Below are 72089 nucleotides of genomic sequence, written 5' to 3' on the forward strand. Positions count from 1 at the left end.
GTACAGTCGATATTTGGTCTGAAACGAGTATCGGAGCTGGACGATGAAGGGGTGATCTACTTTTGTTAAAATATCCCTTTCAGCTTTCATATATTCAGCATGATCTTTCTCCATAATCTTATCCTTTCGCATGACCTTCATTGCATATATTTCTGATGTATTTCTCTTCCTCACCTGGAATACTTTTCCAAATGCACCCTGCCCAACAAGCTTCATAACTTCAAAATCCTCAAGGCCCACAGTCTCAACCGTGGTAGAATCAGAGTCAATGTCTTCAAAAGATTTCTCAGAAATATCATCACCACTGGAAGTCCTCTGAAGTTCTTTGACAGCCTCTTCATGAAGACACTCCACAAGTTCCTCTGAATCCTCTATCTCATGTAAAGCGAGCTTGCTGAGCTTCAATGATTGACTAAGACAAGTTGAGGGCCAACCAAAGAATGTGACCGGCTATAAATAACAACTGGATCACCATAAATGAGATCATTTGTATCTGCTGCAGATACTGAATCTCCTGAATCCCCAGGATTCATTTCACTGGGTGTCTGGACTGGTAGAGGACCAAATACATCAGCAAAATCTAACTCAACATGATCCAAGGGGATAATATCAGTGGGGTTCATAGGAAAAAGTAGCTGGTTCTGGATTGGTTTGCACATTCTGGTTTTGGTCAAACCAGGTACATCAGAGAAAACCATGTTACCAAGACTATTGAAAGGGAGATGTGTGCTTCAGATGGACAAATCGATTGCTGCTATGGATGAATTTCAAGACAACAACTCCAAGTTGCGTTCAGCTGAAGGACTCCTATCAATGGCCTTGATCAAGAGAAAGTTCACGTATACAATAGCAGTTCCCAAAAAGTTTGGCAGCAAGCAAACCAAAATCCAGAGGAAGTCGTTCTTGTTTCCCGATTTACAGGAAACGACGGATGCTATAGTGGTTTTTGAACTCATGAAGATTAAGTTGTCAAATCCGAGAGAGGTTGAAGACGGCGACGGCGAGGAATGAGAGCGTAGAGGTTGCTCGATGATTAGACGATGAGAATTCATGTTCTTCTGATGCTCATAGGCCGAAACATCATGCTGGTATGCCACTGAATGTTAATGTCTTCTTGGCAGCCCCAAATTTTCTTCCTGGCTTCCCTTTGAAAATTGAAGGGAACGAGCCATCTTCAAATTTACCTTCAAATGAGCATCAAGCACAATTGTGTAAGCGATAACATCAGGTTTAATTACTCTCTCCTTCATATCACTGAAAATATCACGGGCTTTTCGCAAGCAATTCACCCTGCAATAACCATTTACCATCATTGTGTAGGTGATGACATCAGGAGTTATTCTTCTCTCAACCAACATATCAAACACCAATTGACCCCTTTTCATATCTCTATCCCGACAAGAGGCACCTATGAGTTTACCATATCAATGAAGACGACCTCTGCTCCTTTTAATTTTATTTCACTACAGAACCCCACGGATGACTACTGCATAAGCAAAGGCATCAATTGGCCACTTTGCTGTTCTTAATGCTCGGAGGGCTTCATAATCCAAATCTGACCTCTTAAGGGAACAAAACCTTTCAATATATGTACTGCACATGATGGCAGTAGGGTTCACTCCAACTTCTTCCATCTCCCTAAATGCATCAACAGCTTCTTCAAAATTACCCTTCCTACAAAGTGCCTTTATGAAAGGGTCATAAGTATAATCGATCGGGTTCAAGCCCAACCTCTTCAAATGCCGATAAATTGCCACAGCCATATCAATCTTCCCATGTTCAATCAAACGATTCATCAAAAAAATTGCAAGACACTGTATGAGGAACAAACCCTTGTCTTTTTGTTTGAAACAGAGCATCAATGGCTTCATCAAACATACCAACCCTAACATAAGCCTTAACCAACATATCAAGCACTAGAATCAACGCACTCGAATGCTCATCCTCAACTTTTGCCCTTATATGCAGCCTCCGTAGAACTAATTAGAATTGCTACTGAAGGGAAACGGCCCAGATTGTTTTTCAGATTCTGACACATCCTCTGTGAGAGCTCTTAATGCAGGAAAAGAGTATCCTTTTTTTTATTTTCAATTTTTAATTCCAAAACAGAGACCAGATCTTGAAGACCGGGAATGGAGCTTGTTGAGGTGTGGACCAAAATAGAAGAAAACAACAAAAGAGCCATACAGAAAGAAGTAGAAAATAGCCAACAAAAGCCACAATTTCACATTTCAATCTATTAGCTCAGAATAGGGGAGTGATTCAGAGTAAGATTTGAATAAAAAACAGGAAGTGATTTCTACCATCCAGTCCGAAGATGGACATGTATGCAATTTATTTTTAGATGGGATTAATGACATTAACAGAATGAAGAACATACCAAACAAACAAAGATTTAATTTCAACACAGCAATTTGTGGCCCTTTCCGTCCACACCAATCAACAAAATAAAAACCTAGAACCGTCAAAGGATCCTCAAGAATGGAATAAGATAAAGCATAGGTAAATAGTCGCAAAACATACCTGGATGGTCTTGGCTGCAATCGTTCTTTTCCGCTCCCTCTGTTCTTCTCTCCCAAAAATTCTCAGAATCTCACCCACCTCAGAATTTCTCTTCTCTCATATATATATCACCCGCCAAAGGCCTAAATCTGTTCCTAAAAAGGAAAATTCTCCTATTTCCTTTCTTCTCTTCTTCCTTTTTCCTTTTTCTTTTTTTAAATCTTCCAATTCAAATTCCCCTCCAAAACCTTCCAAGGAGAGTCCCACCTTCCTTAAACTCCAATGGTAATTTTCCTTGCAAAAAAAACATGAAATTTTTGAAGTTAAATAATTGAATGAATAGATAAGTAAGTAAATAAATTAGGAAACGGTAAAAAATAAAAATAAAAATAAAAATAAACAAATAAATACAAAAATGGGCCCCATAAGCTATGCAACCACACAAGTCATACAAGTCACGCCAAAGATGTCCGAGTAGGCCAAGTGTGCCAAAATGGGCCTAAGGTGAAGACTAGGTGGGCCTAACTAAATGAGCCAAGGGTATCTAAAAAAACTATCCTAAAAAAAAAAACACAAGAAAAGCCTAAGTCTAAGTTAGGGCTGCCAAGGGTCACAATAAGGGATCAAATAATCCCTCAACCAAAATCTCCGAGGTGACTCAGAAAAAGGTAAGTGGTATGAGTAGTAATGGGCCACCAAGAACTACCGCGGGGCACTGAAAATAAATTTTAAAGACATGTGCTAAAGGGACAAAATTGAGGGTCTACATCTGCCTCTTTATCTAACATAAAAGCTGCATAAGAGGCTTTTTGCTCCTCAGAGCAATCTATTACACCAAAGAATTTCTCCATCTTAAGGATCCAAGCCTCTGCCTCTGTGGGATCTGTAGCACCAGAAAAGTAAGGAGGACCCAATTTCTTGAAGTCATCAAAAGAGCTACCCCTAGAAGATGAAGACTGTCCCTGAACATTAGTCCCAGCAGCTCGAGCTTGGCATTCAACTAAACCAGCTAGTGTCCCAAGATACCTATAGATCCCTTCTGCACTCACAGGAGGCAAACCCTCAACTGGAGGTACATCATCATTAGCCTGACTGTTTTGTGAAGAAGCTGCTCTTCTTGGTGGCATGATGTCCTAAAATAATAAGGCATAACTAAATTAGTCACTAAAGAACCAATTAGAAAATTTCCAAATAAAGAAAGAATTGGAATTTATACTAAATGAAACTAAAACTTAAACAAATGCGTCACTCATCTATCCCCAATCTAAACCAGTTCAAATTCCCATCAAGATCAAAACCTAGTGCTCTGATACCACTCTGTCACGCCCCAAGACCCACTCCAAGGGCGTGACGGTCATTTCACACCTCAAACCCGAAGGCTTAAAGTATAATCTGACCCAAACAATCATATTGTAACTGGATGTTACCAATTACCAAATACTTGTTCAGAGTAGCGGAACAAAATCTAAAATCCTCAAAATTCAATTTTCAAATAACTTCCAAATACCAAATGATCCAAATGAACATAACTAACAGTTAAAACAAAATCCAACATAAAATCCTAAGTCAAATTCTAATGATGACTATTCCTTAGCCTAGCCATCACTCCTCACCCGAACTAAGAGTACCTGAAAAATTTTCAACAATTGGGAATGAGCTCACAGCCCAATAAGGAATATTAATGCAATTCATGGATCAAATATTTTCATTTCAAATAGGAGATATCATTTTTTTTTTTCATCAAATATCAGAGTTTCAAAAATACCAATATATTCAAAATTCAACCAACCAATTTCATATCAAATTCAAACACTTTCATATAAGATTCAATCAAATCCATTCAATTTTCATTACTCTGGTTATCAAATATCAAATGCCCAGTTAGGTGGGACTTTTCAAATGGGTGGCTAGCCTCAAATTGTTCCTGGTGGAAGAAACCAAACACTACTAGTCCTAGTAACCTCTAACCAAACCCCTAGAGGCTAGGGTCCCAATCAATTACATTCCCACCATGAAATGTAAAGGTCAACTATTATATCCCGTTGACAGGGCCGAATAGTCAACTATTATATCCCGTTGACAAGGGCCAAATAAACCAGAGTGATGTTTTTGTTCAAGTATTCAAATTTACACAGCAATATATCTCCATATTTTGTGTCATAAATAAACAAAATATTTCAACATAATATTTAGTGCAAAACAATTTGATCCATGCATGGTAACAAAATATCATTTTCTTTTCCACAATTCGAAATAACATATAAAATAATTTAATTTTATAAATATTGCATTAACTTCCCTTACCTCAAAATGTGCAAAGACCTTGAAGGAAAAAAAAATACCCTGAAAAGTCTACTCCTCACCTAACACAATAAAAAAAAAAACCACTATTACTATTTACCTCAAAATATAAATCTGATAATCCTAAAAATTTCTAAATGTTAAGATTAATATTTCTGATTAACAAAGTAATAATTTAATTACTCTATTCCTTATTTAATTAAAATTAATAAATTCTCAATTTGTTTCTAATAACACATTACTAATTTAATTAAATTACAATTTTATTTCATTATAAAATTCTATATATATATAATATATATATATATATTTTGCCAAATCTCTCATTCTATTTATTACGAAAAGACCATTATTACTATTATCTTATTTATTAATTTAAAACTAAATATTATTATTACTTTTTTTTTTTTTAATTATCCAATTCAATAGTCACCCAACCATTACTCATCTCGGGTACACACCAAAAAGCAAGTTGTGGTTTTTTTTTTTTTTTTTTTGCCTAATGATGATTCATTATATATATATATATATATATATATATATATATATATATATAAAAGCCTCCATAGCACTGCCGCGCCCCACCTGTGTTTTGTTTTTCCATTGCCATCCATTATATATATATATATATATATATAAGGGCTTCCTGGCACACGCACCTTTTGTTTTTTTTTTTTTTCTTTTGTTTTTTTTTCCTTCTTTCCTTCCAGTGTTGTGGACACGCGTTCTTTTTTTTTTTTTTTTTAATTAACCCTAACCTAAAATCAAAACTTTCCAAGGAATTTTTTTTTTTTCATCTAATAAAATTTAAGATCTCCTAAATTCCAACAATAAAATCAAAATCTTAAATTTTTATTATTTTGATATTAAAACGAATTTAAAAAAATAATCTAACCCTAATCTAGATTTGGGGTTTTCTAAAAAAAATATATCTAATGTGTTTGAAATTAATCAATGAATCTAAAATATTAAACTAGGGGTTAGATTCTTACCTATAGAGATCTGTTCTTCAACCCTGAAATCTGACTCCAACCTACGTTCTCTGGAACTCTGCGAACAGGAACTCTATTAAGAAAAGAATGGAAAGAATAAAATTTCTAATTTATACCTAGGGTATTTATTCGTAAAATTACCCTTTTACCCTTCTTCCTTTTTATTAAATTAATTAATTAACTAAATTAATTATTATTAGTAATTTCCTAAATTACCCTTAAAAGAAAATGCTTGGGCGTTACATATCTAATATTATGACTACCTCTTTATTTTCAATTATGCCCTTCAATTTCTGCAAAAACCATAGTCAATCCTCATAGTTTTCTGAACTTATAACACCAAATGCAATTGGGAACATGTCATCATTAGCATCATAAGTTGTTGTAGAAAATAAGGAGCCCCTATAAAGTCCACTTAAATGGGTTGAGTCAATTGTAATAACAGGTCGACAACCCATTAAAAACACTTGAATTGAAAAAGAATGTGCAATGAACAATTGCCAAAAATGCCCATTTTGTTTGGCACATTAAGCAATCGTCCTTAGATTAATGTCTACCAATCTTTGACATAACCATGGCAACAACATATACGAGTTTTCTGGAAGACCATGTATTCTCTCATTTTCCATTTCTTTGTATATCCAAGCTTGCTTATAACTCAATGAAACACCATATCAACTCTTGAAATCTTTGCAAACTTGTTGGGGCAAATATTGAGGGGTTGCCCTTATTACTTGCTCTATGACACAAGCACCTCTCCTTCCCCGCATTGAAGGATGACTTGAACACTCAACATCTGCATAATGATTGTGTACATCATTGAAGATGTTAACCTTCAAAATTTTAGTTGTGCCTATTGAATGAGACGTTATTATTCAAGGGGCACCCATCCACTGAACAACACATAGATATTCACTTTGGAGAGTTCTTTTTGAATTTGTATTGAAATCTACCAACTAATGACATCGTATATAATGCATTTCTAAATTCATCTGCATTAGGAAAACTATGCACACTCCCAATAATAAGTTGAGGACAAAGACTTATATCATGTGGCTTAACTTCAGTTTCTACACATTTGGATATGAAGCCTTGAGAAAGTCCTAAATTATACTCATTGTTTGCTTGACATGATGCAACTGAATTTTGTGTCTCCTCTATACTATTATGACTGTATTATATAGCACACTCAGTTAAGTAATATTATAAGCAGCTTGCATCATGGAATTAATGATGACTAATATAATACAACATATATCACTTACCAATAATCATTTTGCACATTGACTATACCTCCTTCAACTTCTACTCTTCGAGCCTGTTTTAGTACATAAATACGAGCATAATCATGACTATGGGATAACATCATATGTATGTCATCATCATCATCCAATAGTTGAAGTGCAGATGGATCTAACTCAAGGGTGTAACGAAATTTATATCCATTTAAATTAATATCCAAACGTTCACATGCCTTTGAAACAAAATCATCATATGACATCTCTTGTCCAATGTACATGCCTTTTTGTTACCCACCCTTGTATTGTATTTGTTTATCCTCCTTAGGTACAATCTCCTCTCCTTCATGAAGGTATAAATGGAATTTCCCAAGTCCATTTACCAATGGAGAAGTACGTCTTCTTTCACCGATAATCAAATCAATCTATTTCACAATATTACAACCAAGGAAAATTTTACAACAAATGAAAATTGTAATCAATTGAGACATATTTTATATCATAAAGAATAATATTTGTAGTATATTAGACATGTTAGGGATATGCCAAAGAACCCACAACTGCCCAATTTCATAAGAAATTTGAAATTTTCAAAATTTTACCTTATTGTAATGTATCATAGTATTATTGTATTTGTATTGTAATTGTAGTATATTTTTATTGTACCTCTATATATATTTTTTTTAAAATTAATTTTATAGATGTTTTTTTATACATCATTAGATTACCATCAACAACTTCATGTATTGAAATTACAATAGTGTATTTTTGTTGTCTTTTTATAATTTTGGCTTGTAAGGTTGTTTCAAAACATTGATCATGATAGGAATACAACATGATAGCCTAGAAATGTCAATTTAGTAAAAAACAATTCAATATTTTGTCATTTTGGTATATTATAATGTATCGTAATGTTAATGTTTTTGCATTGTAACTGTATTGCATTTGTATTGTACTTGTACTTTATAACTGAAGTAATGGTTCTTTTACACAACCTTCAAACTACTAGGCATTCAACACATCATACCAGTATAATACTCATACAAAAAGGTAACAAATTCATAATAAAAGACAAAGTGGTCCCATACAAAGTGATTTCAGTTTTCAACAACAATCCAAATATGTTCATAAATACACAAACAAAGTGGTCCCAAACAAGCATGAAACAACTAAATTTTTTTTTTCCCTCTACCATGTTAAACTAGTCTCAACAACAAAACTAAAGTAGAAACCTTTTCAATGGAAATCAATAATAATCATATCAAACAACCCACCCGGAAAATAAATTAAAAATAAAAACACAGTTTCAATATGACCAAAATAATATAAAAATTCAAAAAAATAACTTTTAATAACATTTTACACAAAAAAATGTAATTTCTTTCTCAAAACCTCCTTCAACATTTCAAATCTAATATCTTAGATCTACATTGTTAAAATTATTAACATTTCATTCCTTCAATCCAAGTTTTAAATTATTTATTTATTTATTTATTTTTGCATAAACTGGTGTATTTTTGTTTGTTTTTTTTTTTTTTTTTTTTTTTTGCATTTAAAAAAAATCTTACCTTTAATGGATTTCTTGATAAATTCACAAAAAAAAAAAAGCTTTATGGAGAGAGTTTCAGATCATGAATTGAAGTGTTGGATTTTTTTTTCTCTTTGCCTTTTTCCTTCTTCAATACCTTCAAGCTCCAGCTGGGTTAAAGAACTTTTTTTTTTTTGTTGCTTTTGATTTATTAAGGGTAGTCTTGGCATTTAAACAAAATATGGCCTTTGGAGGAATTATCATATTTTCAACCTACCCTTCAGAAGAATTATCAAATCTACCGACCCTTTCAGGTCATTTTTTTTGCCCTACCCACCCTAAAGGGTAATTTACCTTATATATATATATAGCACTCACACCCTATCATGATTATCACAATTACATAATTTGATTTTTTTTTTTTTCCAAAATCACCACATATAACCAAAAAACTCTTTTTCTTATCATATCTAAGATATAAGATTTTGTTTAGTTCAACTCAATTGAATATTTAGAAATTTTATATCTTCATAAATAAATCAACCTATATTCATAAAAAAAATAATAATAATATTTTTTATTCACAAATTAAATAACTAAATCATAATCTAGATTCACATTTTCCAAAAAAAAATTATTCAAAATTATTTAACAAATTTAAAATATTAATCTAAGAGTTAGAATCTCTTTTGAAAAAATTGATTTTCAAATTCTAAACTCCCAAATCTTAAGCCTCATTTTACCTTACGCTCTTTGATATTTGTAATAAAGGGTGTTTGTAAAAAGATGTTAGAAAAATCTAATTTATACTTAGGGTTTTTAATATAAGAAGACCTTTATACCCTTTTTAAATTTATCTAATAAATTTTATACTTTTAATTATTATTTTATCCTTAAAAATTAATTTGGCGTATTGTGATGTTTTTGTACTACTATGAGTCCAATGACCCTTGATTACTTAATGGAGCATTACAACTAAATCATATACCAACAAAAACATTTGTAAAATTTATCCTTTACTTAATAACAATAGTATAGTCAATCCAAAAGGGAATTTGATGCACATTTTAACAAAGTGTGTAAGGGTTTTATTATTTTCATATTTTTTAAATTTTATTGTCTTTTCTCAATTTGATATTTTTTAATAAATGAACTTTTATATAAGAATTGGAAGCTACACTTGATCAAAACATACTATCCTTTACAAAATCCTTTGAATGTGGTTTTTTTTTTTTAATGCAATATGTTTGATTGTAATGTAACTTGAATCTAGTTTTACTATTCTAGAAATTTACCCACCACTTAATAAAGATAAGAAAAAAAGAAAACGATGATGATAACAACAACAATGTTAATGATGATGATAAAAAATATATTAATAATGTTTGGGATGCTTCCACACATGATTAATATCTTTGATTACTAAAAATTTCTATCACCATAAAGCAATTTATTATTATTTAATAATAATAATAATAATAATAATAATAATAATAATAATAATAATAAAATATGTCAGCAAATAAATTATTGATTCAATAATTATTAATTAAAATTATTGTACACAAATCTTTTTTGACAAATAGGCTTCAAATTTTTCCTCTTAGGTAGTAGTGATTATATGAAACATTATTTGAAATTATGGTGAAAATTGAAAATACTCGAGCACTGATTTAGCAAAAAGAAGAATCTGTTTCTATTCATACATCAGTTACAGTAGACCAATGGCTATATATATATATATTACAGTGTAACTAACCTAACCATCTAACCATCTATTGAACCACCTAACCATTCTCTAACTAACCATAACAGCATCTGTTAGAGAGGAGAGGAATCAGCTGTTGGTGCCAGTAATGAGAATATCATCCACATAGATTAAGAGGATGACAATATCAGATGCAGAGTGGAAATAAAATAAAGATGCATCAACCCTTGAGCATTGGAATCCCAACTGTAAGAGAAAGGAGCTGAGCTTGTGGAACCAGGCTCGAGGCGCTTGTTTAAGACCATAGAGAGCCTTCTGTAGATGACAAACACGAGTGGGGCAAGAGCTATCTTCAAAGCCTGGAGGTTGCATCATGAACACCTGTTCTTTAAGATCTCCATTTAAAAAAGCATTGTGTACATCTAGTTGTTTAATAGGCCAGTTGGAAGAGACAGCAATGGAGAGAACAAGCCTGATAGTGCAAGGCTTCACAACTGGACTGAATGTCTCAAAAAAATCAATGCCATAGGTTTGATGAAAACCTTGGGCAACCAGCCGAGCTTTGTACCTGTCAATACTGCCATCAGGTTTATGTTTGAGTTTGAAGACCCATTTACACCCAATAATTTTGGCATTAGACGGAGGTGGCACCAAAGACCAAGTTTGATTCTTCAATAGAGCTTGATATTCCTGTTCCATAGCAAGCTTCCAATTGGAGTCTTGAAGAGCTTGTTTGACAGTTCGTGGCTCAGCCATAAGTGAGGTAAGATAGGTCTTCTTCTTACAAATACCAGATTTGGATCTGGTAATCATAGGATGGCTAGGAATTGGAGCTGTGGAGTTCTGGAGGGAAGCAGTAGAAATCTCAGCTGTTTCATCCACAAATGGCACCTGAATGAGCAGGGGTAAAGACAAGGAGCTGGCTGGAGGTGATGTGGGGACTGGTTCGGATGGGATAGCTGGAGGAGAGCTGGTTGTGGAGGGGAAGAGAACAGGAGATGGAGGAAAAGGAAATGCTGGAGTGACAGGAAAATCAGCTGATTGGTGGGAAGGAGAAGTCAATGTCTGAAATGGAAATGTAGTCTCTGCAAAGACTACATGCCTAGAGATATATACTCTGCCAGTTGTAGGATTAAGACAAAAATAACCCTTATGAAATGTTGCATAACCAAGAAAGATACAGGGTATGGACCGTGGCTGAAATTTGTTGGAGTTGAGATGTCTGAGGTGTGGATAACAAAGACAACCAAAGACTTTGAAATGGAAATAATCAGGTGGGTGTTTGTAAAGAAGAGAAAATGGGGAGCTATAATTGAGCAAAGGAGATGACATGCAATTGATAAGGGTAACTGCTGTAGTGAAAGCATAGGACCAAAATTTGGATGGAAGGGCAGCTGTGTAAAGAAGAGTGAGCCCGGTTTCTACAACATGGCGCATCTTGCGTTCGACCCGACCATTTTGTTCAGGTGTATAAGGGCAAGAAAATCTATGGAGTATACCATGAAGAGATAGAAATCTGGTGAGGGCAGTGACCTCTCCACCATGATCTGTTTGAAGACATTTAATGGTGGTCTGAAACTGGTTTTCAACAAGAGTTTTAAATTGAACAAAAGTGGAGTGAACCTGGTCCTTGGTAGGGAGTAAATATAACCATACAAACCTAGAGTAATCATCCATGAGCAACAAAAAATACCGGGCACCTGTGGAGGAAAGAACAGGTGCTGGTCCCCACAAGTCTGCATGGATGAGTTCAAGAGGAGAGGAGGCCCGGGAAGTGGACAAAGAGAAAGGAATTTTGTGACTTTTGGCACAACAACAAGCATTGCAAACATCAATTGTTTTATTTGAGTTATATGAGATATTACATGTATGAAAAATTTTCTGAAGTATTATAGCAGAAGGGTGGCCAACTCGTTGATGCCACAACATAGTAGTAGGCTGAGTTTTTGTGAGAAACACTTGATGTTTAGAACTGGCAGTAGGTGAGCTGATAGATGAGGTAGGAAATTTGTAGAGTCACGTTCAAGTTGGCCTTGGAGAAGAGTCACTTTGGTATCCTTGTCCTTGACAAAAAATGAAGAAGGATGAAATTTAAGAATGGTATTATTATCAGTACAGAATTTTGACACACTGATGAGATTTGAAGTGAGTTGTGGAACATGAAGCACATTATGTAAGACAAAGGGTTTAGCAGAAGTGTGGAGAAAGGAATGACCAACTTGGGTTATGGGTAGGGACTTACCATTGCCAACCATCACAGAGTCAGTACCATTGTATGGAGTACCATTGTGGATATTAGCAGCCGTGTGGGAGAGATGGTGAGTGGCGCCTGAATCCAGAAACCAGGAGTCCATTGATGCTGGGGAAGGTGATGCTATCATGGCTTGAGCAGGAGGAGTGGGACCAGTTTGAGAGGTTGATGAGGCTGGTGCATGTGGCCCTTGATAATTCACATCAAATCTGTGATAACAAGAGAGGACCATGTGCCCAAACTTGCCACATAACTGACATTGTGGTCGGTTATTTGTCCGGGATCGATTATTGTTGAACCGGTTAGGGCGATATCCTTGAGGATGTTGCTGTCGTGAATCTGGAAGAGTGTCAGGTCGTGGGGTTGGCATGAATGGCTGAGGTGGTTTCCCTTGAGAGGGTTTGTTGGACTGTGACCTTCGTGGTCTGTTATGAGTTGCAATATTGGCAATGAGGAGGTCTTCTTCAGCAGCTGTGGTTTGAAGATGCAGCCTCTGTTCATGAGTCAGAAGGATGCTATGTACCGCATGAAGTTGAAGGTCATCATCTCTAGCTGTGAGAGAAGCCACGATGGGGTTGTATTCAGCCCCTAGTCCACTTAGTAATTGAAGGATTTGATCCTTTTCTGGCACTGGTTCTCCAATAGCTGCTAGACTATCGGAGATGTGTTTGAGTTTTTGGATGTATTCCATCATGGTAAGAGGGCCTTTTTTGGTTGTTTGAAAAGCAAGTCTCAGCTGCATTGTTCTTGCTTTGGTGGAAGCAGAGAAGCTTCGTTGGAGGGCTGTCCATGCTTCATGGGATGTTCGTAGCCCAACAATTTGTCCCATAACATCTGGGGTGAGAGAGGAGTAGATCCAACTCAGGATCATACTATCATATCTCCTCCAAACCAGAAAATCTGGGTTCACTTCTCCGGTGGATATTATTTTTGGAGGACATGGTCTCTGACCTTCAATATGGTCCTCAAATCCATTGGCATATATCACATTTTCCATTTGTGTATGCCAAATGATGTAATTATCTCTATCTAGTTTGATAGGAAGAGGATGATTCAGCATGCTCATGTTCAGGGTAGAGGTTACCTGAGAAGAGACAATCTCCGGCATGGTTTGTGTTGATGAAGCCATCGGAAACTAGGTACTGTATGTTCTTGAAGCTTTCTTGAGGTGAGTAAGAAAAGCAAAAGATAATCTGCAGATGATGTATATCAGAAGAAAGTTGCAGCAGAAAGAGTTGTTGGAGATTTCTTGATTGTCTTGCCGGGGAGAGAAATCAGAAAAAGAAAATTCAGGAGCCTATGGCTCTGATACCATGAAAATACTCGAGCACTGATTTAGCAAAAAGAAGAATCTGTTTCTATTCATACATCAGTTACAGTAGACCAATGGCTATATATATATATATTACAGTGTAACTAACCTAACCATCTAACCATCTATTGAACCACCTAACCATTCTCTAACTAACCATAACAGCATCTGTTAGAGAGGAGAGGAATCAGCTGCTGGTGCGGGTGCTTGTCTATCAAAAATGTTTGCTTGTTGTTCACTGTAATGGATTGTTTCATAGATTTATATTAAAAAAAAAATTATTGTGCACCAAGTTATTGGTTTGTTCTAAATGATAAAGGATTGTCTACTACAATTTGCTTCCCAATAAACTATTCCACTTGCCATCAACTCAACTCAAAGTCCTCTTCATTCAAACCTTGTAGATTAACAGGCTAACTTTCATCTCTCCTCAGAAGAAACTCTATTTGCAATAAGATTCGTACCAACTCCATTTATAATGGCATTTAAGCAGGAATAATGAGTGACAATTAACATCTTCATTTTCTCTTGATAGCTATGGAAATAGAATAACAAATAATTTCAAAAAATAAAAATAAAATAAAAGTAGAATTTTCAGTCATCTTTTATACAAGATATTTTATTACAAGTTTTTTTTTAAATATTATTTAAAAATTTTTTTTTTTAAATTGTTTGAATAAATTATTCTTAAAAATAATTTTTTTATTATGATTTTATAAAAAAATTTATAAATTCAATTTATAAAATATAAACTAACATTAATTGAAGTTTTTATTAAATAGGAAATTAATTTTTTAATTACAATTAAATTCAAAATAATAATTTTTAATAAAGTATGATTAGTCATATTAAAAAAATAAAAATTTATATATTTTTTATAAATATTATATAATTGAAAATAAATAATAATATTAAATTAATAATTGATAATACTATTTTTATTTAAATAAATTAAAAAAAATAAAGTTTAATTTTTTAAAGTATAAATAAATCAAATATTTTATTACATGCGTGCTTTTAGTACTTAATTAGGATATAGTATTTTAATTTTTTTTACTTAACTTGTAATTAATTAATCAAGTTTTTGAATTTCAAATTATTATTAAATTTAGATGATTTATTAAATAATTTAAAGCATTAATTATGTTTCACCTAATTTAGAATTTGTTTATCTATGAAAAAATTCAAAAAATATAGTTGTTTCTATAGGAGAAATAGTAAATCATGATTCATAAGGTACTAGTTTAGGTTAGTTATTATATATATTTTTTAAGTTTGAAAGTATTTATAAAAATTATTAATAATAAATTCAATACTAGGTCTTGTTTGATTTGAAATTCATTTTTCTATTAATAAAAAATATATATATGTTTCTATAGATTTTTTATATTTATTACGCCACTATTTGAATTTTAAAATATTTTAAAAAATTACTAGATTCATTAAGTGAATTCAACACATTAAGTTTTTAAAGTTTATATGCTTAGTGAAAAAAAGTGAAAAAAAAATATAATCATGTGTAAAAAAAAACTAGCAAAGTCATTAAAAATGAATTGTGACCTTTTAGCTTTAATTTGATCGATTTTGAGTTCCACGACTTTCTAATACTAATTGAATTAGTTTTAAGTTTTAAATTATTTTTAAATATTACTAATTTTTTGTATGAAGTGTTGTTTGATTTTAAATCTATTATTCTAATAAAGAAATTTAGAGAAGTTAAAAGAAATTTAGATTATATGTATAATTTAAATGAATATCACATTAGAACATTTGTTGTATTTGGTATTGGGTGATGGAGAGAAAATGAAAGAAGATATATATTGAATACTATTTTGTTGCTTTTTATGGTTTTTATTTTATTTTTCTTATTTCTCTATGTTTTCCTTTTGTTTTCAAAAATTGATTAAAACAAATTCTAATTATTTTCTAAAAACAATTCTCTTTTGTTTTTAAAAATTGTTTCTAGAAAATAAAAACCAAACAACGGTATAAATTTTTAAAATTAATTTTATGTTTTTTTTAAAAAAAAACATCTTTTTCCAAATGGATTTTTATTATATAGCATAAAGAAATCTCAAATATGTTTTTTTTAAATAAAAATAAAAAATAATTTGAAACTATGTAGTTTGAGAGTTTTTTCTTAAATAAAAATAAAAAATGTATTTTAAACTCTATGCACAGGTATCATTGTCAATTTATTTATTTATTTCATTTTTATTCTCATTCCCATTATTACCTAACAATGATATAGAAATAAATAATCATTCTAATCTAGGTGTATCTAAAAACAAGAATTATAATCATCAAAATTATTCCTATTCAAGGAGAATAAAAATAGAAATAAAATATTCATTCACATTCTTCATTACCCTTCTCATGTGTCAAACATGTCCCAAAGGACTTTTGTATCTAGTCTTTAAATAAAAGGTGTTTTATCAATTGGGCTAGTAGTAATTAATTTTCTTTTTCTTAGGTTTGGTGGTGGAACTAACAAAAATTAATATAAAAATTAACAACATTATAGTATAATTGCATTAATGGAAAATAATAAGGTAAAAACATAGAATTGACTTATATGTAATTCAGGAATAAAGAAATTTGAAAGTCAATTTAAATTGAAAACTCAAAGAGAAAAATCTATTCAAATCTTTTTGAATTTATAAAAATAAAATATTTCCAAAATTATTTAAATTTTCTAAATTGTTTTTTTTTTTTGGTAAAATATTATTTTATTTTATTTTTTTTTAAAATTTGAGTCAAACTCCATTAGTGCTTTTTTAATATAAACGAGAAATTTCTTTAAGAAGTCATATGCCTAAGCTTTTTAAGTCATTAGTATCTATGCTTAACTTGAAACTGTTAAATCATTTCAACTTAATTTATTAAGTTTAGAGTAGAGGGGAACGCTACCCCTCAAGGTGTTGAAGAGTCTTCTAAAGAGTATGATGGTAGTGCATCATGGATGTGGGGTTAGTTATAGGTATTTGGGTTTAAGTTTTAAAAAGTAGCAATCATTAGATAAATATGTATATACACTTTTTATATTAGTAAAGTTTTTAAAAGGTTTTGTCAATGGTTTTTCATGTAAATTGTATCCCATTATACCATTGGAATTCTAGAAAATATTGATTAATGATTTAATTAATTAAAGAATTCATAAATATTATTAACTCAATAATCATTAATTAAAACTATAGTAGATAAATCCTTTTTGACAAGGAGTTTTTAAAAACTAGTAGTGATTATATAAACCTTATAATACCCTAATCTTAATTTGTTTAGGGGTAAAAATGTAATATAAAAAATAAAAAATAAAAATAAATTTAAAAAATGGCAGTTTTTGCATTAAAATTATAAATTAAATTTTCTAACTTCTTTACATAGAACTCCTTTTTCCCATTCCTTTTGCACAGTAAGAATGATTAGTATTTGAAGATGAGTTTTTTCAAGTAAAATTTTAACTCTTATATTAGAATTTTAGATTTATTATTAGTTTTTAATAATTTAAATTTTTTTTTTGAAAAAATTAATTCTTGATGAGACTTTGATTTATTTAATTTTAAATATATGAATATGGATTGATTTATTTATCGAGGTCGGGAAATTACATATATTCAAATGGGTGGACCTAAATAAAATAAAATTAAAATTAAAATTAAAAGGGAAGTTGCACTGTGTGCATATGATGGATGCAAAGAATGAATAGGAAAAGTAAATGATGGAGCGTTTATGTGGATCTGGATATGGAAAAAAAAACAAGAAGGGAATTTCATGGTTGTGAGTGTGAGGGCATTGCATGACCAAAGGGTGTTATTGAGAAACTTAAAAAAGGTAACAAAAGAAGTGATGGCATGAGTGTTTAATTGGTTAGAAAAAAATAGCTATAGGAAAAGTGAAAATGATACGTGGCTACAGTGGAGGAAAAGTGATACATACATGGGTAATGTGTATGCGTGAGAATGTGTTAGATATAATAATAATAATAAAGAATAATAAAAATATTAATGGTGAGTAATATAAAATAATTGTAATAAAATTTATAAGAATAATAAGTTTAGTTCAACAAACAAAAGAAATAGGGTTTGAAGAGATTTGGTTTAATTAAATAAAGAAAATAGAAGATTCTTAAAAATAAACTTCAAAAATAAGAGTTTTACACAAATTGGGAATTTATAAGCTAATTAATTAAATTAAAGTTAATAATAATAATAATAATAATAATAATAATAATAATAATAATAATAAATATCAAGAATAATAATACCAATAGAGAATATTATTAGGATTATCAACACAGATCAAGCCAATGTATGCCTAAAGGGGTCCAGTGCTCCCAAAAAATCAAATTTTCATGCAAAATTTACATCTTCATATCATATTGCCCCTGAAATAGATTTTTTGTGTTCCCCCACCCTACAATTCTGGCTCCCGGAGTGATTATCAAACTATTATTTTAGATAAATAACTCATAGTAATAATTGCATTTTTACCATTATGGCTCCCCAAGTGATTATCAAACTATTATTTTAAATAAATAGCGCATAGTAATAATTGTATTTTTGCTTATGTTATGTTAGGTAAGAGTTAAATTCTCCAAAAAAATTCAAGACTTCTTTGGGGTAAAGAAAAATAATACTAATTTTATATAAAAAAAATATTTTTTATATGTTATTTCAAATTATATAAACAATTATTTTTTTTAACATGGATCAAATACATTTTTATATGAAAAATATGTTTGATTATCTTCAATCGTTTAAACAAAAAAAAAAATGGTGTTATTATGTTGTAAGTTCAAATGAAATGAAACAAACTTTAATTTGTTTTGCCTTAGTTGACAATGATGTTATTGTCAATTTTTACATTTTTATGGTGGGACATGCAATTGCATTGACCCAAACCAAAAGGGATTTGGTTAAAGGTTATTAGTATTAGTAGAGTTTGATTTTGTTCAATTTTGAAAAGAACAAATTTGAAATTAGTCATCCAATTGTAAATTCAACTTAATTAGACATTAAATTTCTTATCATGTTTAAGCTTTAAGGAATTTTTATGAAAGTGGTTATTAAATTATATCTCCTTCTTTGTATTCATATTTGAAAACTTTTTACTAATGAAACTTTGTTAATGTTCTTAAATCTTTGAAGTTATTCCCTTTTGTTGAATATTTTTTAAGTACTCAAATACTCTTTGTTCCGACAAGAAGTGGTGGTAAGAATGAAAATCATTCTCGATAAACATTTTTGGGTTTAAACTTTTATTTAGCACATTATTTAAATGTTATAAATGGATGACTATTTGAATTATTTGAGTTTGAAGTTGTCTGAATAATAATCTAATGTTTGATGCATTAGTTTTTAGTCTTCGATCATTTTTACTTTTGAGTCTTTAAATTTAAGACGTAGAATGATCTTTGTTACCCTTAATGTGAGTATTTGTTATGTGACAAACCTTGTTTAAAATGATGGTGAAAATGTTTGCCTATTATTTATTATAATGAATTATTCTTGGATTTATAATAAATTAATTATGTTTGGTTCCTTAAAAATTTGAGGAAAAGAAAATAAAGAAGAAAAGTGAAAACAAAGAAAAAATGAAAAAAAAAAAAAATAGATTTAAAATTAATAAATTATTTTTATATATTTGTTAAACCCATTTTTATTTAATTTCATTCATTATATAAAGATTAAATAATTTTAAAATATATCCATTTTTAACTAATTTTAATTTTATTTATTTATTTATTTTTAATTTATAATAAAATCAAATATGAGAAAATTATTTTCTTTTATATTTTTTTTTCTTTTCTTGATACTAAACACAATCTTATAAGCTGAGAAAAAATTTTAGCATAAAAAAATTTATTTTAATAAAAGTTATATATTTAATAAAATTTTAAAAATATTTTTAATTTTTTTAATATACAAATAAATAAATATATATATATATATATATATATATATATATATATATATATATATATATATATATATATATATATATATATATATAATAAGTGATCTGTTAAAAATATTTTAAAAGAAAATATTTTAACAAAAAATATTATAAATAGAAAGACTCTCTATCCGAACTAATAATACTACTATTCAACCAAACAAAAGAAAAAATAAATATTTTCATTAGAAAAACCAGGAAAAAAAAAAGGGAAAGTTGTGTTTTCATGGCCCAATTTGGTAATAATATTGTTTTTGGAACCCAGGTTTATGAAATAGGAAAAATATTTTTCAATGTGGAAACTTATATGGGTTTCATGCACTATGAGCCGGTTGTATTTTTTCTACCGAAATTGCCCCTCCAGGTATCCACATCAGCAACCCATCTCAGCACGGGCTGAAACTGAACCGATTCAAAACTCCAAAATCAAATGTTGAGCTTCCCACAAAAATACCCTAGCCGACGGTTCTTTCTTCCCTCTTTCTCATTGTTGTCTTCACTCCGTCACCAAGGCGATTTGAGCTTCCCAGAAAAACGGTGCAGCCTACGCTTCAAGACCCTTGCCGACAGTTCTTTCTTCCTTCTCTCTCATTCGATATATTGGGTATTATTTCTTTATCATTAGGCTCTGTTTTGTTTCACAGAAAATAGTTTCAGTACGAGTTTTCTTTCACTAGGAGTAATGTGCTTTTATTTGGAGGGTTGATGCGCGACTCATATAATTTATGATCAAATGATTAGAGGGAATTTGTCTGAGCTTTTCTCTCAGTTTTTCATTTTTCAAGGAGATATCGATTTCTCTCTATTCATTTTTCTATCAACTTAGTTTGTGGTGTTCATAGTTTAGATCTTTCTGGCCTTTGGGGCTTGCTATGTCGATTTTGTTACTTTTCTGCTGTGTGGGATTCAACTAAGAATTTCACAACCTGATTGTTGGAGTTATATATTTTCCCTTGAAATATGTCTCTGATTTGAATTCGGTTTCTGCTTTATTAGAATTTCTTTTCTTTGTAGTTTCTTGGAGCCTACTTTTTGAAGTGTTGTTAGAGATCATAAAACACAAATTTCATATTTTCTGTTGGGGTTATATGGAACCCTTATCTCGTAATTGGAAGTAGGCATAGTTTACCTTGTATGGTTTGTATCGCTTGTGTGGTTTGTGACTGATTTTTATGTTGTAATTGCATACACATGCACAACAGAATCCATCAGAGATTCTACTGGTACTAAAAAAATGATATTAGAGTTTGCGCCAGTGCACAACAGATATTCATCAAAGTTAAGATTGGCGAAGATTCAGTGCTATGGTTTGAGAAGATCCAATGAAAAGGTTTGTAGAATGATGGAGAATTTGAAGGCAAGGCAACACAAAAAGAAAAAAAATAAGGAAAAAAAGGAAGAAAAAAAATGGAGATTTGAGCGTTGAAAAGTTAGAATCTTCCAACTTTGAGCTAGGGGGAGATTTAAATTATGAGACTGGAAGGTAAAGGTCAGAACATATGCCCTTGAGGGCTGATCAAGTGACAAGGGTTAGGGTGGAGAGGTGGGAGGTTCCAAGTTCAAGCCCCAACAAGGACCAAAAATAGATATCTTACCTGTTGAAAAATGATCTAGAATGCATGATACAATTGCAAAAGAGGTTTTTTTGGTTGAAAGACCATAAAATAGAATATTATCCATCCCTACTATTGGTCTTTGTTATGACTTTCACTTATCAATCCCAATTTAAATGCAAACATTTTTGGAAGCCTGATACTTAAGCATAATTCTTTTTGCTAATGGTATAAGGTTGGTCTCTGCTTAGGGAATGGCTGGATCATTAATGGTCCTTCTAAAGAATAAAATAGCAAATTGAGATTGTTATGCTGTGGGTTACTCCTTCCTTGGACAAAAACTTATGGATAAACAAGCTTTAAATAGTTTGGATAGATAGGATAAGGTGGTGCCTTTTGAGTTCCATTTCATTTTTTCTAGGTTGTTTTGGAGGTTGACTTCTGTTGAAGGTGGCCTTTGTTGCATAATAAATGGCCAGTTTGAAGAAGAGTGAGCTATATAGGAAATAGGAAATGCTATACAGGAACTATTTGAACTCATACGTGTCTCATTTTTACTCTTTTGTACAGCTTTCATATCCATAGGCTTCAATGTTCATAAGGCCATTGATTACTTTGTAGGTTTCGAAACTCACCGATTTAGTATCGCCATCCAAACATACTGATTATACACATGGCAACAGAAAAGAGAAAAAGGAAGGAGCATGTTCCACCAACATGCACACAGGTCGGCAAAACAGATTTCATTGAACAATGGCTCCATTCTTCAAATTCAGCTTAATTGGAAATTTGCATATATTGGATTTTTTTGTCACTAACCCATATTTCATTTTTACTGTAGGTTAAGCTTCCTAAGTCCCGATGTTCTGGGAAGAAATTCATAAATGCCATTGCACGCCTAGCCCCTGAAAAACAGCAAGCCATTAGAGAGATGGGCTTTGGGGGCCTACTGAATTTTGCTTGTCGCGAACTAAGATATGAGCTATGCGCGTGGCTCATATCTCATTATGACTTTACCTACCATAGACTTAATATGGAAACCGGCAATGCTATCACTGTCAATGAAGAACATGTCAATAGAGTGATGGGCATCCCTAACTCCGGGCTAGACGTGGTTATCCTTAAGAGAACAGCCCCCTCCAATCGAACATACACTCTCAGGGTACTGGAGCAAAACCTTGAGAATTTGGCCGTGTGTGATGATTTTTTAAAATCATTTTTAATTTTTTCATGTGCCACTCTACTGGCACCTAACTCTAAGCTTGAAGGAAGCCATGACCTTTGGGACACCATATGGGATGGTGATGTTGGTGTCCAAAGGAATTGGGCAAAGTTTCTGCTGAAACACTTAGAAGATGGAATCAAGGAATATCGACAAAAGCAGCCTACTTACATCCGAGGCTGCCTCATGTTCCTCCAGGTACAGTTTAGGCTCCAACCCCTTTTGCAATTAGTATGAAGTTAGTTTACATTTTATTTTGAATTTCATGCTTACTGCAATTTGCTATTTTAATGCTCCTTGTTTCATATACTACCCTTGGACAGCTGTTCTACATGGCATACTTCTACATGCCATCAGTCAATGTTGAAGTGACCAGCCCGCTAGCTGCTGCATGGACTGACGATGTAATGAAACGCCGATTAGCAGCTGAAATATCAACATTCGGTGGTTATGGATATGTGCATGTATGCTCTAACTCAACAAAGCTTTCCCTACTAGTTAAATTACCATTTAGACTCGCACCAATAATAACCAATTTGTTGATTCTCTCATTTAAATAATGATGCAAGACACAGGCACAGGAGCGAGTACAAAGCACAGCCAATCTGAATTTACCATCAGTAGCCTCAACCTCTACAGCTGATGACGATGCTACAGAGGTAGTTCTTCTTCACTAACCACTCATACAAGTTCTTCTATACAATGCATACAATAGTATTCTAAAACTATTCTGTTTTCCACTATGTAATAGGTTATTGAAGCCCGTGTCATTGACACATCGGAGAGTATGGTACGATTAGCTTCCTCTCTAGCGCGGGATGTTGCTGCACTACGTTCCCGCCGAAGTGGATCAGAGGGGATATCTTCAATGCCTTGCCCAAAAGCAGAGCACCACGCTGAATATCAACCAATGCGCGAAACATCGGGCAAGCAGACGTCAGCTGACGAAATGGAACCACAAGATAGCCTCGCACCAACCCCCCATTCTCCAATTGGAATGGAACCGTCACCAGAAGCCACTCATTCCGAGCCAATGCCCCCACAGTCTCATGCAGAGCCATCGCTTCCACCACAAGTGATAATAGAAGAAGCGCGAGAATGTGATAGGGTAGGTGGGAGTGGTAATCAAGCCATTAAACCTTCATCTATCAAGAGATTTAAGCGGACTGGTAAGAGGATTGTGAAGCGTCCTCCCACTTGCAAAAGTCCATTTGTCACCCAATGTGTAAAACAATTCCCTAAAATCCCCCATGCTCATCGGGTAGTAGCGGATTACGCTTTGGCAGAAATTGGTGATCCTAGGTACATTTCATTTTTCTAAAAATAATTCTTGCAATCATTTAATATGTGAATAACTTTACATCATTATGACATAATTCATTTTCAATCATTGTAGCGAGATTTTATGCGAGATGTATGGGATGTACATTACCCGAGAAGAAATTTCTTGTCTACATGCAGGGCGATGGGTTAATTCAGTAGTAAGTTACTTATCTTTATGTTGAATTAAATTCAAAATAAATTGGTCATATAATGTATAAAGTGTTGATGGGGTTGTAAAATATGTTCATTTCCACAACTTTGCCAGATTGTGGCGATTGTCTGTCGCATGATGAATGGACAGCAAGCACCACTAGCGCGCACACACTATTTTGATCCTTCGTTCTCGGTGAACCCTCTAATATCCTAAATTGACATAGTCTCAAAATAGAATAGCATTTGTTGATATTTGTATTGATTAACCCCACCCGTGAATAGGTGATTCTGACCAACTTGAAAACAAATGCAACCAGCCAGGTGATCATGGATAGATGTCGCATGTATCTGGATGCTGGTATATTGGGCCATGATTTGGGGACATGTGACATGGTAAATAATGGTTGTTAAATTTCATTTCCATAGTAATATATGCAATGGCATTGGACATGACTATTATCTTATAACATAAAATGTAATAACTCTTTTATGATAATGCAGATGTTCATCCCGGTTTGTGAGAACAACCACTGGCACGTCCATGTTGTTAACTTTGCAGCTGGAAGAGTTGAAATTCTTTCATCTTTGCCCTTGAGGCGAGGAAACAGTATTAGTGCTGCAACAAGGCGATTATCTATGGCAATCAATCAAGCATTGCATGCATATAGAATTCATATGGACGTGGATGTCTCGACTTTTGTGCATGTCCAACCACACCTTGTGCAACAACTGAATGGGTAAAATATTCATATATTCTAACCAAAACGGACATTTGAGGTGAATTTTTTTTTCTTAGATTTCTATCATCTACATGACAAGCCTAAATGTGATGTGTTATAGGTTCGACTGTGGTATCCTTGCACTAAAGTTCATGGAATTTTGGAATGGGGCGACCTTAACTACTTCAGTGGCAGAGGTTAGAGCTGGTTTACATCCTAATTGGTTTTGTTTTTTTTTTTTTTTTAAAAAAAAAACAGTATGAACTAAGTTTTTCCCATTTCTGTAGGACAAGCTGAACATGTACAGACTCCAGCTAGTTGTGGAACTATTGCTCAATGAACGCAACACTGTTAGAGATAAAATTATGGCCTCCTGTCATTTGTGACTTTATGGTTGATGATAAGTTTTTTTCCTATCTGATGCTACTTACCATATAAAGCAATACTTGATTGTAGTTTGTCCACAAAATGACTGAATTCATATCCTGTTATGTGATGATGTGATTTTGTTCCCATTCTAAAACCATTATTTATGTTCTATATTTATTGTATCTTATTAATTATACAACATCCCATTGTAACAGTGACAGTATGGTGATGCTGAATGTCAGGACTTTATGTACACCAATGGGCAACGCGTAAGGGAAAGAAAGACTGCATGGTGATGCTGTTGCTATAGCTTACGAGAGGGAGTAATATCAGAATGAGTCATATGTTATCCTTTTTCTTCGGATTGTATGAAGCAAACTTGGTTTACCATATGATCAAAATTAGGGTTGTTCATTAATGTGAAATATTGTATATGAAAGGGAGTAGGAAAGGAGTTGTTCATTATTCTGGGGCATCTTATGTCAATGTCATAGGTAGGTTGGAGGTTTCTTTGGTTTGTTGACTATATTAGAAACATTTTGCTGATGTACAAATTCCAAGGACTATGTTTGTGTTTTGTTTTATACAGGAAATCCTAATAGAGATAAGGCATTTGTTGCATATCCTTTCAATTTTTTAGATTGGCATGTGCTGAGATAATTCTTTGTTACATATCACGATTTTTTTTTCTTTTAGTTAATAAAAATCTGATAAAATCGTCTAATGAAAAATAAAGACAAAAAGTTATACAGGGTTCCAAAATGCTTTTGCATGTTGCTCATGTTTTGCTTCCAACAATCTACAGGTTGTGATAGGAAAATAAATATATGTTACAAAACCTCAAAAAAAAGTGGTTCACATGATCACATTCCATATCCAACCACAACCATTCAAAATGTAGATGAATACCAAAATGGGAAAACAACTGTTTACTTAAATAAATAGTCACAACAAAATATTGACAAAAGAACAACATTTCTCGAATGTCCAGTTAGGTAGTACATGAGGTACATTAAGGTAGTACCTCATGGTCTTAAGGTAGTACCTCATGTCCATTAAGATAGTACCTTAAATTTATGATGATTACATAAGCTATCGAATGAGTAACCACGAATAATATAATAATGGCATGGTGTAATATGTAATACAATGAACTAATTCTGAGTTAAATCACAGAAGAGCATCATTTCTCCAAGGTGCCTTAAGGTAGTACCTTAGGTACATTAAGGTAGTACCTCATGTGCATTAAGGTAGTACCTCATGTGCATTAAGGTAGTACCTTACATTTTTTATGATTACATAAGCTACCGAATGAGTGAGCAATAAGAATATAATAATGGCATGTTGTAATATGTAATGCAATGAACTATTCTGAGTTAAATCACAGAAGAGCATCATTTCTCCAAGGTGCCTTAAGGTAGTACCTTAGGTACATTAAGGTAGTACCTCATGTGCATTAAGGTAGTACCTCATGTGCATTAAGGTAGTACCTTACATTTTTTATGATTACATAAGCTACTGAATGAGTGAGCAATAAGAATATAATAATGGCATGTTGTAATATGTAATGCAATGAACTAATTCTGAGTTAAATCACAAAAGAGCATCATTTCTCCAAGGTGCCTTAAGGTAGTACCTTAGGTACATTAAGGTAGTACCTCATGGTCTTAAGGTAGTACCTCATGTGCATTAAGGTAGTACCTTACATTTTTTATGATTACATAAGCTATCGAATGAGTGAGCAATAAGAATATAATAATGGCATGTTGTAATATGTAATGCAATGAACTAATTCTGAGTTAAATCACAGAAGAGCATCATTTCTCCAAGGTGCCTTAAGGTAGTACCTTAGGTACATTAAGGTAGTACCTCATGTGCATTAAGGTAGTACCTTACATTTATTATGATTACATAAGCTACCGAATGAGTGAGCAATAAGAATATAATAATGGCATGTTGTAATATGTAATGCAATGAACTAATTCTGAGTTAAATCACAGAAGAGCAACATTTCTCCAATGTTCCTTAAGGTAGTACATGAGATACATTAATGTAGTACATCAGGGTCATTACGGTAGTACATCATGATCATTAAGGTAGTACCTTAAATTTCTGATGATTACATAAGCTACCTTAATGATCATGAGAAATTTCAGGTACTACCTTAATGCACATAAGGTACTATCTTAATGGTCTTAAGGTACTACCTTAATGTACCTCAGGTACTACCTTAACGCACCTGTGAGAAATGTAGCCATTATGTGGCTTCGGATTTTTATTAGTTAATTTCATTACCTATTGCAGCATGACACTACCATAAACAATATTCGATAACCTGTTTATAATGTAGTAAATCAAACCAAACAAACCTCCCAACTTACCAATAACATTAACAGAAGATGCTATGTAAAAGCTTACACAATAACTACATATGAAAGGAAAGCCGTGAAACAAATTGCTAATGTCAGTATAGAAGGATAAACTGAAACTGCATCAGTGTACAAACAAATAGGATACAGTCTATGTTTGTTGTTCTCTTATGAAATTAGTACCATACCCCATAATAAACCTATCACTTTGGATCACATCTTACAATCACAGTTGTTGTCCAATCAGTCGCCAATACAACACTGACCAACACCATTAACTATAATAAAAGAACAAATACTGAGTGTTGTCCATGTTCCTACTCCCTTCCTTTACAATATTGAAGGAAAAATGAACAGCCCTATTACATTGCGGTTACTGCATCCCATATGCTCCAGCAGTAGCATTAGCAGGTACTCTTCTTTTCCCTTACACGTTGGTCATTCTTGTACATAAAGTCCTCATATTCAGCATAACCCAACTGCCACTGTTACAAGTGGAACAAATCACATCAGCACACAACATGATATGAATTAATAAATTTTTGGACAAACTAAAATCAACCCTTGGTCATTTTGGTACGTAGCAGCAGATAGGAAGAAACTTATCATGAACTATGAAGTCACAAATGACATGCGGCCATAATTGTATCTCTGACACTGTTGCGTTCATTGAGCACTAGTTGCAGCACTAGCTGGAGTCTGTACATGTTCGTCTTGTCCTACGCAAATGGGAAAAAATTATTCCATGCGGTTGGGAAAAAAACAAAGAAAAACAGTACAAGTTTGACAGTGTAAACCAACTCTAACCACTGCCACTGAAGTAGTTAAGGTCGCCCCATTCCAAAATTCCATGAACTTTAGTGCAAGGATACCACAGTCGAACCTATAACACATCAGAAATGTGTTAGATGATAGATATCTGATAAATCAAATTATTTAGAAATGTTTCTTTTCGTTGGAATATCTGAATGCTTTACCCATTCAGCTGTTGGAGAAGGTGTGGTTGGACATGCACAAAACTTGAGACATCCACATCCATATGGATTCTATATGCATGCAGTGCTTTGTGGAGTGCCATTGATAATCGTCGTGTTGCAGCACTGATGTTGTTGCCCCGCCTTAGGGGCAATGACGAAAGTATCTCAACTCTTCCAGCTGCAAAATTAACAACATGCACGTGCCAGTGATTATTCTCGCAAACCGGGATGAACATCTGCATAACAATTCAAGAGTTATTAGCTTTTATGTCATTACTTTATAGTCATTCCCAATACCCTTGCATTTATTACTATGGAATTGAACTTTAGATATGTTCATTTACCATGTCACATGAACTAAGATCATGGCCCAATGTGTCAGGATCCAGATACATAGCGCATCTTTCCAGGATGACTTGCGTGGTTGCATTAGATTTGAGGTTGCTTAGAACAACCTGTTCAAAAGGGTGAGGTGAATCAATACAAACATCAATATCTACTCTTCTAGTTGCAAACCAAGTGAATTTAGGATATTAGAGGGCTAACCGAGAACGAAGGCTCAAAAAATGTGCGCGAGGTGGTGGTGCTTGTTGTCCATTCATCATGCGAGAGACAATCGCAACAATCTGTCAAAGTTGTGTAAAATAACATATTTTACAACCTCCATCAACACTTTATCGATTCAAATGACTTATTAATTGTGAATTTAGTAAGGCATAAGGATAAGTAACCTACCATTGAATTAACCCACCGCCCTGCATTTAGACAAGAAAGTTCCTCCCGTCTAATGTACATCCCATACATGTCGCACAAAATCTCACTACAATGACATGAAAGTAAATTTGTCATTATGATGTACAGTTATTGACCTATAAAATGATTATAAAAATGAGTTTTAGAAATCTTAAGTGTACCTAGGATCACCCATTTCAGCCAAAGCATAATCTGCTACTACCCGATCTGCATGAGGTATTTTTGGGAATTGTTTTACACATTGGGCGACAAACGGACTTTTGCAAGCGGGAGGACGCTTGACAATCCTCTTAGCGGTCTGCTTATATCTCTTCATTGATGAAGGTTTAGGGGCTTGGGTGCCACTCCCACCCGCGTCTTCACCTTCTTCCGCATCCTCTACTGTCACTTCAGCTGGAAGGGATGCCTGTGCCTGAGACTGTGGGACCAGTGGCTCGGAATAAGTGGGAGCTGGTGATGGTCCCATTCCAACTGGTGAATGAGGGGTTGGTACGAGGCTGTCTTCTGGTTCAATTTCCTCAGCTGATGGCTGCCTCACTGGTGTTGGCCGCAATGGTTGATCTTTAGTGTGGTGCTCTGTTGATGGGCAAGGGACGGAAGAATTCCCCTCTGATCCACCGGGCCGGCAACGTAATGCACCACATCCCGCACCAAAGACAAAGCTAATCTAAGCATAGTCTCTGATGTCTCACTGATGCGGGCTTCAATAACCTGTTATAAAGTGGAACAAAAAATATTATAAGCATAGTATTGTATGGAGTCTGTATGGAACAACATGTATGAGTGGTTAATGGCTATGCAATACCTCTGTAGCATCGTCACCGGCTGTGGAGGTTGAGGCTACTGATGGTAGCAATATGTCAGGTGTGCTTTGTGGCTGTTCCTGTGCCTGCACAATGCACCATCAGTTGAATTAGAGAAGCAACAAATTGGGACTGACTTGAATAAGCTACTATGGTCATTTTACTATTACGAAAAGCTATGTTCATTTATAGCATACATCCACATGCCCATATCCACCGAAAGTTGATATTTCAGCCGCTAAGCGGCGCTTTATGACATCGTCACTCCATGCAGCAGCAAGCGGCCTGGTCACCTCAACAATAACTGATGGCATATAGAAGAATGCCATATAAAAGAGCTGTACAAGGGTAGTATACGAAACAATAAGCATTAAATTATGGAATTGCAGTAACAATGAGTTTTAAAATAAAATGTAAACAAAGTTGAACCTAATTGCAGAATACTGTGTACCCTTGACTGTACCTGGAGGAACATGAGGCAGCCTCGGATGTAAGTAGGCTGCTTTTGCCGATATTCCTTAATGCCGTCCTCTAAGTGTTGCAGCAGAAACTTAGCCCAATTCATTTGGACACCAAGATCAGAATCCCATATGGTGTCCCATAGGTCATGGCTTCCTTCAAGTTTGGAATTAGGTGCCAGCAGAGTGGCACAAGAAAAAATTAAAATGATTTTAAAAAATCATCACCAACAGGCAGATTGTCAAGGTTTTGCTCCAAAACCCTGAGAGTGTATGTGCGGTTGGAGGGGCCTGTTCTCTTAACAATAACCAAGTCTTCCCCGGTGTTAGGGATGCCCATGACTTGGCTGACATGTTGTTCATTAACATTGACAGCACTGCCAGTTGCCATTTTAAGCCTGTGGTAAGTAAAGTCATATTGAGATATGAGCCACCCGCACAGCTCATATCTCAGCTCTCGACAGGCAAATTTTAACAGGCCCCCAAATCCCATATCTGTGATGGCTTGGTGTTTTTCTGGTGGTAAGCGCGCAATCACAGTGATGAATTTCCTTCCAGAACACCGGGACTTTGGGAGCTTTTCCTACAATTAAAATTAAATATTGGTCAGTGATAGGAAAATATAATATATGGAAATATGCATTAAAGGTGAAATTGAAGATTCAATGCATTGTTGAATGAAATCCGTGTTGCCGACATCTGCACATGTTGCAGGGACATGTTCCTTCCTTTTCCTCCTTTCTGTTGCCATGCCTAGAATAATGGAAGCGTAATTAATTAAACCTGCAAAGTAAGAACTGTTAGCGTACAGTTGTGGCTGGTATTGGACAAGCCATGAAGAAGTGTGGTGAAAAATAAATTTTCTTAGAGTGCATGGGAACACAAATGATGCCACTCATTCAAAGTATTTATTTTCAGATAATTAAATGATGCCACCAAATGATACATGGGAACACAAACTGCAGTATGGTTAAAATGGCTTAAGCAATGTAATCTTAGCAAATACATGGGATTTGAGTAAATACCATTAAAACAAGATGTGGTGCAAACATAGTTCGGACTTTGTGAAAGAACTGAATCAGCAGAGAAATATAATGTAACTCAATGAACATTGCAGGTGAATGGAAAGGCACAAAACATTCAAATAGTAACGATGATTGGGTGACAACCAGTTAGTTGGAATAGAGTAATACAAAATCAGCATAATGCAATAAGTAGACAAATATGCATTTAAGGCAAAGGATTTTTGCAGGTTTTTCTATTGTGGCCGGACATATGACAACGAGAGCAATAAACAGTTCGTTTATCTTGAAATTGAGACTCAATGCGCTTCTTCCTTGGCCTTCCGGGAGGGCGCTTTGTATGTGGAGGCTTTAGCGAGAAGAACACCTCCCCGGTGATAGATCGAACCAAACCATCATCGTCCACAGTAGGCATGTCATGGGTCTCTATGCCGGAGAAAGAACCCCCATATATCAACTCTTGCATTGGGTATTTGTAGCAATCATCGACGAAATCAGTAACATTTTGACCAATGGAAATAATGACGGCTGTGGCATGCTCACAAGGGATTCCCAACATTTGCCAACCCCTACAAGTGCATGTACGGTTCAGAATGTCTACATTTAACAAGGCTCTCCCGATACATACCCCAAATACTCCATTCTTGAACGGTGTGACTGGATACACTGCACCCTTTGCAATATTTTCCTGCACCTTAGCTTCAATTTTTGGCCCTATACACCCTTTCCAATTCTTTGACTCTTCTTCATGCTTCACAAGCATAGAAGCTAACTTGGACATGTGCTCCAATAAAAAGTTACAAATAGAGTGATGTCTTTCAATCCGTAACCAAGCATTAAATGACTCGGCAAGATTCGTAGTCATTTTATCCCATCTTTGTTTTGGGAATTTTGACATGGCCCAATGGTGCGGCGCATTTTCTTCAACCCATATGGCTAAAGCCTCGTTGTATTTTTTTAGTTCAAACATGGAAACATTATAATCATGTTCTAACCTTCCATACGCAATGCTATCTAGGAATTGCAATGCATTTTCTTTACCCTTATTCCCTCGTGTGTTATGCTTGGACAAGAAACTACTAAAATTCTCCTTCAGGTGACGGTAGCAATAAGCATGGTTTTCAATGCCAAACACCTCAGGGACACTACGAAGCAAAGCGGGATGTCTATCTGATATAATAATAACTTCCTTGTTTCCCACAACTATCTTCAGTTTTTCCAAGAACCATAACCAATCTTCATAATTTTCCGAGCTCATCACTCCAAAGGCTAAGGGGAACATGGAGTCATTAGCATCGTAGCCGGTGGCTGAAAATAGAGCACCGCCATAAGGCCCACTCATATGGGCCGAATCAATTGCAATGATTGGTCGACACCCCTTTACAAACCCTTCGATAGATATTGAATGAGCAACAAAAAGCTTCTCAAAATGGTCGTCATTGGAATAACTCAACTCAACACTCGATCCCGGATTTGTTGCAAGCATTCTTTCACACATCCATGGCAACAATTTGTAATAATTCTTGGGTTGTCCATAAATGCGCTCCTTAGCCTTCTCCTTCATTTGCCATGCTTGTAGGTAAGTTAACTGGATGCCATGTTGCCTTACAAAGTCCTTACAAATTTGGCGTGGTTGGTATTCAGGAGTAGATCGAATGACATCATCAATGACCAACGATGCACGAGTGGATCTCACTAAAGGCTGAGACAAGACAACATCTTCCAAGCAATGGTTATGCACATTTCGGAATGTGTGTACTTGAACAATGTTTGAATCCCCTATTGCACGCGCAGTGATTTTCCAAGGACAATCTTCAATTGTGCATACTACGGTCATGTGTTTCGGACTATTCCTTTTGTAAGAATATCGAAATTTTCCAGCCAAAGACATCAAATAGATTGCATCTCGAAACTCCGACGCATTTGGGAAGGTATGTCCACTACCTACAATTGAATGTTCGAACCGGCTTGGTTGAAGTTGAACGGTATTTGTCATAGCACATCTTTGGGAAAACCCAAATGACTGAATTGTGGGCGACTCATTAGAGATGTGTAATGGGGGCTCGCCAATAGAGGAAACATGAGCTGTGTTTGAAGCAACAATGGGGGTTGGGGCACTGCAAAAAACATAAAGAAAGAATTTGATCCTCCATCAATCTAAGTGTGAAAAGCAATTATACAAAAGGGAACATTATTGTGGAAGGACATTAGGTACCTAGTAGGGGAAATGAGGTCATCACCACATTCAGTACACTGGGAGATGTAGACATGACAAAACATGTCGTTGAATTTGAACATATTGACTATGTCGCCATCATTATGCAGTGGTAATAGACATGATGGGTCAAACTTGACTGTGAATTCCAATTTAATGGAATTGGAATCCAAGTTCAGTTGACCACATACTTTTGAAACGAATTCAGATTGTGAGATATTCTTGCTAACAACACTGCAATTGGTCCGACCTCCCTTATATTCGACGGACCCAACAGTAGTCTTAACAAGCTCACCACCTTCATGAATGTAACAAAACATCTCCTCTTCCATTTCCTTATTGACATAAAGATTTGTTAAAAACAATACAACAACGAAAGATTGAGGAATTATGCATGTTGATTCCAAAGACTTTAAGGTTCAAACATGCTAATTGGCCGATGCAAACAAGTAGTGTGCAAGTCCAACTACGGTAGTACCTAAGGATATCTAACCTAGTACTTAAAGATTACTAAGGTTAGACCTAAGGTTAATTAAGATAGTACCTATGGTACAGTCTCAAGTAAAGGTAAGTGGAACCAACTGAGCAGAGTAGTTAATGTATGTGGAAGTGAATACAATTTAATTTATGCATGACTTGAAAACAGCCTGTAGGTCCTATGTTTGACAAAGTGAACCCCATTGGGTTAACAATAAAGAAACTTTTATTCACATTTGAATTATTTGAATATTAAAAAATGAAGTTTCCAGTCGTCACACAGCTTGTACCCAAGGTTGGCTCAGGTAGTACCTGATGTTGACTAATGCAGTACATACAGTCGATTAAGGTCGTACATTCAGAAATAATGAGGTAGTACATAAGCTTAACTTACCAGTACAATAAGGTTAACCAACTGATCACCAAAAGAAACAATATATAGATAAAAATGCATTTCATCCATTCTGACCAGCATTCCCTATTTTCTATTTATGTTATGAAGGGAATTAAACCAATGTATGGATACCAATAGTTCCTATATAGCCTTTCCTATTACCATCTTCTAAAACGGATCTCTGAATCAATATCAATTACTAATCAACAAGAACATTAACATATAGTAACCATACACATGTAACTATATGTTTGAAGAAATGGGACGTGATTTGAAACTATACATATAAAACAAAAACAAAAATACACAACGAAAACTTTAGCACCCATCAACCATCAATATCACAAAAACCCAAAAAACTGAGTAATTTGGAACAACTTTCCCATCTAAAAATCACCATTTCTTAAGAACTTTTTTCGCTCTCAAAATGAAAACTTCATCCCGAAAAAATGTTCCCTTTTGGTCATCCACTGCATAGCTCAATCCAAAAACACAATCCAATAAATGGGTTTCACTAAAAATGCATTGTTTCCCAATACCCAAAACACCACTGGGAAAAAAAAATTTCCTTTTTCGCTAATCAATTCAAAATATGTTTTTCTCAGTTCTAAACCAAAACCAAAACAAATGTCTTTTTCAACGAAACAATTTCCAACCCATATTCTTGCCTTCAATTTATATCAAAACAACAGAGTTGCGATAATTTGTCAATCCAAATAAAACAGTACAAAATCAGATTTGAAAAAGACGATGATGATTCATTACCAACAGATTTAAAATTTCAGTACCAACTCCTAAATGCCAACATTTGAGCCACGCCTGGTTCAGAAAAAACCCACACAAACAGCAGATTTTTCATGAATGAGAATGCGAATGCAAAACACGGAACGAATGGCTTACCTCGACAGAGAAAATCTAAGATGTGACAAATCGGATTAAGCCCTTCTCAACTGAAATCTGCTTCGCCTCGGTGACAGAGTGAAGAAATATGAGAGGGATGGGTATCAAATGAGAGAGAGGGGAGAAAGAACCCTCGGCTACACTATTTTTATGGGATTTTCTGCTTCGCCTTGGTGACCGAGTGAAGACAGATGAGAGGAATGGGTGCCAAAATGAGAGAGAGGGAAGAAAGAACGATCGGCTAGGGTTTTCTTGTGGGTACCAAATGAGAGAAAGGGAGGATGAACGGTCGGTCGCCCAGGGTGTTTTTGTGGGAAGCTCAATATTTGATTTTGCACAAGACAACCGGTTCAGTTTCAACCCGTGCTGAGATGGGTTGCTGATGTGGATACCTGGAGGGGCAATTTCGGTAGAAAAAATACAACCGGCTCATAGTGCATGAAACCCATATAAGTTTCCACATTGAAAAATATTTTTCCTATTTCATAAACCTGGGTTCCAAAAACAATATTATTACCAAATTGGGCCATGAAAACACAACTTTCCAAAAAAAAAACCATATAAATGAATCTGAATTGATGAATTGCAAGTGACAGAGGTCAAGGCTGGTTGGTTGGGGAGAAAAATATTTCGATTAAAATCCCAATAAACTGCATCTCTTTCCATCAAGTCAACTCATAGTCTTGTCGTTCAAACTTTACAAAGTAGCTGGCGGACTTCAACTCTTTCAAGGAGCAACACAGGTCTTTCTGTACCTACTCTCTCGGTTCAGAAATAACTCTCTTTTTCGATAAAAGGTCCTTTTGTCACTGCAGTGGTGGAGTTAACAATAAAATTAGTACGTAGAATATATCAAAAGGATTCTCTCCTGCAGATGTGTCATTTCCATGGTAGATGTTGTACTAGCATTACTTCCACTTCACAGGATCAATAAATTGTTGGAGGACACGTTTTCTTTATTTTTTGTTTATTTTTATTACCATAAAGCAGTTTAAATCCATTCCAAGTTTACTGAAATACTCCTTGTGAGGAAGCCCGTATATCTCTTTAGGAAGTAAATGATTCTTTCCTCACACAAATCCGCCTTTGTATCTCCTCACTCTCTCTTCTCAGAAGCATCTCTATTTCATTCTCTCTTGAAAAAAATCCAACTCATCTACACTGAGGTGAGTTCGATTCTTTTATGGTTACCTTTAATCTTTCATGATAAGATTACTTCTTTTACTGTTGATTGAGAGTGGGATCAACAAATTGGATACAGAAAAAGGCCCCTTTAATCTCTTTGGAAGCTCTCTTGAAGAACAATCACTTCTTAAAGCTCTTTTGAAGAGCAAACTTCCAACAACATCAATGGCTCCTTCGCTTGGTGGTATGTATACATATTCTTGGCTTTAAAATCTTTTGATGTTGTGGTTTAGCTTATCAGTTTTTATTTTTATTTTTTTAATAAAAAAAGTTAAAAATAAAAAACCCTTTTTTTGAGAAAGACGATGAGTTGCGATGAGTTGGATTCAATTGTTACATGACCTGAATACAATTTTGTAAAGTGGGTGCTCTCAGTACTTTGAAGAGCTTGAGATAACTATACCTTATGGCATATTTTTCTTTGTGATTTTATTTCTTTTCTCTAATTTGTGCATGATCTATGGAGAATAGAGACAAGATTTTGATAAACACGTTAGTGTGTAGCTACTTCCCATTTAAAGTAGGATAGTTTAATTGTTAAACTCACACAATGGATTCCTGGTATCTTTCAAAACTTGGATTTTTCGGTAAATTAATATTTTTTGTTTGTTGCTTTAACTTATTTATATGCACCGTTAACAAATTTGTGTTCTTTTTATTTTATTTCATTTTTCTTTTTTCACTTATATGTTAGAAAAGTATTTGTCGAATGATAATAATTTTATAATTTTACATTCGCTCTAAGGTGAAAAATGTTGTAGTATTTAAAATGTTGACATGAGCCTTTTAGGAAGTTAATTGATTATGAGATGGAAAAATGGAAAATTACCCTCAATATTTAGATTTTAAATTTTGGATTTTTTAAAAATATTAAACAATTGGATTCTTTTATATTTATAAGTACTCTAAATTTCTTTATATTCTAATACAACATTTTTTTACTTTTATTTTATTTTTTGTTTTTTGCAATATAGGTTGTTTCTTGTGGATGAAAAATGTTAATGGGATGAGCAAAGTCAGAAAAAAAAGGTATGTAATCATTAATATTTTCCATATTTAAATAGATTTCAATCATGTTACACTTAGATACATAACCCCATGTTGAACATTTTCCGCTTAGAACTTTGATTTATTTAGGTTCATTTTGATTTTTATCTATGTATGACATGGCCAAACTTTGTGTTGATGAGAGCATGCATAATAATGAAGCTCAATCATTTCCTTCTCCATATCAAACCCCTAAAGTAAAACATCTATCTAGGAGACTATGATAATGTTGGGATTTTTTATAAATGTACGACTATTAGGAAAAGTAATTTTTAAAATGCTGTAGATTGGAAAATAATTCCAATTCTACGACATTTTTTAACACGTAGGATGAGAGTTTAAAAAATAGTATTTTATAATTGAAAAGAAGTGCATACCCATTCCCCCTGCCCGTTTTCTTCTCTGCCTCGAAATTCATTTTGTCCTTTCCCTAAAAACCCATTTTCCCGCACATTGATCATGGAGTGGATCTTCTTGCATCAACACCAATAGGAAGGAAGTAAAGTGTGGATTTGGGACATCATTGCCCCTGAGTGTTTTATGTAAGTTTTGTGGTTATATTTGCTGATGTGGTTGTGTTTGGTTACCAAGAAAGTGTGGGAAAGTTGAAAAAAAAAATAAAGTTTTCATTTTTTTTACAATGAAACCGAGTAAACTAAAAATTATGGAGAAAGGTTTTTTTTTTTTTTTTTTTTTTTTTTTTTTTTGTGGTTCCGCTTGTTGTGATTCTGTTTTGGTTGCCAAGAAAGTGTAGAAAAGTTGAAAATGTAATGTTCGTGAGCTTGTTGTGATTCTATTTGCTATCTATTAATATTTTAACTATTATACTGACATCGTATTTGTTTCATCTCAAACTATGACCCAATTATTGATTAACTGAGACAACCATTAGTTGATAATGCATGGAAATATGATGTTACTATGTGTTGGTTCATGTGAGAATTTAGGAAACAAAAGAATACATTTTTGGTTTTGTGTTTTATGTTTTCTGGTTTTTTTAAAAATAAAAATATTAAGTTAACGTATTGAATGAAGCATGAAATTATATTTTTTGAGACAATTTGATTTGGTAATGATTGGATATTATAGGAAAAATTCATGAAAATGAGAGAAAATAATGTTCCAAACAATAATTTTATGTTTTGATTTTTGTTTTAAATAAAAAGAAGAAAAAAAATTAAGAAATGTGTTGGTAATTGGGTCACTATGATGATAAGATAATCTTTTAGGTAGTATCGTATTCAAGTTGGCTTTAATTATTTTCCTGCCTCTGGGTGAAGGTTTCTTTGATTATCATTCTTTGGTTTTATTTATTTATTTAATTTTAAATTTTCATTATCAAATGGCGAAATATATATTTTGTTTTTTGGTGCTTTCTTTTGGTAAGGATGGCGCTATGAATCATGGTAATTAGTTGTGGAAATTTTTTTTTTTTTCCCAAATGACCATAATTTTTAAAATATGGTCTTTAATGGTTTTAGTTGTACATCTGGAAGTATGTGAATGTTTCTTTGATTATCATTCTTTGGTTTTATTTATTTATTTAATTTTAAATTTTCATAATCAAATGGCGGAATATATATTTTGTTTTTTGGTGCTTTCTTTTGGTAAGGATGGCGCTATGAATCATGGTAATTAGTTGTGGAATTTTTTTTTTCCCAAATGACCATAATTTTTAAAATATGGTCCTTAATAGTTTTAGTTGTACATCCGGAAGTATTATATAACCTATTTTTATTTTATATCAAGTAATGTTTTTTCATAATGAGCTAATAGTGGGAAAAAAACCACTAATTGTTGCTAGAATGGTCGTATATTCCCCCTTGTGTTTGCAATTGTTGAGGAAGAATCAAAGGATAGTTGGTCTTGGTTTCTTATTGCATTAAGGCGTCCCGTCACTCAAAGAGGATGGATATCCTTAATTTTAGATTTCCATGTAGGAATAAATGTTGCTATTAAAAATCCATCAATTAGATGGAGCCCTCCTCATGCGCAATATCGATATTATCTTAGGCATGTAGTGAGCAATTTTAATGACAAATTTAATAATAAGGTCTTAAAAGAGTTGGTGTATAGAGCTGTATCTCAACATCGACCGCAGAAGTATGAGTGATACATGGAGGAGTTAAAACGATTAAATGACAAAGGCGTGGCTTGATTTTCAAAATTAGACACTAAAAAATGGACTCAAGCATATGATCTAGGATATTGGTATGGGTGGGATGACCACAAATATTGTTGAATGTATAAATAGGGTGCTTAAGGGAGCGAGAATGTTACCTATCACTATGCTTGTTCAATTAACTTTTTATTGATGTGTGTCATACTTTGAGACTCGTAGAGTAGAGATATGTGCTAGAATGGCAACTGGAGATGTGTATACTACGTACGCAATTGATAAATTTAGAAGATCTGAAGCCAAAGCTAGTAGACATACTGTGACTATCTTCCATCGAATTCATCAAACATTTGAAGTAATCGCTACTCTCCATGGGTTTCATATGGATAAAGGACATAACAAAAAAATTGTTAAGTTGAATGAAGGTACATGTAGTTGTAATAAGTGGCAATCATTTGGCATTCCATGCTCACATGTGCTAGATACTTGTGCTCATATGAGGATTGATAGTTGACAATTTGTTGAAAAATACTATAGGATGGATGCCTATGCCAACATTTACGCTCCTAAATTTAATCTCATTCCACATGAATCTTACTGGTCGTATCCTGATTTTCCTATTCTCCACCTTGACCTAACTTCGATGAGGGATAAAGGGTGTCTTAGATCATCAAGGATAAGGAATGAAATGGATTTGAAGGAACCAAGTGTTAGAGTTAGATGTGGCTTATGTAAAATAGAGGGACATAATTGTTGTAATTGTCCCACAAAAGATGGAGGGTAATCCTCAAATCCCCTTCCTCTTAACAATTAAAGTATGAAAGATTGTTCATTTTGATAATATGATATTTTTAAGTAATGTCTTTAAATTTGTAATCATACTAATGTTAACAAGAACTAATGGTTATTTACTATATGCAGGTATCACCGTATGATGGAGCCAGGACCATTAGATCTTACAATTCTACATGGGCAGGCCACACACAGGTCATCTCTACTATGGACAGGTGTTGACTTTAAGAAGCTTCATTGTCGACATTGTGAGACGATTTTTCATCACACCAGTATACTCGATGGACGTATTATTCCATTGTTGCAGCAGACAGGCTTCTATGGTATTACATGCAAGTTTTTTTACACCCAATCTACCCTTTAGTATTGTCCAGGTCAACTTCCACTTCATTAAAGAGAAAAGAAAAAAAAAAACATAATTTTGGAGCTCGACGTGTATTAAGCACGTACATCGAAGAAAAAGGTATTGGAATTAATGTTGAAGCATTAATCGCCTTCTTCTTTCTCTCATTTTGGGGAAACCCTAACCCTAACCTAAAGAAACGGGAAAAGTAACCTCAACTTTATCTCTGTTTGAAAACCAAATTTTAAGCTTCCTTGTTTTCCTCTTAGTTTAGGAAATGGAAAAACCCTAACCTACCTTTACTTCCTCTCATTCTAAAAAAATTGAACAACCCAAAACTCTTTCTCTCATTTTGAAACATCTCCACCACGTTTTCCTCCAATTTCGAAAACCCAAAAAGCTTGAATAATATTGTAAAAGGCTCATAGGGTTGGAATGTAGAAGAGACAGAAAGCGTGGTAAATGATTAGTTGGACTACTAATCTTAAACTCTCTTCATATTCGATCGACAAGGATCTCTCATAAGTAGAGGTGAGTGAATCTTATATTAAGTGTAGGGTTTTTGAAATTTTGTTATAGTATATTATCATATATTTTGGTTTTGATTGTTCTTTTGAAATTGGGGATCTTGGTTTGGTTTGGTTCATAATATAGGAAAAGAAGAAAAAATAAATAATTTTCTCATGGATTTTTGAGTTGTATGGATTATGCTTTGGTTTTTTTGGGGTCCTAAGTGTGGAGTTACACTGAGAAATAGAATAGAAAGGGAAGGATTTTTAAGTTTGCAATGTGAGTATGTCCTGTCTAACATGGTTGGAGATCACCTAAATTCGTAATATTTTGTGTTTGGAAAGTTTCACTCCTTTAGTATAGGTGGTTTGGCCCCTGCAATGATGCGCCCACTATCCCAATCAAGTCATTTGGACCACCGTGTCCTTAAATCTTTATTCCAGTTTCCATTTATATGTCCTATTTTTGCTATGCTTTATAGTTTAATCCTTAAAAAAGAAAAACAAATCATATTATTGTGATAGAAAATAGCCTAGAGTGAGACAAATAGGGTATGAAAAAAATTAAGAAGCCTAGAAAAATCTTTTTCAATAATCGACTGATTTTATGTAGTTTTTTTCCTTCATAATTTTGGTTTTATCACGATTTATTATTCAAAAAATAAAAAATAAATCGAATTTGATCCTTGATAATTTACATACGCATGCGTATATTTATTTTATATCTATTAGATTCTTTGCAATGTGAATTTTTGTGTTATTGTAATACGAATTTAGTTATATATTATTATAATCATGACTCAGGCTATCCATTTGAATCATATTAGAATCATCGGACCAAAAGATAAAAGCTCATTCACGAATTCAATTTAATAAAAACTTCTCCATTCATTTAGTTAATTTAATAAAAAGGTTTATAATTTTAAAAATAATATATATATATATATATATATATATATATATACATTGTTTGTATGTATGTTTTGATTCCGCTTTTATTTGCATATAAAAACTATTTTATATATAATAAAATTTTTATTATATATGTTTAATATCAATTTTGATTTAGAAAGCATTTAATTATATTCCTACAAAAAAAAAACATCATGTACAACTCTTAAGTAGAATCATAAGACGTGATTCAATAACCTTATGCATTGACAATTAAAGAAAATTATGTAAAAGAAACAAGAAGAAAGGTACAACATCCAATTTCATTCTTGCTAGTGCATGGCCAACAAAGAAAGTGTTTGGCTAGCCTTCGTGTGATGTAGATAACGATTGCACCTATACAAAGGCATGTCCTAATGGGTTTTCGTACATATCCCTCTGAAGCTTAAGTTAAAGATGGAAGACTTGAGCAAGAGTTTTTTTGGAAAAAGTGGTAGCATACATTTCTTGTGATGAAGAATGACTATTTATCCTTGCTTAAATGTAACATCTTCTCAGGTGCCTTAATTATGCCTTTGATTGTACATCATCTTCCTTAATGCCAATGCCAAAAAAGTTCTTCTCCTGCTTATGGTCTAAATCCATCTATTTTGATCATAGATCTGTCAAAAAGGAATTAAGGTGACTATTATCCGTCCAGGACATATAGAGACATTAAATTGTTCCATATTGTTCCATAATGAATCTGTGTATAAGAAGTTAAAATATTATGAACTGAAATTTTTTTGCCAATATTAGATTACCCAAGCTACACTATTAATGGCCACACTATTTAGGTAACTTTCAGAAACGTTAAATGCAACAAGTGGTGCTATGGGTGTGGAGGGGCATGCATTGTTTCTGTGCTTCCAAGACTGGATCTCATAGAGGTAGACTTGGACAAGGATCAGTTCCCATTTTGCCAATTGTTGTATTGATCTAGGAGTGATGATAAATATAGGTAGCATAGCTTTTAACTTTTACAGATGCAAAATCGCCAAATTAAAAAAAAATAGGGGTATGCTTTTAGAATGCATAATTGGGTGGAAGGGTTCAACTTGAGGACATTAAATGCATAGTTGCAACATCAGTAGGTGATTGTTGAATTCTTTGTTGTAGACATCTCTTGCAAAGGGATTCCCATACTCCCTACCTTAAAATAAGATAGTGTAGATTTGTTGAAATGTTTTACAAGAGAAAATGTTAAGAACCCCAAGATAGAATAGTGAAATAAAGATCCAAAAGGTGGGAGATCATGTACACTTAAGTTGCCTTATTTATTTGTTTGCCTTTGATCATGATCAGTACCAAAATCAAAACAACTGGCTGACACGAGTCCTAGTTTCTAATTTCAACTTCAGTTGGCTAACCATATCCAGAAAAATATAATAATTTAGTCTATTCAAGTACGAATATAAATTTCAACTTCTAAAGAGTTATGCAGTTGTCTATTTCCCATCTAGTGCCTTGACCCAAAAGCAATCCCAATTTAACTAATCCCACACAATTCGCAATTGCATTCATCATGTTTAGAAAGTGTATTTAGCTTTAGACTATGATAGGTCTTGCAGAAGCATAAATGACAAATGACTTATTGTTTTATTGTTGGATGACTAGGACAATTTGGCAACTTACTCATGGAGTAAAGCCATATATGAATTTTTGATATGGGGCTTAAATAAGGCCTCAAAATCATTCAAATCGAAAACAGCAAAGATCGAGGTTTAGATAAAAGGATGTGCAGCATTGTTGCAGGTGTAAAAACCTTTTTTTTTTTTTTTCTTTTATAGCTTCATTATTGAATCTTATATTATATAATTAACCTATGTTATTTTTATATGGTCATGGGCAATGGGTAAAGCATCATTTGGGGTAAGTGCTGCACAACCAATCTTATGGATCGAGAATAAGAAATATCTTCAAAAGAAAAAGGTCTCCATCATACTGGAGAAAATTGGTAATCAAATTATTGAAGTAACATCCTTTTATAGAAATATCCCCCATCCATATGAGTAATATATCAACTAATTCAAGCTCATAGTCAAATTTAAGATGTTAAATCCAGTTTAGCACATCATATCTTTTGTCTACTATAGAACTCCAATGTTGTGTTTGCTCATATTTCTTTATCTATGAATATAGTATGAAACACCATTGGTTTAATTTACCAATTGATAATACTGGTCCTGTGATTCTCAATCAGGATTTTTTTTTTTTTTATTCCCTTGGTTTTCATCTAAGAATGTATAACAAAGTCTCATTATTTGTTTCTATGTTTGCTTTATGTGCATTGTTACGTCTTCTATGACTGGATTCATTTATTCGGGATATAATCTTAAGTTGAACTCTTTGCAAACAAACCATTTGTCTTCGACTAAACCCTACGGTGATTTCTCTTAGGACATGGACTCTATTCGATGATTAAATTTAACCAATGATGTAATATTGGTTTGAGAGATCACTATATGAAATTTCTTCTTAAGTTTCGGTTTCAAATTTCTATTTTGAATTAAATAGATTAACAAATTTGGTCAAAGATTCCAGTTTATGAATATTTGTTGTAGGGTATTGATTTAGTGTCAGAATGGGTAAACTTGTGCATGTGCAACCAGATCTTGTGTAACAAAAGAATGGGTAAACTTATTCGTTCCTAATAATTTTCCCTTTAATAAACTTATTCGTTCCTATAAGTTCACTGATCCTCATGAATCTTCCAGCTTATCTTAGAAATATATCTGCTTTAAGAGAATTATACTACTTGTAATTGATTTCCATCCTTGAGTTAAGTATCATAATCTTGCATTTGGTTTGTGAATTAATAGGCAAAACCTCATTATTTTGATGGTTCTCATAACGTGTTATTGGTTGGAAGAAGTCATGCATCCATTTTATGCCTTATACCATCATCAAGAAAGGTAAACCAATGGCTTTCAAAGTCTCATAGTTTGTGCTGAGTAATTGTGGTTAATATAATGTATTTGTTTTAAAATGAAATCAAAAGAGCCATCCTCTCACTTCCCTAATATGAATCATGTCATCAACTTGTTAATTTATCTGGTTAATGTGGTTAATGCATTACTTTTTTATTGATTTATAGCACTTAAAGCATGCTACAAACTAGCTCTTTGTAGGAAGAACCAAACCATGTGATTTAATTTCTGCAAGTAGGACAAAAGTCATTTAATTTTCGCTATTCATTGGTAGAAAATTATACTCATACCTACTCAAACGTGATGGTTTCTACTTCTGATATACCTCATTTGATTATTTGGAAACTATAATCATGTACTAGCCTAGCCAATCGACTTGCTACATGTATAGGAATTTATTAAAAAAATTTACCCATAAAATCCCACTTGGGTTTATTCTCAATTTTCCTCTATTAATAGGACCAAATTATATGTTGGATAGCTTAGTTAATATGTCACCACATCTTTGTTTTCCACAATGTTAGTTTCTATTTTTGCTTCTCATCCCTGTTTTCATTCATTGTCAATGGGTATAGGTGCATTTTTTATCACTTGAATGGAGGGGAAATGTTGCACCAGGAATACAATAGGTTCTTGAAGAAGGTTCATCTTCAATCTGGATAGCTTGGACCAGTGCAATACGTTTTGTGTAAAAGTGAGACTTGAATGTGTACCATTATGAATATCAAACCCCATTGAAAATGATGTGTAATGTTGTATGATGTAGACAACACAAGAAATATGTCAGACGTAACATGTTAATTAGTGGTAATAATTTTTCCTTATTTGGTAATTATATTGTTATGGTGAATTTTCTTATGCATATGTAATAATTTAGGTTGGATATACAATAATGTATAATAGCTTATTGAGGATGATGGGTGTTGATGGAACACCAGAATTAGAAGAAATAGAGATAGAGCCCTTGTACTTGGTGTATTGATTCACCTAAAATAGATTTATGTGAAAAGAAAAAAAAAAAAAAAAACTTCTACTACTTCCACATATCGACCCTGACATTTTTCTACTTAATTAGAACATTGTATCTGCAGTTGGTCACTTCATATTTTAGAGGGTTGAGTAGATTGATAATGGATTAAACATAGAGGAAGGATTGAAACCATGACAACCAAATATAGAACGTCAATAAGGCAAACATAGTTGCAACATTTTAAGGTTAAAGAGTTTATTATTATTATTATTATTATTTTTAAGAGATGGTAGAAGCTAAAAGGCACAATATCACCCATAGTACAAGTATTCATCTACAATATCACCCATAGTGTAGAGGGGTACTGTGCACTACAAGATATAATTTGTATTGCAATCATTAATTTATTCAAAAGTAGCATGATACATTGTTGTCATTATTTGCAATGGCTTGCATTCCCATTAAACTCCTTACGATGCCAACATCTCCCAAATTTGTACTTAATAAATTATAACAAAATCAAAGTTGTTAGTGGGTTATGAGAATGAAAGATTTCGATACTAATGGGCTAAAAAAGAACAATAGATATAGTACACATAACAACTAATAATAAGCTTTTTTTGTGATATATGAACCCAGGGTGAGTTTCAAATGCCATAGAAAACATATGAAAATTATTAATATGAATATTGAAAAACTTTAATTTTAATCCTCATCAGTCATAAAATAATTAGAGACATAATTAGGATTCTGTAATAATGCATCGCGCTCGATGGAGGATAACTATCTGCCATTATCGTTTGCATTTTTTTGTGCAATACACAATAAGAAAAACCATGCTTTGTGAATTATCACTCTATTGTTCTCCTTCTGTATTTCCATAAGTGTATCAATGTACTTGTGGAGGTTATTTCGTGGCATTATGAAGGAATGACATCGTGGAAGCGAAGCATGTAGTGTACACAACTCTTCGATGAGTAGGTTAGACTCATTCATGCGTTGAACCCATTCATTACTTACAGTTGCATAGTATTCTCTTCTATCTAAGATCCATAACTCACCATAACTTATATGGACCAAGTAATACCCAATGTCGGTTGTAGCGCCGATGAACCTGAATTCTTTGTTGATTTGGGTCTCTCATGGTTTCCAACCATGTAGTCTACGTGTAGGGATGTACATAGTGTCAATTTATAAGGGCTGAAATTAATTTTGGAAGGCCATAACAATTGCAATGGTAAGTGGTCAAAGATAATCTCAATGCAAAAGGTTTTTATTATTATTATTATTATTATTTTAAAGAGATGGCAGAAGCTAAAAGGCACAATATCACCCATAGTACAAGTATTCATCCACAATATCACCCATAGTATAGAGGGGTACTGTGCACTACAAGATATAATTTGTATTGCAATCATTAATTTATTCAAAAGTAGCATGATACATTGTTGTCATTATTTGCAATGGCTTGCATTCCCATTAAACTCCTTACGATGCCAACATCTCCCAAATTTGTACTTAATAAATTATAACAAAATCAAAGTTGTTAGTGGGTTATGAGAATGAAAGATTTCGATACTCATGGGCTAAAAAGGAACAATAGATATAGTACACATAACAACTAATAATAAGCTTTTTTTGTGATATATGAACCCAGGGTGAGTTTCAAATACCATAGAAAACATATGAAAATTATTAATATGAATATTGAAAAACTTTAATTTTAATCCTCATCAGTCATAGAATAATTAGAGACATAATTAGGATTCTGTAATAATGCATCGCGCTCGATGGAGGATAACTATATGCCATTATCGTTTGCATTTTTTTGTGCAATACACAATAAGAAAAACCATGCTTTGCGAATTATCACTCTATTGTTCTCCTTCTGTATTTCCATAAGTGTATCAATGTACTCGTGGAGGTTATTTCGTGGCATTATGAAGGAATGACATCGTGGAAGCGAAGCATGTAGTGTACACAACTCTTCGATGAGTAGGTTAGACTCATTCATGCGTTGAACCCATTCATTACTTACAGTTGCATAGTATTCTCTTCTATCTAAGATCCATAACTCACCATAACTATATGGACCAAGTAATACCCAATGTCGGTTGTAGCGCCGATGAACCTGAATTCTTTGTTGATTTGGGTCTCTCATGGTTTCCAACCATGTAGTCTACGTGTAGGGATGTACATAGTGTCAATTTATAAGGGCTGAAATTAATTTTGGAAGGCCATAACAATTGCAATGGTAAGTGGTCAAAGATAATCTCAATGCAATAGATTTTGGACTATACTATTCAAGTACATTACGCATGACCCAACATAGAAAGATCCATTCATTACTGACAATACGTATAAGTTGCATTCTATTGGCTTATCAATTTAGAAAATTGAAAGCAGTAAGCCATACAACTTGTGAGGTATCAAATCACTTATTGTTGGAATTGTCAAATCCACATTGTAGTTGGTGGTGCAATAATGGTTAGAGAATTCCAAATTGTAAGAAAATCGTATATCCCATAAAAATTGAAAGGGTGAAGTGGAGGAGTATAGTACCTAAGGAACACCACTAAATGAGCCTAAATGTGTTGTCACTTCAATTGAAATTGCAATGTACACACAAGTAAATTATTTGAAGTGACTGTATACATATGGTTATATACATCATTCATTGACTATCGTAAACAAGGGATAAGCGAGAGCCATGTATCGAAACACACAACAGTCCTTTGGTAAATATTATAGTCCAAGAGATGTGTTTAAGTGTATAGAGCGTTATTGGGCCTTGGAAAATGAATTTTACTACCTAATGACATCGTGTAATCATTACAAAAACCACACAGTGCAAACTATTACAACAAAATGAGAGTATCGTGTTAACTCCAAGTTCTTCGTGCACCTATACCATGTCGTCGTACAAGAACGATGGATATGAATGGAATGATTTAATTATGTAAGGAATTGAATTGCATTCATAAAGAGAACAAAATGACTATTCGAAAAAATAGATATTTCATGTTGAAAGAACTGCTCCATGTTGCATCAGAATGTGGAAAAAATGTGGACCCAATTAAAGTAGCTCAATTACTCATCGTACCAAAGTACAAATTGGTTGTTGAAATATTTGATGAAAATACCAAAGGTGATTAAGGTAAGTGACAGTAACAAACTTGGAATGTGGTGTTGTGTGAAAACGTTCATACCATGTTGTAATAAAAGTTTTAAATGCGATAGAGTTTGCATTCATATGACATGCCACAATAAGACTAAATGCATCGTAATGTGTAATAACATCTTTTAATTTCATGAATTCAATTAAAATAAACATGAGTATGTTTACAAGTAAGGTACTTATTGATGATTCAAAAAATTACAATCTGGTTCTTAAATCATTAAATTAACAAGGCCAATGGATGCTTTGTGAGATAAATCACATAGTATATGATTCAAAAGGTACATTGTCAAATTGGACACCATTGAAACACTTTAATACTTGCCATAACAACCTTGGTCACGCCACATTGAGTGACTGAACTGTTACAATGGTTGAGGGTTGCCACTTTATGTAGACCATCACAGCATAATTACAATAAACAAAATAACTTCCTACAATAAAGAGTGCAATGAAAAAGTGATTAGTATTTTCAATAATTAGTGTGGAAAAATGAACTGCATATGATTGTGTTATGCTTTGAGGGTCCCCACTTTACGTAGACAAAAACTATAGAAATGCAATACATATAATAAATTCTTGCAATGATACCTCATACAAATAGTGAGTAGTCTTTTCAATAAGAAGTGTCCAAAAAATTCACAGCACACGAGTACTGCGTTTTGGAACAATGTTCACAACTTTATGTATACCAACATGATAGATTAGAAATAAAAACAATACCTTCCTACACAAACTATTGATACAAAATAGTGCATTGTCTTTTTAACATTAAATTGAATTTGTGAACTACAAAGTTGATAATAATAATCACATAGTACCTACGGATACTATCAAAACCACATTACTGGACATTCTTACTCATAACAATTATGAACAACCTATGTGAAATTAGATATTACAATAAGGAAAACACATGCTACAAAGAAGCCAACAATGAAATTGATTACATATGGATATGAAATATTTTGGATGGAACAGTGATTGCTAACCATATGTTAAGTCTTTGGTTTGCCAGTAGTTAAAGATTCATCACTTCTCCTCCATCTTGGTTCATAGAACACCAGACTCAAACAACCTCCTCTCTAGAATTATATGCTTTGTAAACACTCTCCTCATAAAAAAGCACATTCTTTTGCTATTCAACCCAAGAATCATACACTTGATGTTTGCGCCCAACAAACACTACATAATATGCTTGCATGTTCGACATCTAATGACATAATTGTTATTGGTTAATTTTTGACAATCAAGTAATGACTATTGCTAAAAATTGGCCGAAATTGAGCCCTCATTATATGAAATCATCCTTCATTATCTTTCTTTATATGACTTTTCAACTATTCCAACACTTGGATAAGCTCTTTTAGAGTTATGGTCTTCATCTTGTGTACAATGCATGAAATCATTTTCGTAAGTGAATGGGCTCAATGGATGTTAACTTTACTGTTGTTGTCTAATATCCTCTCCATCATTTTCATCATCATCCCCATCATTGATCTCTTCTATTGAAGCATCATAACTAGAAACAACACCACTAGGTTTGCTACTTTGTTTAGTACTCATGGAGTCAAAGGAGAGCTAAGAAGTTACTATCGGCTGAGAAGTTCCTCCTTGCTAAAATGAATCTCTTGTGTCTTTGCTAAAACTATCAATATAAACTTTTACGGATAACACCGATTTAACATAAAAACCTATTTCTCGGACATGTGCAGCAATTCATGGGTTGGAATTTCCATCTTTATCATCTAAATGTGAAGGCAAAACCCATTAGAACAATTGATTTTTGTCTTCTTCACCAACCTTGGTTGAAATTCAAGTAAATTGAGATCATTTTTTTTGTAACTTTATGATTCTCAATCTCTATATCACATATCTTTAGTTTCATGTTATAATAACAAAAAACTAATTGTTGGAGTTTGGGATAAGCAAGTTGATTTCTATATTTTGTATGGATTAAGGCAAATATGCTCCAATTTTTTCCACAAGCTGAAGATGATGCAATTTGCAAAAGAACCTTGATGACCAACTTCCTCAATATATGAGTGTGGTTTCCATATATAAACCACCGTTCAATTGAAACCAAATAAATTATATGAATACTTATGTTGGAAATAACTTATTTCATATGTCAAAACAAAAACAATATTTTGTGTATTAAATTTAACTATAATAATGTCATTTCATGTGTTAAAATAATAAAAGTATGGTATATTAAGCTAATGTACTAAAATTTAACACTATTATTATTATATTTGTATTAAAGAATAATTGATATATCAAAAAAATTACTTTCTCTAATTAAGAATGTTTTGCCACTAATATATGAAAACAAGCATTTCACAAAACGACAAAACATTTTATCTTACATAAATCACTAGTAAATTAGAAATGAATTATTAGAATATTAAAACAACTTCGGCAAATCATTATAATTTTAAATAAGTCTCTATCACATAAATAGATTAAATTTTCTAATTTTACTATTAATACCACTTTATATTTTAGGATTTTTAATGTATTGATACATGCTACAAATTCTTAGTAAACATGTAGCATAAGAATTTAATATAATGAGAGATGAGAAACATAGAAATTAAATGAAGTAAAGCAATCAAAAAGTAGTGTTATGTGTTTCTAAACCTTACAATTAAATTTATATAAAGTCATTTCTCTAATAGAATTTGAGATAAAATTATATATGGTCATCCTTTACCATTTTTATTTGAAGGTAATTTTATTTAGTAGTTTACTCATATTTATGATAATTATCATAATTTGAACAATATTTTTTGAAAACCATAGAAAAAAAATCTTATTAGTATTAGGATATTTGGAATCATAGAAATAAATTAATGTTTTCAAAAGGAAAGTTGCTAATGCTTCTTAGTCATTGAAGATACGACTAAATTTTTTTGTTGATTTTCACAAATATGTACTAAATTTTTAGATGCAAAAGTATGATACTAGTTGTATTAAGTACTAATTTTGTTATGGTAGACCATAAGATCAAGTGGATATTCTCATTCTTTAAATGTTTTAAAGTTAAATTTTAATGAAAAAATGTTATTATAGTTCACATGGTAATACAGTAATTATGAAGGAAAACATGTGAAAAATTAATCTTTGGTCCATATAACTTACAAATTGATGGGAAGGATATAAAATATTAAGAGACCAATATACCCTTCAAATTTCCAACTCAAATGCTTGTAAATTAATGGGTTTCATAGGTGGTAAACTAAAAATGCCACGTCACCTATCTTAAAAATATGAAATAAAGGTCATAAGGGTGACCACCCCTTAACCCCTTTCTCTTTCTCAATAAACAGCATGCTCACACACTATGCTGACTCTAACAGTCCCCTAATCGGTTCCTTCAGCAGTTGAGGATTGTGAGCAACTCAAAAAAGCCTTTGCATGTATCTTATCATCATCATTCCCATATCCAAATGATTGGGGATCTAATTTATTTTCTCACATTTTGATTTGATCATGTTGGTTCCTTTGATGATGTGTTGGATCTTTGTTTATTGGGTTAGTATAGGATTTTAGGAAATGTAACCGTTTTGATCTCGTGTTGGGTTGTTTCAAAAACTTTTTATCTTAATAACAGTGCATTTTTTGATGCAAGGTGGGGGATAAATGAGGCTTTGATCATATCCATCTTGGCTCATAGGAATGTAGCACAACGCAAGTCAATTCAAGAAACGTACTGTCAATCCCATGGAGAAGATCTCTTAAAAAATACCATGTCACCTACTTAAAAATTTCACTTTAGAATCTGTTTGCTGGGTTTATCTTCCAGAGAGAAAAAATGGGTATGGTTCACGAAGGGAGACAATGAGCTTTGGGGAAGAAGATTCTCCGATGATGATGCAATTCCTCCAGAATAGCTATCATTTGGATCAAACATATCTTGAAAGTAGAAAATATGGTTGTCATGATTGTGAGGTTGGTCCATGATTACTACTCAAAAAGTGTTATTTCATAACTTGTAATTAACTCTTATAAACACTTTTGAGTAGTAGTTATCACCTTTTAACCCAATTAACATATTAAGGACCCTTGCAATCAATTCTAATCAAATTGTGTTAAGTTTTGGTGTTTTGATAGCTTTTTGATCACCAAAGCAATCAGAGATTGAGGAGAGTTCTTTGGAATCCATGGCAAAGCAATGGAAAGCTCAGAAATATGAAAAACCGAAGCTTTGAAGTCCTTTTCCATAAGCAAATCCGGAATGCAAGGAGCAAAAGATGTCCGGACAGGGTGTCCGGACACACCATCGGATGGCGGCGGAACATGGTCTGTGGCAGGCTGTCCGAATGACGTAGCAAGGCTTGCTCACTTTAGTCAATGATCCGGACAACATATCCGGATAGGATATGTTATCGTCTGGGTGTGATATTCACGAGTGCCGTGTGCTTCTCCCTGAGGGAGTCCAGATAGGGGAGCGCGCCACATGTCCTCTTGGGGAATCCGGATGGAGTTGATCCGGATAGCCTTGCGCACTCCTTGTCATCCGGGAGAGGGGTCCCTACACCTTGCACACGCAGACGGTCCCCCTTGCGACATAGCTCATTCCACCCGGGGGAAGAATTCTGTCCGGATCCTCTGATCAGATATTTCATATCCGGATATCTCACAGCCGGATGAGAGAGGAAGACGTTTCAACTTCCCCGATCAGACATATCTGGATCCTCTGATAGCGCTTACCCGGAGAGTTTTTCTCTCAGTATACAGTGCCGCGGTGTTCTCTTGAAGCTTCCTGATATTTCCGACCGACATCTTGAGATATTTTGCTTTAGATATTTGTTGTCTAAATCCCCAAAGTCTCCTTGTAATCCACCTATCATAGGATTCCTTAGTCTTTAAGTAAGAACAAAGGGTGAATAACCTCATATATATAGTTTGTAATTTTCTTTACAAGATATTATTATGATGTAATCGGTGGAAGGAAGAAATATAATTTACAGAGCACTTGCTCTGTTTTTCCTTCATATATTTGTTTTCTCGTTAGTTTTCTTTCTAGCCAAACAAGCTCTGAGGAAGTTTCCTCAGAGAATGAGTGGCTAGACTTTTAGTTCCTTGGAGCTAAGGTTGTCGGGAAAGGTTCCAAGTGCAAGAATTTGTAGCTTTGTGGTTTCAGCCATTAATGAAGAGAAAGTGTGATCCTTTAATGATTTCTATGTTTTTAGTTAACTTAAAACACCTTCAATTCACTTGAGCCAACACTTGGTAAAGCAAGTGATCTTCGTCCATGGAGATGCACTAGTTTAACTCTTGCGAGCTTTTGGGAAGTGACTTGAAGGTAGGATTTTCTAGAATTGCCAACACTTAGTAAGCTTTTGGACTCCAAGGAGACATCCATTAGTTATCTCTTGCGAGCTTGAGAAGGGAAGTCCAAAGTTAAAGATCACCTTGAATGGAAAATGCTAAGTGATAGGCACGAGCCATTGCAAGTTGCATCAGTGAGAAGGAATTAGAGCTAAAATCCATTTAAAGGATACATCTGTACAACACCGGTTAGAGAATCGACTATATGTTAATTCTCTAATGCGAGGAAATGAACCAAATGACCGGAGCTCTGTTTTTGGCATAAGGAACCTCCCTTGTGAACCTAAACCTCCAAGGAATGTTTTTCTTCATAAGTAATTTCCATTACTTTCTTTTTAGTTAGCTTTAAACAAAACCTCATTTAAACAAAGTTTGTGTTTTATTTCTTAAGCTAACCTTGAAATGAAAAAGCACCAATTTAACTTTGAATTGGTATTAGTTGTGAGTTGAAAACCCTTCCCAGTGAATGATCCTAGAGCCACTATGCTATATTAGCTAAAGTTATCCTATGCATGGTGATATAGGTTATAAATTTTGTTGATTACTTTCTCAATCAAAGAGCACCAGCTGGACATGAATCAGCTGAGACACCAATTGGGAACGAATCAGTCCACCACATGAAATGGAGAAAAGAAAGAACTCCGATGAAGATATATAGCGGTTATAGTTGTGGTCGTGATGATGGTAGTGGCCCAGCAACCTCGTATGAAGATGAGAATATGTTAAATATGGTATATGCCCTTTTCGAGTAGAATTATGGGGTAAGTATATTTTCTAGAATTCGAACCTAGGTTGATGGAGGATTGAGTGTGCTTTTATTAGATTTAGGGTTGAATTGTGATATTTATATTTGTGAAAATTATTCTACTATGATCCAAAGCACAACCCCATTAATTGTATGATTGAAACTCCTTTCTGTTTGAGTAAAAGATTAATATTATGATGACTAGTAGTTGGGGAACAAATTGATACTTTAGTTTTTCTTTATTTTATGAACCAAAACATTGCAAACATGATTAACCTATGTATGAGCAGACATTTAGTAGTAGTTTTATGGAATTTCTTTCTCTGTACAAGATATTTACACTAAGTGTACAAGAAAAATGTGCTAACTGTACAAGGATATACAAAGGTACCTATGTTGAAAGATTTCGATTCCTTTTAAAATCATTTCCATTTTATAAGGATGAGGGACATTCCCTCACACACATTCCTTGATCACGCACTCATCCCATTCAATGTTATTACTTCATGCATGTTCATTGGATGACCTACCACACTAATGATGCGTAGGAACCTATATTAGGTTTCATTTCCTCATTTTCCCTTAGACATCACATTAGAACATGGTCAGCCTACCCATATACATGCGTTCAGCTGTAGCTATGTCAAATTTTGCTATTGTACAAGGCATTTACACTAAGTGTACCAGACAAATGTTCTTACTATACTAGGGTGTACAAGGGTACCTATGTTGAAGGATGTCAAATCCTTTTGAAAAAATGGCTTGCTTATTTCCCTTTTCTAAGAGGGACATTCCTCACAAACATTTTTCATTTCCCTTCGTATAGATTCATTGGATGAGCTATCGCACTAATGATGAATAGGAACCTAAATTAGGTTTCATTTTCCCTATTTTCGCTCAGCCATGACATTGGAATGTGGTTAACCCACCCATATGCACTCATTTAGTTGTAGCTATGTTGAATTTCTACAACTCTACAAGGCATTTACAAAAAATGTACAAGGCAAATGTACTAACTGTACAAGGGTGTACATGGGTGTTTATCTTAAGAGATTTCAAATGATTCTGAAGAACTTACTCATTCACTTTTTCCAATCATGGGGGGCATTCCTCACACACATTGCTTGACCACACACTCATTGCATGCATTTTATTTGATGTCCATCATGTTAATTCATTGTATTAGCTCTTCCACTAATCATGAATATGAACCGAAATTAGGGTAAACTTTTTCCTCATTTTCCCTAATCCATGAGAATGGAAACATTATTTACCCATGATTCATGCCTAATTGGTGTCTCAGCTGATTCGTGTCCAGCTGGTGCTCCTTGATTGAGGGAGTAATCAACAAAATTTATAACCTATTACACCATATACTAGGGCAGCAAAGACAAAGCTACTATAGCATAGTGGCTCTAGGATCGTTCACTGGGATGGGTTTTCACTTCACAAATGATATTAATTCAAAGTTGAATTGGTGCCTTTTCATTTCAAGGTTAGCTTTAAAAGAAAACATAAAGATGTTTGAAAAATGATTGGTTTTAAGCTAACCAAAAATAGTAACTGATTTGACTTACAAAGAAAAGTGTTTCTTGGAGTTTCAGATCACTAGGCTCAGATTCCTCATACAAAAAGGGAGTTTCGGTCACTTGTTTCTTTTCCTCGCATTAGAGAATTAACATATAGTTCCTTCTCCAACCGGTGTTATACAGATGTTTCCCATTAATGGGTTCAAACACTAAATCCCTCTCACTGATGCAACTTGCAATGGCTCATACCTCTCACCTAGCACTTGCCATTCAAGGTGATCTTTAACCTTGGATTACCCGTCAAAAGCTCGCAAGAGATAACTAATGGATGTCTCCTTGGAGTCCAAAAGCTTACCAAGTGTTGGCAATTCTAGAAAATCCTACCTTCAAGTCCCCTCCCAGAGGCTCGCAAGGGGTAAACTAGTGAATCTCCATGGACGGAGATCACTTGCCTTACCAAGTGTTGGCCCAGGTGATTTTAAAGGCGTTTTAAGTTAACTAAAAAGATAAAAACCATTAACGGGTCACACTTTTCTCTTCATTAAAAACTAAAACAACAAAACTTCCAATTTATGCATGAGGAAACTTAGCCAGCTTTCTTCACTCCAAGAGACAAAGAGCCTAGCCTCTCATCCTCTGAGAAAAATCCTCAGAGTTTGATTGGCTAGAAAGAAAACTAACGAGAAAACAAGAATATATAGGAAAAATAGAGCAAGTGCTTTGTTCGTCGATTCTATATATGATATATTATATATGATGGATTTCCTGGAAAAAGCTCCTCGAGAGTCTTATATAAAGAAAATTACAAAACAAAATATCTGAGGTTATTCACCCATTTTCCAAACTTAATAACTAAGGAATCCTATAATTGGTGGGTTATAAGGAGATTTTGGGGATTTAAACAACAAAAATCTAAAGAAAAATATCTCAAAGTGTCGGTTACAAATATCGGGAAGCACTAAGGACCATTTCGTAGGTGAAAATGAGGTCTGCGAGATTTCGCAGACGCACAAAAAGGGCTGCGAAATTACTTCGCAGTAAACGACTGATTTCGCACCGCTACGAAGTGGTCTTTTAGCTTGCGGTGTTCGACTTCCAATGTGTCGTGAAACTTCAGGGGGAATTCCACAGCACTGTGCAAAAAGGCTGCGAAATCATTTCGCAACAAAAGGGTGATTTCGCAACGCTGTGCAAAATTCTTCCTTCAGCTTGGAGTGATCGGCTTCTAATGGCTGTAACTCCTTCATTTCAACTCTGAATTGTGCACCGTTTGAAGTGTTGGATTCTTGAATTCCTGAGCTTTGAAATAGTGTATAGAATGTAGAAAATGGACTTCGGGAAGTGCTCCAAAAGTGCGAAAGAAGACTACAGCTGTTGTCCTCTGTTTTCTTCACTCTGTTTTCCTCTTTGCTTTTCTCCTCTTTGATTACTCCTTTGCTTGGCTTGTCTTAATGATCCAAAAAGCTATAAAAACACTAAAACTAGCCACAAATATGATTAGAAATCATTGCTAGGTCCTTAACATGCCAATTGGAATAAAAATGGAGAACTACTACACAAAAGTGCTTAAAACATAATGAATTAAAGGCGCAAAATAGCACTTTTTGGGTAGTAATCAACCCACCCATATGCACTCGTTCAATTACACCTATGTGGAATTTCTGTGACTATACAAGGCATTTGCATTGATTGTACAAGGCAAATGTGCTAACTGTACAAGTGTGTACAATGCTACCTATCTTGAAGGATTTTAAATGCTTTTGAAGAACTCACACAGTCATTTACAATGAAAAATTAACATTTGGGCCATATATGTTGCATAATTGAGAGATAGGATATAAAATATTAGGAGACAAATATACCTTTCAAATTTCCATATCAGATGTTTGTAAAAATTGGGTTTCATACATGGTTAATTGAATTTGCCATGTCAAATCTCTTTAAAATGTGTACATGGCTATGACCTGGGTCTATTGTCCAATAAAATAAATTCAGAGAGAGGATTTAGGTATGGTTTGTGGAGAGAAATGGTGAATTTTGGGGAATAAGACTGTGTGAAGATCATGTAATTCCTCCACAATTCCTTCGGGTCAAATGGATCTTAAAAGCAAGAATTCTACAAAGTATTTACACTAAGTGTTCAATGCAAATATGATAACTGTATAAGGGTGTAAAAGGGTACCTATGTTGAAGGATTTCAAATCTTTTTTAAAAACTAACTTGCTCATTTACCTTTTGTAAGGATGAGGATATTCCTCACAAATATTCCTTGCTCACGCACTCATCCCATTCAATTTTTTTTTTACCTCGTAAATGTTCATTGGATGACCTACCACACTAATGATGAATACTAAGATAATTTGGATTTAATTTTCCTCATTTTCCCTCAAGCATGACATTGGAAGATGGTTAACCCACCCATATCCACACGTTCAATTGTAGCTATGTCGAAATTATGTCACTATACAAGGCATTTACACAAAGTGTACAAGACAAATGTACTAACTGTATAAGGGTTGTACATGTCTTGAAGGATTCAAATGATTTTGAGGAACTCACTTGGTCATTTCCCTTTTCCAAGGATGAGAGACATTCCTCACACATATTGGTTTATCACGTGCAACCCATGCATTTATTTGACCTTATACATCTTCATTCCATCATCTTGTATTCATAAATGATGATTAGGGATACATGGTTGGGTTCGATTTCATTTTTTTTACCTCTTTTCTTAAGCCATGACAATGGAAACATAGTTAACCCACCCATATGCACACATTGCATTATAGGTGTGTGTAAATGTGCAAGTGTACAAGGCATTTACACTAAGCATGCAAGGTTCGTGTGCTAACTGTACAAGGGTGTACAAGGTAGCTATCCATAACAATTTGAAAGGTATATGAAAAACTCACTTGCTCATTTCCATTTTCCAATGATGAGGGACATTCGTCACACACATTACTTGATCACACACTTATCCCATTCATTTTTGTGAGTTCGTACATGTTCATGTTACTTACCACAATAATGATTAATAAAACTATAATTTGGCATCAAATTTGTTCAAAATTTGTTTAGTCATAACATTGGAACATGGTTCCCCTACCCATATGGATTCATGTGTTGTAGATGCATTGAATTTCTACCATAGTACAAGGCCTTTACACTAAGTGTACAAGGCAAATATGGTAATTATACGAGGGTGTACAAGGGTACCAATCTTGAAGGATTTCAAATGATTTTGAGGAGCTAACTCGCTCATTTCCCTTTTCCAAACATGAGATGAGAGACATTCCTCACACATATGTGTTGATCACGTGCAACCCATGCATTTATTTGACCTCATACACGTTTATTCCATCACCTTGTATTCATAAATGATGATTAAGGATACATGGTTAGGTTTGATTTCATTTTTTTACTTCTTTTCCTAAGCCATGACAATGGAAACATAGTTAACTCACCCATATGCACACATTGGATTATAGGTGTACGTAAATGTGCAAGTGTACAAGGCATTCACACTAAGTGTACAAGGTACATGTGCTAACTATATAAGGGTGTGCAAGGTAGCCCATTTTTAAGGATTTTAAAGAATTTTGAAGAACTTGCTCACTCATGTCCCTTTTTTCCCTCTTAAATTTAATCATCCAAAATTTGTAATTTCTTATTTTGTTTCATGTTGCTTTAGTATTGTTTTAAAACTAAAATAAATAATGAAGGATGAAAAGTCAGAGTACCATTGCATTAAAGACACGTAATACAAGTACAACATGTAGCTTAGTCACACCACATTAGAGCAAACCTAAAAGAACTTTTGAATGACAAACATGATCGTGAATGTTACAACACATTCGAGAACAACAGGAGCAAGGAAATTTTGTTTCCAATCTTCAATCTTCTTTAATACTTGGTCATCTACCAGTTGGCCACCCTTTGCAGGCTCTAAGGATGCAATAGGTGCATCAGGTTTTTTCCATCAAGGCTCACACATCACCCATGCCGATACAGCCTCATGATGAGTTCTATACGATTTATAAATGTAACCCTTGTAACCAATTACTTGAGCTTGGCATTCAGGCCAAATTGTGTATACACTCGACCTTCTTCCAACAAAAACAATGTAGATCTTGCCTTCATTTTTCATGTATTTGTTTATACTGATGCAACCAAATAAAAAATCTATGCATGAGGCTTTTCTTTCATATTTGCCTAAAACATTAATAATATGTTTAATTGAAAAAATTAAATATAAAATTTATGCCTTCAAACATACCTAGACAATATGGTTGATATACGTTTGGAAAGAAGGTTTTTTACATAGTGCTTTGAACCAACATATGGTGTTAAAGTTAAGATTATACCATTTATATAGTTTGAAGATTGGTTTGAGGGCCTAGTCATAATATTGGCATGAGGGTTTATTCGCACTACAGATGGAAAAGTACAAGACCTATATGAAAGTTTTAAATATAAATGCGTATGTCTGATAAAAGTGTTATTGTGCAGTCAATTTTAAATAAAAGGGAAAGCTTTGACATTGGATGAGACCATATGCTTAAGTCGACCTTGTTATAGGATTTTCCAATTGAGTAGAAGGAAAATTAAAATCCTAAGAAGATGCCAAGCAATTGACATTTAAGAGCCTAACATCTATGATTTCATTAAGCATATTCCCCCCAATAGTTAATACTATTTCACTGGACAAGGAAGGAAGTGAACTCAACAATGGCGAAGCCAAGCCCACTACTTCAGTTCTACATCTTCACCTTCTTCTTCCTCTTCTTCTACTTGCCTTGTCTCTTCTATCCTAATCACCAAAAACAAGCACTTCTGCAATTGAAGTCCTCCTTCCTTCCTATTGCTTATACACTTCAGCACAATGTACCTAATATGCTACCACCATAACACCTCATTTTACTCTTACAATTACCAATCACATTACAATGGCCTCCAAAAGTTGATGTACAATACGAAATAAAACTTTAATAAATCAAAAATACAAATGCAATACAATGAAAAAACATGGGTTTAATAATAAATAATAAAACATATTATATTATAGTCCAAACACCTAATGTACCCTATTATGGAATCTACAATAAACCAAGTAAAATCTATGTATAATTCCAATTGAATTAGTTCTTGTAACAATGAATATACATTTACAATCAGAAACAAAGGTTTTAATTGTCCATGTACAAATCGAATATAATTACAATCAATTTAACTCAAAAACTTTCTTATTACATAAGATGTTATAACTATCACTTTCATCATAATTAATGTGTGCAATTTCTTTCCAACCCCCTATATTTGCCATAGCACTTCATGATGTGTTCTTCCATAGTGCCATTGTTCAGTTACACAATCAATTTAATTATTGTTGTCATTGTCTCCAAAAGCAGTCCAACTTCTTACTTATCCTATAGTGTCATTATTCAATTATGCAACTATCATCATAAGACAAAATTTACACAACTTCGTTTGTCCAACATAAATTATAACCAAATCGAATTTATATTGTGTCATCAAAATATACAGTCCCCATTAATCCCTCATGAAAAGATGTTAGTGTGCATTTTGTTTTGAAAACAACAAACTACTCATAATCTTCAATCTATACTGTTTCAAGATTCCCTACATTCATTCAAGTTTAATTGAAAAAATCAGCAAAATAATGAATTTCGCCTTTTATAACTATTTTTTTACATTAATGAGATGATAATACATAGTTCCTTCTACATAACATCGATTGATTTGGACAACTCCCCCATTGACCACGACTCCATGAATTTCATAATAAACACTCCACAATCGTGCCTAACACAATATTATGACAAAGACGTTACTAATTGTGGAATTATAAGTAACAAAGGAACTTAAAATATGGAGCAATCCATTTCAACATAAACCTAGTTTGCAAGATAAACACTCACTCATTAGGTTGGGGTGGTACTTCTGGCGTTAAGAAATTGAACGTCCTCAATTCATAATGTGACACCTCCTTCTTGTGTGCAGCGAGCCATACGACAACCTTAGTTTCAAATATTTATTATTGCAACAATTGAAACTTCTTTGGAGGGACAAACCTAACAAATTATTAGTTGTTACTTGTTACTTTTCCAAATTTTCCTAGGCTTAAATTTTAATAGTGAAGGTAATCAAATTGTACATCATTTGGAAATATAAAACTTATTATGATTATTGTGGTATTTATTCGGTATTTGGGGAAGGGAGTGGGTTGTAGAGTGCAGTGCATGAGGATGGAGTTTTGTATATTCACATGGGGGTATCATCCCAATCACCACATGCACCTTACCATGAGGAGTCTCACCTCTGCCATCACCAATTTCAGTTGGTAGATGGACCATTGAAGATATTGGGTTGGACATTCCCAATTACTCTGTAATTTTGTAAACACTTGACCCCCATCTTTACCTAGCCACAAACTCACATTATTAACATTTATTTTATGTCGATTGACCAATAAAACTACCTATTACTTAAACAAGTTATGCAAACTTGATAAGAATTTAACTCAAACTCATTTATACTTAACCCAAACCCAAACCCGTTAAAAAGATGTTGAGTTTGAGTTATGTTCATTGATTATCATGTACATTTCTCTTAAGTCATTTGGATGTATAACTCTTCTTGGTCTTCTACTATTCTCAATAGAAAATAAAATAAAATAAGATAACTATATAATTCATATTGAAATACCAATTCATCGACTAAGACAATTTTCTTAAAACGCATAATTTATAGCCCCAAGTAACATAACACTCCTAATGCGTCATAATGTACATTCCTTAAAACACATCATGTAAATTGATATAAATACATTTCTCACGCCCTCTCTCTAAAAATTAATAAATACTACACAAAAAAAATTATAATAAAAAAAACTATTTTTATATTAAAAAATTGAACTTTAATTTTTAATATTTTAAATTTTAAACTATTTAAAGTTTTATAATACCTTAATTTTTTCCACAATTTTATATATCAACATTAAAGAGTTCTTGCATATTTTACAAAAATTCCTACTATCCTTTGATTTATGATTTTAAACACAAAAAATAGCCAATAAATTATGAAAGTCAAGAAAAATGTATGCCTTTACTTTCTTTTGGAATTGCACGTAGCTTCAATAAACTGGAGAAATAAACAATACGGTGAGGTTTGAACTTATGACTTCCTAACAACTTGGCCCTTGATACAAAGTTAAGTTACAAAGTTGATTCAAAAGTTTAAGATGTAAGGTAATGATGGGCCAATAATGCACATCAAGCTGATTTGGGGCAATTCGATAGCTTAAAATGCTATTAGAGTCTTAGTCGTTAGGAAGTCATGAGTTCACTCAGCATGTTTGTAGACCCTCAATTTTGTCCCTTTATCACATGTCTTTAAGTTCGTTTTCAGTGCTCCACAGTAGTTCCTTGGTGGCCCATTACTACTCGTACAACTTAACTTTTTCTGAGTCACCTCGGAGATTTTGGTCGAGGGATTATCTGACCCCTTATTGTGACCCCTGGCAGCCTTATTTTAGACTTAGGCTTTTCGTTCATTTTTAGGATAGCTTTTAGGGTAGCTCATTTAGGCACCCTAGGCCCACTTAGGCACTTAGGCCCATTTAGGCACCCTAGATCCACTTAGGCACTTAGGCCCATTAGGTCCACCTTGGCCCACTTAGTCTCACCTTGGCCCATTAGTCTTTTTTTTTAGTATGACTTGTATGGTTGTATGACCCATTTATCTCATTTACTTATTTATTTTTTTATTTTTTTATTTTTTTATTATTACTAACCACTTTTATTTGATCATTTATTATGGTTTTATTTATTCATTTATTTTAATTTATTTTCATTATTATCAATCATTTTTAGTTATTTAGTTATTTAGTATTCTTACTTATTTGTTTATTATCTTGTTATTTATTCATTTATCCATTATTATCATTTTATATTCTCCGATTTAGTTATTTATTTATTTTATTATTTATTATTTATTTATTTATTTAATTTAATAATTTGAAATTTTTATGGAAGAAGTCTACCATTGGAGAAGTTTTTGAAAACGGTAAAACTCTTTAAATGATATGCATGGATTGTAGGTGATATGCGTGGATTGGTATTGTTTGAAATTAAAAAAAAAAAAAAAAAAGGAGTTTTTCCTGTGCATAAGATAAAATTTGGAGAGAGGAAGACTCCTCACGTAAAAGGACTGTTATTTGCTATAAAAAGCTCTAACAGATAGGTTTTGGAAGGAGGACTTTCAGCACATAGAAGAAAAGAAAAAAAAAAAAAAAACAGAGAGAGAGAGGGAGGCGGAAAAATTAGAGTTTCAGAGAAGACTTTCTAGTGAGAAGCTGTTGGTGGAGAAGAAGGAGAGGGCGGTTGAAGAAATCTCAGACGACATACCAGTGGGATCTCCTTGCCAGAAGAGAGCGTTCCTCGGTATGTTTGTTGAGAACTCCTTACTCAGTGTTATTATCACTTTATTCTATAATTGGTTTCGTGTTCTAATTTGTGCTTGAGAGAGAGGGTGTATACACTCAAAGAGGAAGTTGTGCATGAGATTTATAAGAGTGGTGTACACTTAAAAGAGAAAGCAGCAGATTGGTGGACAAAACATTCGTACATTGCACAACTTCAGTGGTCAAAAGGGTAGTGGAACTAGGTCCAGATTGCAGCATAAAATTTATGTTTTTTTTTTAAATGAGACTTCAAATGGTGGGTCCCTTGGGATCAGGGCTGGATGATAGTGATAGATATGTAGGGATGGTGGCAGCTAGTGGGGAAATTATATTGTACATCAGCTTCAGCACGTAAGGGAGTAGCCACCATTCTGACATGAATTCCCCATTGTACACCCTGTTTATGATTATCTTCCTACAAAGTACACAAGACTTTGTCATCTCAGGTGCAGCTATAACATCAGTATACCTGTTGAGTCCCCTTCCTACTGAGATTTCTTGATCTAAAATCGGTTTGTTAAAAAGAAAAGAACTACCCATCTTAGGTATTAAATGATTTAATCTCTGCTGCCAGTTTTCATCAAACCACTGACCCTTCAACTTCAAAAATTCATTTTGACAACTTTAGGATATCTGTAAAAACTTTCCAGAAATTTTATGACTTTTCTCACTTCTTGAACTTGAATTTGAGGTTTTGTTTGAGTTAGAAAGTCATTCTGAGATAGAAGATATAAATGAGTATTTAGGGGGACTCCGTTTTCACATAGTTCTGGACACCCAAGATCTTTTGGAAAAAATAAAATACTAGAGCACTTTTTAAAATTGATTCAATATTTTTTCTCAATTATGAGCTTCTTCAAATTGATTTTAGACACATAAAATATTAGAAAATATGCATTTTTGAGGGAGATATGATTTTTCAAAGTTGTGCCTACTGCGCATGCTGGAGTTTGTACATCTGATTAGATTTATAGTTTTAAAAATATTTTTGAGTACTATTCGACCCCGAATTTATTTTTTATGTGATATAGACATTTTGAAATATGTGTGTGATTTTTTTTTATGATTTTATAGGATCATTTATTATTTTTTTTTTAAATTCATTTATGCACATCACTTTTCCTTATCTAATCTGGACTTTGTAGAACCTTTAGGTGCCTTTGCGATAATCTGTCTTTTGAATGAGTGTTTGGCTTTCGGTATGTTAATCTAGGTGTGTAGGAGTTGTTTCCTGAAATTTTTTGTAATCAAATTCCACTCTAAGCCATTTTTTTAGAAATTGTTTTATGATGCTTCATTTTCTAACCGCATGCTGATGGTTTTATACCTTACTTGAAATTGTTATTATTTTTGGAGTCATTTAATTTCTCTTAGCTCAATTTTGGCTTTGAAACTGTATATTAGACATAATGGATATTTCATATAATTTATGCTTGCCCTAACCAATCTAGCATTTTTCGAGGAATCTTATAAAATATACTTGCTATCCAGGTACGTTCTCTATCCTCTAATTCCAAAATTCTATGAAAATGCATGCTATCATGAGCTATATCCATGCTTTGATTTAATCCTTGGGTGCTTAGATGTATGTTTGACTTGCTTGGATAAAATGCATGTTGCGTGCTATATCTCTATACTAACTTTGATGTCTTGTGATAGCGCTTGAAAAGCCGTTCAGGTACACACTTCGATTCTCTCTCATGGTTTGTTTTCTTGTTAGGCATGCAATATTTGAAATCACCTAACCTACTTAGGTATCCATAATTAACTGATTAATGGCCACACTTCCCTTAACTTTGTCAGTAGAGACCTTTATAGGGCTTAGAGGGTGCTACCTTTCAAAGGTACCTTCCCAATAGGTAACCGATCCCCGGACTTAGACTTGGGTTTTTCAAAGACACGCTTTTCCAAAAATTATGGAGTCATTTTTTTAGGGTTTTATTTCTTGTTTTATTTTCCCTTCAAAAATAAAAATAAAATAAGTGGCGACTCCAACTTTTTTTCAAAAATCAATTTTTCACAAATAAAAATCGAGTCTCGCCGATCGAGTGGGGGCGCACGTGAAAAATGCGGGTCCACAAATTGGCGACTCCACTAGGGATCTCGAGGATTAAGCTTGAACACTAGTTGAGGAAAATGTGGCGTTTAATTGGTCGATTAGTGGGTACCTCTTTTTTTTAGGCAAGGTGATTTGGTTAGCTTGCTTGATTGCTTTGCTATCTTAACATGTTTGATTGCCTTGAATGATCACTTGATTGTTTTGCTCACTTTAGCATGATTCACTCTCACATATGCTAGATAGGACTTTGATTATTTGATATTTATCTGCTTCGCATGATTGCTTGTTGCATGACAACCCTTTCTCTTGCATGTTCGTATGATTGCTTGTCTTTGTTCACTATCTCACTTTAAATTTTAGGTTTTTCGGATGCACCCACATCCTTCATTGTGCACTTTAGATTATCCTTGAGTGCTGAGAGATGGGAGAGCCTTCACCATTAAGAAACCCCCTGGGAACGCGAGGAAGTGCATGTGTGGAGGTGATGACCACCTTGCATGGAAGCACCCCGTCTCCTTGGAGGCGTGCAGAGGGTTGCGTACCGCCGGAGGGTACGATCGCTTCTGCTAGGGATCCTTTGACCCACCCATTTTATCTTATAGAGCCACCTTAACCTTGTAGGCTAACCTAGACCCAATTAAGAATTCACTCCTACACGTGGGTGCATCTGTGGACTTTCAGAGCTGCCTTGGTCACAATTGGGTTCAGTTATCCTCTTCATGGTCCTTTTGGTGTGCTCAGAGATTGGTACATGTTTGATTTTCAGTTGGGCCACCTTTTCTGCATTGTGATTAGTGTGTCTCCACCTTTTCTGAGTTTCCTTCATGTCATTTATCTTTTCGTGCCTTTGTACCTTATAGGAGGGTTATTCGCTTCAGTTTAGATTCGACTTCTTAGATCAGAGTTGGAGATAAATTGATCAGGGTTTCAAAGCAGTCAGGTATGGATCTTCAGCATGTTATAGTTGATCGAATTACAGTCACCATGACTCTATTCAAGAGACATTAACAGGTTTGAGCCAGAGGATTGATGGATAGTGAGATAGATAACATCTAATTCAGGATGAGATGTCATATGATTCATTACCACCCACCCCCACCACCCAATTAGCCAGTGACATTGTTGAGGGTGACTTCGTACATATGATGAGTTTAGTGGATTATGAGTCAAAGTTTATCATATGAGAGTTCTTATAGAGGACGTTAGTTTTTCTCAGATGGGAGATTTGATTGACATGATTTTCTTCATGACGAGCATGAGATGGACGTATTGGATGATAGTTGGATGCTTGACACAGATTAGCCAGAGATAGTTCACTCTCTTGATATGCTTGAGATCTTCATTGTTGAGAGTTTAGAAGAGATTCAGTTTATTTATGTCGGGGCATCCCGCTTATGTTGATGATATGTTTGAGGACGATATTAGCCCGGTTATGGTCATGGAGATTCATCTATTCCAGGAGACCCTAGGGACTTACTTGGAGTACACCACTTGTCATTAGAGAGTTGACCCCAGAGAGGAAATATGATTGACATATATGGATAGAGACCAGTTCTCAAACCCCACCAATGTAGATTAGTTGAAGAAGTATTACATTTGAAACCATGGTCGCAGGATGGGTGGTCATCATTTCGGTTAGCCTTACACCTTATCACCTTTATTGATATATTAAACTGTTGCTAGCCCATTGAGCCTCACGTGGTATATTATAGCCTTATTTCTTTCTTATAGCTTTGATTACCATTTCTACACCCGGGTTGGGGCCCTTTGATGTATATGCATGCTTTGCTAGGAAAGTCTCATGAGCTTTAGACTTATAGGCCTATCTTCTCATTTTTGTTACCGTCCCCTTATCGCCTCGTTTGTTCTATTTCACTATCATTACATTTTCATTCTCTTTCTTGCGTTTATCATTATTTGCTTCATCTTATCTATTCTATTTCTTGGGTTAATGATTCTTCACATCTTGGCGCAAAAGAGGGAAGTCATATCACTCCATCCATCCCATTATTTGGCATTGATTCGGAGATTTTAGTCTGAGAGGTTGTCTCGTGGGTTGGGGTTCATATATTCATCAGTGATTTGAGAGAGTTTATTCATTTCTTGTATCTTTCCCATTGGAGTTTGACTTATTGATGATCAGAGCATGCGCTGCTAAAAAAAAAAAAAAAAAAAAAAAAAGCGCAATGATATGTTTGTGTGTGGAATCTTGCTCCATTGGGCACTTATGTCACTTTTTTAGGTCTGTTTACTGGGTATATTTGTCATTGTGGGTTCTTGTGAGATTTTTATATGAGTTTTCACTCTTTAAGCCACTCTTGTTATGCATTTGGAGTGTTAGGGATTCATGTGAGAGTTCTATGGTATCCTATGCTTCTTGGACCATGGTTGATATGTATTAGGTATGAGAGATGAGTGACCTTTTACTAGGGTCTCCGGATCATTGTCTTACCCACCATTCCATCATTGGTGATATGACTTTCCTTTATTGTACTAACATGGGTTGATCATCACTCGTTCCACTTTCTCATTGCTTCCTTTTGTATCCCATTACCTCTTTCCAGATCTTTGTTCCACCTTTTATCCATTCCCTACATGTTGATACCCATTACTGATTTGATACCTTTTTCACATCATTCACATATTTCATTGATGGTTTGACTACTCATCTTTCTCTCATTTCGCCATCGACATTTCCTTTGGTTACCTTAAGGTCCATGGCTCATGAGATTTTTCTATGCATTACATCTTGTACACGAGGGTATGGGTTTGATTATTGGGTATTTGAGCCTAGTTTCCCTTCATTTCTTTCACCCTATCATCCTGACCTACGTTACGTCCCGTGTCTTAAGACCACTCTGAGACCATGAGATCAGATGTTATCTTTGACAGCCTCTACTTAGGTTGGTGTTTGGGATTTGGTTGATATATAGATGTTGTCATGTTTCTTCTTCTGGGAGATGCTTCTTTGATGCTTGGAGGTGATTTGGTGATGGATGCGGATGATTGCTTCATTTTATGGATGATATTTTGATTACTACCCAAAAAGTGCTATTTTGCACCTTTAAGTCATTATATTTTAAGCACTTTTGTGTAGTAGTTCTCCATTTTTATTCCAATTGGCATGTTAAGGACCTAGCAATGACTTCTAATCATATTTGTGGCTAGTTTTAGTGTTTTGACAGCTTTTTGGATCATTAAGACAAGCCAAGCAAAGGAGAGAAGCAAAGAGGAAAACAGAGGACAACAGCTGCAGTCTTCCTTCTCACTTTTGGAGTACTTCCCGAAGTCCATTTTCTACATTCCATATACCATTTCAAAGCTCAGGAAGTCAAGAATCCAACGCTTCAAACCGTGTACGATTTGGAGTTGAAATGAAGGAGTTACAGCCATTGGAAGCCAATCACTCCAAGCTGAAGGAAGAATTTTGCATGGCTGCGAAATCACCCTTTTGTTGCTAAATGATTTCGTAGCCTTTTTGCACAGTGCCGTGGAATTCCCCCTGAAGTTTCACGACGCGTTGGAAGCCGAACACCGCAAGTTGAAAGCCAACTTTGCAGCGCTGCAAAATCAACCTTTTGCTGCAAAGTGATTTCGCAGCCCTTTTTGTGCATCTGCGAAATCTCGCAGACCTCGTTTTCACTTGCGAAATGGTCCTTAGTGCTTCCCGATATTTGCGACCGACTCTTTTAGATATTTTCTTCAGATATTTTTGTATAAATTTCCATTTTCTCCTTGTATTCAGCCACTCATGTAATTCCTTAGCTAGGAAGTATCCAAGGAAGGGTAAATTACCTTCCTATATAAACTCTCTTGTAAACACTAAAAAAGGGGACTCTGGAGGAGCTTGTTCCAGAAGATCCATGATATATATAGATATAATATATGTGAAATCAACGAACAAGGCACTTGCTCTGTTTCTTCTATATATTTTTGTTTTCTCGTTCTTTTTCTTTATAGCAAATCAAACTCTGAGTATTTTTCCTCAGAGAATGAGAGGCTAGGCTCTTCGTCTCTTGGAGTGAAGAAAGCCGGGTAAGTTCCCTCATGCATAAATTGGAAGTTTTGTTGTTTTAGTTTTTAATGAAGAGAAAGAGTGACCCGTTAATGGTTTTTATCTTTTTAGTTAACTTAAAACGTCTTTAAATCACCTAGGCCAACACTTGGTAAGGCAAGTGATCTCCGTCCATGGAGATTCACTAGTTTACCCCTTGCGAGCCTTTGGGAGGTGACTTGAAGGTAGGATTTTCTAGAATTGCCAACACTTGGTAAGCTTTTGGACTCCAAGGAGACATCCATTAGTTATCTCTTGCGAGCTTTTGACGGGTAATCCAAGGTTAAAGATCACCTTGAATGGCAAGTGCTAGGTGAGAGGTATGAGCCATTGCAAGTTGCATCAGTGAGAGGGATTTAGTGTTTGAACCCATTAATGGGAAGCAT

The 72089-nt window shown here is 34.0% G+C and overlaps 2 protein-coding genes, 1 long non-coding RNA gene and 1 pseudogene across 3 annotated transcripts; 1 reads left to right on the forward strand and 3 right to left on the reverse strand.

Annotated features, from left to right (window-relative positions):
- Positions 1-1003, reverse strand: part of LOC117906540 — a 1900-nt pseudogene extending 897 nt beyond the window's left edge.
- Positions 1004-28105: 27102 nt separating this feature from the next.
- Positions 28106-29691, reverse strand: LOC117906545 (putative ubiquitin-like-specific protease 1B). The gene is made up of 7 exons (XM_034819601.1): positions 29387-29691; positions 29204-29292; positions 29019-29098; positions 28817-28927; positions 28473-28708; positions 28303-28378; positions 28106-28214 (listed from the first exon to the last, which is right to left on the reverse strand). Exons 1-7 carry the CDS (start codon positions 29689-29691, stop codon positions 28116-28118), a joined length of 996 nt encoding a protein of 331 aa, XP_034675492.1. The 3' UTR covers positions 28106-28115.
- Positions 29692-31716: 2025 nt separating this feature from the next.
- Positions 31717-34055, reverse strand: LOC117906552. Its single transcript, XM_034819613.1, has 2 exons — positions 33724-34055; positions 31717-33625 (listed from the first exon to the last, which is right to left on the reverse strand). Exons 1-2 carry the CDS (start codon positions 34053-34055, stop codon positions 31717-31719), a joined length of 2241 nt encoding a protein of 746 aa, XP_034675504.1.
- Positions 34056-40860: 6805 nt separating this feature from the next.
- Positions 40861-46181, forward strand: LOC117906078. The gene is made up of 3 exons (XR_004649764.1): positions 40861-41511; positions 45242-45334; positions 45925-46181. It is a non-coding gene; the product is annotated as an uncharacterized LOC117906078 (long non-coding RNA).
- Positions 46182-72089: the final 25908 nt, after the last annotated feature.

This window comes from Vitis riparia, chromosome 2, assembly GCF_004353265.1.
Source record: "Vitis riparia cultivar Riparia Gloire de Montpellier isolate 1030 chromosome 2, EGFV_Vit.rip_1.0, whole genome shotgun sequence".
NCBI classification, from domain to species: Eukaryota; Viridiplantae; Streptophyta; class Magnoliopsida; order Vitales; family Vitaceae; genus Vitis; species Vitis riparia.

Bases quoted from the DNA above. Each gene is read 5' to 3' on its own strand.
- LOC117906545 (XM_034819601.1), bottom strand. From the start codon at position 29,691: ATGGGACCATCACCAGCTCCCACTTATTCCGAGCCACTGGTCCCACAG. The intron at 29,099-29,203 runs GTTACTTATCCT...CAACTTTGACAG, and splicing joins GTGGGTTAATTCAATGGTAG to ATTGTTGCGATTGTCTCTCG. The intron at 28,928-29,018 runs GTTAGCCCTCTA...CCTTTTGAACAG, and splicing joins TTTTTGAGCCTTCGTTCTCG to GTTGTTCTAAGCAACCTCAA.
- LOC117906552 (XM_034819613.1), bottom strand. From the start codon at position 34,055: ATGGAAGAGGAGATGTTTTGTTACATTCATGAAGGTGGTGAGCTTGTT. The intron at 33,626-33,723 runs GTACCTAATGTC...TGTTTTTTGCAG, and splicing joins GACCTCATTTCCCCTACTAG to TGCCCCAACCCCCATTGTTG.